The following is a 72,089-nucleotide window of genomic DNA, read 5'->3' as shown; positions in this document are numbered from 1 at the left end:
CTGGACCTTCTTCTTCATTTACTGGTTGAACTTTAATGTTGCTTTTTTTCTAAAATGTTGTATGATCCTTTGGTTCGAGTCGAGAAGAATTACATTTTTACTTTTTATAGCCAGCACTACTTTTAATATGTGACGCCTACAGTTTATGTTTCTATATAATTGTTATTTGTTAGCTGTCATCATTGCTCACTGATATTGTTGTTTTTGTTCGTTCTAGCCCATTATCCTAACTTTTACTTAATTTCCTTCACCTCCACAGATTCCTTGTCACTGTCTCATGATGTCTCCCTGGTTCCCCATTCAGCCGACCTTGGATGTGCCGTCCATCCCATGTGGTTCCACCCCCCTCATTGTCTACGTGTTCTTTCCCCGTGTAGGTATGTCATCCTCCTACATTTCCACTCTACATCTATCCCTAACTCTTTCTCTCTTTCTTCTCCTAATTGTTCTTCTTTTTTTCTGTCTAGGTGTCACTGATATCCTCTTTTTTAGTGATATTTTCTATCACAATATCCTGTGTTCTCGAATTGAATCTTTCATTGATGTTGCTACTCTCCAATCCCTATTGTTTAACCATCCCTATGACTCCACTACTATTCGTTTTCCTTTTTCATTCGTATCATATCTTTTGCTGTATCTCCTTCTATTTACTGATTTTCTCTCTCATGTACCTCAGTTCCTTATACTATTTTTTATGCACTTTTCTCTCCTCTTTCCAGCCATGATTATTATTTGTAAGCAATGTTATCTTCCTTACACTTATCCCAGTGGTTTGGCTAAATTGTTTTATCATTGTTTTATTCCTGTTATCTTTTGTCCCCACTGACCCATTATGCTGTTAAAGTTAGTTTCATGGAATGTTAGAGGGCTTAATTCTCCCATAAAGCGACAAAGAGTCCTATCTCATTTGGCTCAATTAAACGAAGTTATAATTTTTCTGCAAGAGACTTATCTTACAGAAAATGAGTCATTAAAACAAAAAAAAGGTTGTGTGGGAGAAATGTTTTATTCCAGCGGTGATGGTAAACGTAATGGAGTTATGATGTTGTGTCGTAAGTCTCTTCACTTTAATTTCATTTCTCAGGATTCAGATGTAGAAGGCCGTTGGCTTAATGTTAAATTGGTGCTAGAGGATTCTCCAGTCTCTTTTTTTAATATCTATGCCCCTACTGCGGTGATGCCCTTTTCTGGCTCTCAGTAGCAAAGCAGATCACTCTTCACATGGAAGACAATTTTATACTGGCGGGTGATTGTAACCAGATTTTCGATCCTTTTATAGATCGGAACTCTAAAGTGTTATTTACCCTTAACAAATCACATATATCTTTTACTCATACGATTGCGCAACATAAACTTCTTGATGCTTGGAGAGTATGCAATCCAACTACGAAAGAATACACTTTTTACTCCCTGATGTATCATTCTCAATCACGAATTGATTATTTTTTTGTATCGCATAACATTTCGCAAGCACTTACGCATGCCGCAATAGGTCCTATATTACTATCAGACCATGCTCCTATTTTGATCAATTTGGACATTCTACCCAAAACCAACGTTCCAAGAAGGTGGCGATTGAACAACTCTCTCCTCCTAGATCCAGAGTTTTCCTCCTCATTCAAAACCTTTTATGTTGAATACTTCCTTCTCAATAAAACCAAATCCCTAACAGTCTCAACTATTTGGGACGCCTTTAAAGCCTCAGCAAGGGATTTTATTACAACTTATATAACAAAAAAAGTAATATTGCTCGCAATCGTACACGTTCTTTATTCCAAGTTATTAAGAGGCTGGAGCACTCTTTTTATACTTCAAACTCAAAAGAGGTTCTTAATGCCCTTATAAAAGCAAAGTTACAGTTTAATAAGGAATCAACAGATAATGCTTTGTTATAACTATTGAAGTCTAGCGCAAAGTTTTGTGGTGGTAGAAATAAGACAGGAAAGCTTTTGGCTAATTAGTTAAAAACTAAACATAACAAAATTTATATTGATTTTGTTTCTGATGATAGTTCCACTTTAAATTTTAAGTGAATTTGCTTTATTTTACAAAAAATGGTATGCTTCCAAAACAGACCCCACAGACCATACACTTTAAAATTTGTTCTCATCCATACAAAAATACCAACAGCTCTCTGCTGATTTAGCGCTTTTGGAAACTAAGATAACACAACAAGAACTCTTGGATGCACACAAACATCTGAAAAAAGACAAGGCTCCTGGGCCAGATGGATTCACAGTTGAATTCTTTCTCCACTTTTCCAATTTATTAATGCCTAAACTACACCTTTTAATTAACTCCTTTCAGTCTCTGGGAAAATCTGGAGGTTCATTTTCAGATGCTCACATATGTTTAATACCCAGGGAAGGAAAGGATCCGAAACACTGCAAAAACTTTTGACCCATCTCGCTTGTCAGTATAGATTATAAACATTTTTCTAAAGCATTAGCCCTTCGCTTAGACCTGTATCTCCCGAAAATATTAGGCACGGATCAATCCGGCTTTGTGAAAGCATGAGTTATACAAGACAATACCAGACTTTTTTTCAATATTCTCTCTAAGGCTTCACACTTGAATCATTCCCTTGCAGCTGGAGCACTAGATGCAAAGAAAGCATTCGATAGAGTTGAATGGAGCTACCTATTTTATACCCTCAAATGGTTCAGCTTTGGCCCACATTTCATTTCTCTCATTTCACTATTATACTCTCATCCTCGTGCTGCTGTCTGTGCTAATAGTCTAATATCACCATTCTTTGACCTTCGTAGAGGGGTACGTCAGGGATGTCCCTTATCCCCCTTTCTTTTTAATTTATCCCTTGAACTCTTCATCTCAAAAATACCCAAATTACAGGGTTTCAAACCTCTACAACTAATATCAAACTTGCAGTGTATGCTGACGACATGGCTTTTTATTTCGAACCCCAATGAGTCGATTCCTGCCTTTTTACAGGAAGTCCTATCCTTTTCATTAATCTCAGGTTACAAACTAAATAGCGATAAATGTGAAATCTTACCTCTGACTAAATATACCTTTAAAGCTGATTTCACCTCAACCAATTTTACTTGGAAACCATCCTCCATCAAATATCCAGGTTTAAACTTTACACCCACAATTAAAGGGACAATCATATTATGTATGAATACTTGCATTAAAAAAAATTCAGAGGTCACAAATAAATGGCACCCTCTTTATCTATCCTAGTGGGGCCGCCTGGATACTATCAAGATGATGCTCTCACCCATAGTTTTATACACCATCTCTAACATTCCAGTTCACATTTCTATTAACCTATTTAAATCCGTAAATTCAATATTATCTTCTTTCTTATGGAGCAATAAGAATCCATGTATGTCTATCTCTAAGTTAACACGTCCTAAAGCTGTAGGCGGAGTCAATTTTCCCAATGTCTCTGCTTATCAAAGAGCTTTTCTATTACGACAAGCTTCATACTGGTTGCTTGATTCTATAAATGATTCTTCTCTATGGACATCAGTTGGACTATCGTTCCTCTCTCCTTTTTTGTTTCAAGAATACCTTTCATTTTCCTGTAAACCCCGAACTCTATCCACTCCTTTATTTAAGTTTACTTCCAAATTATTGAGCTCCCGCAATATCCCTCGCTTCATGATACTCTAAACTCCTTTTTAGCTTCACCCATATGGCATAACAGAACTTCATAAATATGTAACAAACCCTTTCACTGGAAAACATGGAGACAACATGGTCTAATATGGACACATCAAATATTCTCTAATAATGAATTTCTTTCCTTTTCTTCACTTAAACAGTTATATGCCTTACCCACCTCATTCATTTCCAAATATCATGCTCTTCGTAAAACTGTAACTGATACATACCTGCAGCTATCAAACACTGCCTCTAACACTCATGGAGAAGTGCGGCTCACTGGTTAGAGGAGGCAGACCTGGAAGCAGAGGTCAGCCCGGGACCAGGGTTCAATTCCCAGCTCGACGGGGTCTTGAGTCCTAAAATGTCCATGGACTCGACAATTCTCGCTCCGGTGCCTACTCAATTCACGGGTTCACACTCTGCGACTCTGGGCAATAGCTTGCTTAATCTCCACAACGGCCCCTCGCGGCGGGATGCCTGGCTTTCACCTTGTGGATACCCTGCCGGGGTTATCTCACAGGGGAATACCAGGACGGGTTCCCTAAGCAAGCGCTTAGAAACCGCTCGGTGATTATGCGCTATATGAATTCCTGTACATTTACATTTACTCCCCATGTGCATAAGGATATGTCCACTCTTCTACATACTCAACCCAAAGCATCAACTTTATATACTTTTTTCCAGTCCTCTGGCTTAGTCAGAAAGAAATCAAGCATTGAAGAGGCATGGGAGAGAGATTTTAATACAGTGTGGCCTTTCATATTGTGGAATAATATTTGGATTAAGATACGTAAATCCTCAAGATCAGCTAGTTTGACGCAAACATTATTTTATGTATATAATAGACGTCTGTTATCTCCACAAACTCTGAAGAAAAGATTTCCTAATACACCAGATACCTGCTGGTCATGCACATCTCCAACTGCCGATTTACTCCATATGTTATTCTTATGCCCACCAGTACATAACTTTTAGAAATCTGTCTGGTCTCAAATAAATTTATTTTTTGGCACAAATATCCAGTTTTCTATAACAAATATCTTTTTAGGCAGCCTTTCACCAGCTTTGGATAATGATGCAACTAATTTTAAAATAATTGATTTATTAGCAGAAGTGGCTTTCCAACAAATAACTAGAAATTGGAAAGACTTTACAAAAATGTAATTTAAAGCTTGGTGGTATGATATATGTCACACCCATACACAAGATACATTTTCCAATTCACCTACACTTATGGCTACGAAGAGAATTCAGTTATGGTTACCTGTTACAACATTCGTTGACACATGTGCCAAACACTCTCCACTAAAACCCTCCCAACAAGAAGTACTCACACCTCCATAGCCCTTCTAACTTTTCTTCTGACTATTGTGTAATTATTTATAACAATCTATTTCTTGCTCACTCATTATAGTGATTGTTACTCTTTATTTATATTCAGATATTAATGCTGGAATACATTTGTATTGTATGATTTGATGATTAGTCACTGTATTGCATATTGACACCTCTTTACTTCTCAATAAAGTTCTCTTTTAAAACCTAGGTTTGAGTTCCGATCCATTTAGTTTTTTTTTCTTATTAATTCGGGGGCTGCTGTTCTCCTGCGTGACCCACAGTGCTGTTCAAGCTTTCCCTGGGAAGCTTGTACAGTTCTGCTGTACCATGGGTGTAAATGCACATGTATTGAGAATTTTGGACAACACTGGGGTAATGCTATTAAGCCACATATTCTTTTGGGAATTAAGATGGAAAATCAGTATTTTGGTTACCTCTTCTTCCCCTACATTTCTTGGCTGCTCTTGATAGAATGCCCCAAAACCTTCCAGGAAGGAGGTGATGGACTTTTTTTTCCCAACGTTTTTCTGATGATTCGTCAAACAGCACCAAAGTTATTAGTGAATCAAAATACGGTGCTCCTGTGGAAGCTCTGACCTATCAAAAACTACATTGTGGTAAGACCTCTAATCACTTCCCTGTCTCATTTTCGGAGAAAATCTTGCTTTTGCTAAGGAAGGTAGGAAACCTCCATTGGAGTATTCTCGACCTATAAAGAATGTTCTGCTGCACTCATCAGGGCTGTAAAGATTATTTTTCAAGATTATTACGGAAGCAGATTTAGGACCAACACCCAGGAACTACAGCACGTGGACTGACAAAGAGCATCTCTTTCTGCCTCGTTACAACTCAGTGTTCATGAACATGAACCCTGACATCTGTAATTGAAAAGGCAAGGCAAGCCAGAGATTCTGCCATATCATGACCTCTCAAGCATGGGTTCAAATTACCTGGAACCTCCCAACATCATCCTGTCAGAGTGTATAGACTGGATTATAATGCGCACAAATAACACTGTTTCACAGTGAAGAAACTGGAGAGGCACACAGCATGAAGACTCATAGTGATGTTACCCCTGCATCTCTCACACATACCATCAAAACTAGATGAAAGATTAAGCATTACCAGAGTGCCTCCTTTTTCCTCTGACCTGATAAAGTGCAACACACCGTCTACCACTTGCTCCAGTCGATTGTGAAACCATTGCTAAACAAGATGACATATCTGTTTTGTTATAAATCTTTTGGATGTATCAGAGAGAGTTCAAGAAAAAAAGTATTAGTCCAAGCCTAAGCTTGTTTAAAAATAAATGTAGAGATGGCGTGGCCAAGTGGTCCAACATGGCAGACATGCTTTAGACAAGCTTTGGAGGCCTGCTCTAAATCCTTCTATTATCCTGTGCCATCAGCCTATATTTCCCCCTCCCCCAGGTTCCCCTGCACCATACCTCTATGCAGCCCCCATATCGTTGAGGTACAACGGCCAAATCAAAGTCGGAATGGCAGCCTGGTGATGCCACTTGCCAGCTCATGGGCCTGAGGTCCAGGCCCTGACCACGCTGTTTCTCGGCTCTTCTGGCACACTCCGTCCGGACTGCCCCTGGGACTTGCTGACGAGCGTACAGAGCATTTTTGAGGATGACCTAAGTGGAGATTGTGCTGCATCCACTCTGAGGGTCACAGGGTGAGTGCACCGGAGCTAAAGCGCTGTACCGCCAGGCCCTGGCGGTGAGGAAATCAGTGCCAGGAGCCCGTGCTCAGAAGCTCCCCACCACCAGCCCTACATGTCGCCTGCCTGTCTAGTGACTCCGGTGATGGCAGCGGCCACTGTCTACTTCTCCTCTTGCTATGGGCGGACCCCTGGGTGAGCAAGCAAAGATATCGCGCTGGGCCGTGGCTGCTCGACCAAGTAGAGCCTAGGCCAGAGTACATTGCGTCCGGCCGGCTTGGTGATCGGTGGAATTGGGCCCGGCTGCCTAGAAGTGAGGGACTTTCACCCTGCTGCATGGCTTCTCATGGTTACTGAAGATCCCTACTGAGGTCAGTGTGTGGCCCCCTTGATGTGGCTACACCCCGGGGGTCCCTGGATGCTCCCCTGGCTTGCTGTGCTCCTGCTTCGGCCTACTGACTGCATCTGCTGTGGGCCCCTTTGAGTCCTTGGGGAGCCTTCCCTCCTGCCCCCTGATGCCGGCAGGAGGTGATGTGTTTCAGCGGTGAACACTCTGGGTTGGCGCAGGACTGCTTACATGGCCCGATCCTTAATGAAGGCTTCTCCGTGTTCACTACTAACTGACCGCAGGCGAAATTCTTCCCATGGGTTTATCTGACCATTCACCAGTGTCTATTCTCCTGTCTTTGGATCCAAGGCACTCCCCATTTCGGTGGCGTATGTCACTAGGGATGCAGAGGGATGATAAATATAGGACACATATTCATACATCTTTGGCAGATTATCTCTTACTCCGCACAGGCACAGTGGAGTCTCCAGTCATCCTGTGGGAAGTAACGAAGCCCACTCTCAGGGGAGCAGATATCGCCTTCTGTACCGCGCAACGCCGACAGTGACACAATAAGCTATTAACATTGAGGCCCAGTTACTTGATCTGGAACGTGCGAGTAGAGACACAGTAGGACAGATCTCACGCAGACAATTACTAAACGTAAAACAGACGTACACCAGGGAACTCCTAAACAAAGCCCGGCTCTATTGGCTCGCCACCCGTAGCCTGATGTACCAAGGGGAAGACAAATCTAGTGCCCTGCTGCATTGCCTGTGTCAGAAGACCTTGCCCCCCAGACACTCCCAAATATACGTGGCCCCAATGGGACTGCTCCTATGGACCAGTCAGCCATTGCTGATTGTTTTACCTTGTATTTTGCAGATCTATATGCCCACCATGAAGTATTGCCTGCTGCCCTATTACAGAAATGTATCGCTGACTTTCCTCCTCGGGCTTTGTCAGATACAACGCTGGATATAATGGACACTCCCCTGTCGGTGGACGAACAGCTGACCGTGCTGCTTGATGTGCAGGTGGGAAAGGCAGGAGGCCGGAATGGCTACCCTTGTGAGTTTTTCCAGTAAATTCACCCACAACTACTAAAACCCTACCTGGCGGCGCTGGAGGCTTCATTGGAGAGCGGCGATCTACCGCCAGATTGATGGCATGCTGAGATTGTTGTGTTCTTGAAGCCGGGTCGCTCACCGGAACAATACTCAAAATATCGCCCGATTTCACTCCTCAGTGTGGAAGCTGAGCTTCTGGCAAAGGTGATTGCAAACCACCTAGTCCTGTATATTACTGAGCTGGTCCTCCCGTACCAGGCAGCATTTATGCCGATCCGTGCTACGCACAATATCAGACTTGCTCACCATGCTATTGACATGGTTGATAAGCTTGGTACTCCTGCCGCACTCTTCCTGGCAGCCATGAACAAGGCTATTGATTCCCTCAGCTGAACGTATATCTTTGCCTTGCTCGATCACCTAAATATCAGCCCCTGGTTACTATTCGCCTGCTGTTTACAGACATAACCGCCTCAGTCCGGGTGGCCGACTCAGTTTCCAGAAGCTCCCCTATCGGGCAGGGGACGCGCCAGGGCTTCCCGCTCTCCCCTTATCTTTTTGTTCTTGCTATGGAGCTGCTATTGACTTGGGTACGTATAGATGCGCAGATGCACGGTTTGAGTAGACACCGGGCATCCCCGACCGTATAGTGCGCTATGCAGATGATGTTTTGTTTTTTCTCACAGACCTTGACCGGACTGGTCCACGCCTTCTTCATATTATGCAGATCTTTGGACAAACCTCCGGCCTCTACACAACCTTTTTTGTGACCACTGCGGGCCGGAGATTGGCTGGGCAACTCGTCGTATGAGGAAGTAGTGGTCCCGGACGGCTTCAAGTATCTGGGAGTATATCTCTCAACGTCACAGGCATTGGTGTGGAACAAGAACCTCACTCCCTTTAAGACAAAGGTGAGCGACCAGACACGATAGTGGCCTCACCTGTCTCTATCTCTCTTTGGTAGGTCTGCTATTTTTTAAATGATTTCCCTACCTCGTCTTCTTTATCAATTGCAGAATCATCTCTATCCGATCAAACCAACATGGTTTTGTCAATTGAATGCTATTCTAGCCCACTTTCTCTAGGGGGTGGTACGTCGTAAGTGGCCCTGAGGACCTGCTTCCAGTCTGCCTACTCAGGTGGAGTGGCCACCCCAGACGTTCAGGCATATTACAGGGCCTCACACCTGCTCGTCCTCAATGATTGGTGGTATGGCAACTGTGGGGACCCGGAATATGCTGTGGAATGCTGGCTGCTGGGAGAAGATGCCCTCCACACGGTTCTCTATTCAGTGGCACTGCTTCGAGAGCTACCTCCAGCTACAGCCACAATTTTCAAGATTTAGAAGTCGGCGCTCCGTTGGGTTGGTGGGGAAGACTCACTAGGGAAACTCCATTGTGGAACAAGGGACATTTACCACAGCATGCGCAACTGTCTGGATTTTGGGGCTGGGAGGCCATTGGGATTGACACGGTGGGAGCAGCTGTACACGGATGCACTCTCTAGTCCTCCCCATTGAGGCTAAAGTTTTTATTGGCGACTTGGGGGACCACAAGATCACTAAAATATATGCATACTCATCAACAATACCCCTACCACATTACACAAAACTAGAAAGGCATGGCAGCAGGACTTAGGCCCCTTAGGCTCAACATCTACATGAAACCTCTCGCAGCCATCGCACGCCAGCACAACCTCAACATCATCTCTTACGCCGACGACACCCAGCTGATCCTCTCCCTCACCAGAGACCCCGACACCGCCAGAACCTGCCTACACGAAGGGATGAAAGACGTCGCCGAGTGGATGAAGGAAAGCCGCCTGAAACTGAACTCGGACAAGACGGAAGTCCTCATCCTGGGATCTTCGCCCTCTGCCTGGGACGACTCCTGGTGGCCCCCAGCCCTGGGCACCGCACCCAAGCCAACCGACCACGCACGCAACCTGGGCTTCATCCTGGACCCCTCCCTCTCGATGACCAGACAAGTCAACGCCGTCTCCTCATCGTGCTTCAACACCCTGCGTATGCTTCGCAAGATCTTCCGCTGGATCCCGACCGAGACCAGGAAGACTGTCACCCAGGCACTCGTCACCAGCCGACTGGACTACGGAAACGCCCTCTACGCCGGAACCACAGCCAAGCTACAGAAAAGACTCCAGCGCATCCAGAACGCCTCCGCCCGACTCATTCTGGATGTCCCCCGACGCAGCCACATCTCCAGCCACCTGAGGAACCTGCACTGGCTCCCCGTCGACAAGAGGATCACGTTCCGGCTCCTCACCCACGCACACAAGTCTCTCCACGACCTGGGCCCCAAGTACCTCAACGACCGCCTGACCTTCTACATGCCCACCTGCCAGCTACGGTCCACCAGCCTCGCCCTCGCAGCCGTACCACGCATCCGAAGAGCCACCGCCGGAGGAAGATCCTTCTCTTACCTGGCTGCCAAGACTTGGAACTCCCTCCCCATCCACCTTCGGCTGACCCAGGACCATCTCGCCTTCAGGAAACAACTCAAGACCTGGCTGTTCGAGCAGTAGCATACCCCTCCCCCCAAGTGCTTGAGACCCTCCCGGGTGAGTAGTGCGCTATACAAATGGCATGATTGATTGATTGATTGATTAGAGGAGGATGACTCGTGGAGGCTCTGGAATCTCCGTGCAGTGCAGCAATCACGGCCCGTCTGAGTCTTATCCAGTTTAAATACTTACACAGGGCCTAATATACCAGGCACAGACTGTGGCGTGCTGGGCTCATCTCATCCCCACATTGCTTACGAAGTAGATCTATGGAGGGTATCTTCCTGCACACTGTGTTGTTCTGTGTGGTTCTGACCAACACTGACAAGGTTCTGGAGGGGGGTGTTCGCATGCCTGTCTGAGGTTCTGGGGTGGGACATTGCATCCTCAACGAGGCTGACCATGCTGCATGTTACGGAAGACATAGATGGAAATAGGTTTAAGCGCCACTTCCTATTTCTGGGTTTCACGCTGGCAAAAAGAGATATTGCCCAGGTCTGGAAAAATGAATCTCCATCGTCGTTTGGGGTATGGAAGCGGGGTCTAGACTTTTGTATGGGCCTGGAACTCCTGGTCTTCGAAGAAAGTGGATGCCCCCGTAAAACACTACAAAATTTGGAATGATAGGCTGATTAAAGGGAACTATATCTGGAGCCTCTTCCCCCCATCTGACGCTGAAGAACCATTGCTATGACACTAGTAAAATGGCATTTGCGAAGTACTTTTCTTCTATGTGACTATGGGTGTAAAAAACCTTCCCTATATTCAAGACTGTTTTACTCGTTAAACAGAGGCAATGTGGTGCAGTTCTTTCTTCTCTCTACTTATTTGTTCTTATCTTTCTTCTAAATGTATCTTATGTGCAATCAATCCTCTAATATTGTTGAAAATGTTGACTTTCATATATGTCATTCTGTTTACGTACCTTGGGTGCCCTGCAAGGCCCTCGTATTGTATTGGCTGTCAACAATAAAATTATGTGATGTGAAAAAAAAAGTTAAGCAAACTGTTAAATTTAGCCCCAATTATTACCTTTGGAAAATTTGGTGGAAATATATTTTGTTCTTGCCTAAACAATATGAACCATTTTTGTGCATTGTCTGCCCAAGTGCATATACAGCTTGATGTATTTCCTATTACACAAGCAGTATTACTGGTCTAAAGAGCGTTGTCTTAGCCTCTTTATGTACAGGTTAAAAAGTTCTATGATGATCAACAAATTTCCAGCCCATTCAATGAAACCATGTGTGTCCCAAACTAGTGTGCTTAGTCAGGCATGACTTTGCTGTACATATTGGGATTCCATAGGAAACTGTTGTTCATAGGAGGAGGGCCAGAGTATATTAGAACAGAATTTATCTACTCAGTATGATGGACTCCCAGATCCCAATCTGCTAGTTCTGCATCCTACCGTTAGCGAAAATGGCATTCAGCTACTAACATCCGTGTCAACACAACACTATAGATGAAAACCATGACAGCACTGAACTTTTGTAAAAATTTGTCATTTAAGGACAATGGGCCCGATTCACAGAACTAACTAAAGACAAAATCCTAAACTTACTACTTTTGGTATTCACAGAAGTTAGGATTTTGTCTTAAGTTTGTCTTAAGACAGACTTAAGACAGACTTAAGTTAGGATTTTGTCTTAAGTCTGTCTTAAGTCTGTCTTAAGACAAACTTAAGACAAAATCCTAACTTCTGTGAATACCAAAAGTAGTACATTTAGATTTTTGTCTCAAGTTAATTCTGTGAATCGGCACCAATGTTTGGGAAGTCATAGTGGCCAATTTTGCTTAAAGAATAAGGACCGTTTCTTCTCTGCCACACTTTATATTTTGAAACCAACCTGTGCAGAGTCGGAACTCCAGTCTGGAGAAAAAAAGGAATTCAAGAAATCCTTGTGAAGACAAAGAATCGATGCAGGGACGATTGCCAATAACCTTTTTCTGAAACTCCTTGTTCGGAATTTACACCTTTTACCTCCATCACCTTCCTGACATTGGAAGATTTTGTAACCCTTCAGTAAAGAAATTCTTTAATTGAGAATATTTCCAGTATCTAGGAACTGTGGTTTGACAACTCAGTCAAGAGACTGTGATCGATATTTCCAAAGCTTGAGAGAAAAGACCTAAGGTATTAACTAAGGGCCTGATTCATAAAGGGCTTCCACACTTCTGGTGGAGGACCAGTACTCGTGGTGGGACCTCCGCAATGAGAAACTGCAATGCGGAGGTTCCCCCACAAGTGTGGGCCCATCACCACGACTGCAGGGCCTCCAGCATGCGTGCTGAGGCCCTTTGTGAATCGGGTCCTTAGAAAATGTTGACTACAGCAAATCAAAAAATAAAATAAGGGTGCATAAAGGTTCTCTACAATCCAATACACAAAGAACAAAAAAAAATTGTAGAACTCTTAAGGTTAGGAAAAGACAGAGTGACAGTTTTTTTTAGTTGTTTTTTTATATAGCGTGAACTAGACCCGAAGGTATCGGAGCACTTTACCTAAGAACTAGTTATGTTACAGACGGACACATTCATTTTTGTTAGGTATGGGGAGATTAAGGGCTAGATGTAGGTAATTCGTATTTACCGATTCATAAATACCGAATTTTACCGATTCAGTATTTATGAATCGGTAAATATGAAGGTGGGAGATGTAGGTATTTTTAGAAATTGAAATGCCGGTTTGTTAATATTCGGTATTTACCGATTCGGTAAATACCGAATCGGTACTTCCTATTGATTCCTATGGGCTGTGAAGCCCAGAGGAATCAATGGGAAATACCGATTCGGTAATTACCGAATCGGTAAATACCGATTCCTGCAAGGGTGCAGGGGGTGTCACTTTGACACCCTCTAGCACCCCAAATACAGGCATGTGTGCCATGTGGCACACAGACATGCCCTAAGGGCATGTCTGTCTGTCACATGGCATAGGTGTGCATGCACACATGTGCATGCACACCTGGATTCGGTATTTTAACACCCAATTGGATTGGGTGGTAAAATCCCGAATCTGAAAGGCCTTTGTGACTCTGAAGAGTCCCACCTACATTTGGATTTACCGAATCGGTAAAATTACCGATTCGGTATTTTACAGAATCGGTAAATTTACCGAATCGGTAAATTTACCGATTCTGTAAAATAATGGCCCCTACATGCCAATTCGTAAATAATATTTGGGCTCCTACACCTGGCCCTAAGTGATTTGCCCAGAATCTCAGACTGTTGAGGGTCCCCGCTGAGACTTGAACCCAGTTTCTCATCTCATACATCGACCGCCCTAGCTGTAATGCCACATTCTCTCGATGAATCTCGCAGGGAATCAGTGAAATGTTGCTTGACAGTGAGTAAAGCTACTGAGCCATTATCGCTGCTGGTTCAGCTACAGTTCACCCTGAAGTGTTCTATGAACACTCTCTACCAGGGGTGCCATTTTGGTATAGGAATCTTGACCTACCTTGAATCTGTTTCTTATTCTTTTCAAGAAGATGCATGTGCCTGGGCTGGCCAATCCCACAGATGGACCCTGGACACAAAGATGATGAGCTTCTTAACTTATTAAATTCCCCTAAATAGAAAGCCATAAATGTTATGCCCTACAGCTGGGCAGGGTCTCACTGGAACACAAACCAGCCCTGGCAGTTACGGTGGAGGAGGGGGGGGGAGAAAACCGTGCCCCAGTAACAGCAACAGCCCCCACTGGTCCAAAACTGGCTCCCACCCTTCTGGCCCATCGGGAAAATGCCAGGTGACCGATGCGGCAAATCTAGCCCTGCTGCTGGGCCCCACCATGTTCATATGATGGAATCACCATGCAGGTGTCTGGTTTGAGCTCAGTTCAGAAATGTCCTTCCTTTGCTTCATCACCTCTTCTCTGGTATTATCTCCATAAACACAGATTATTTGCATGGATTCCTGAACCTCTGTGAAAACCCACGTGCCACATCTAAAGTGATCAAACGTCATTGAATGTTCTCCTTCTATACCATTTCTTCAAGAACCTGTTCCTTTTCTTGCTAGTATGTATATACTATTTATCAATGACCATACTATATTTTGCTGTTCTGAATCCTTTGATCTTCCCATCCTTCTTTTTGTAACCTCCCTTCTGCCCATCTATATATAGCAGGTTTCCCTTCAATTATTATATACTCGTATGTAGGCCACTGCTTTCTTCCAACTGGCATTACTTATTTAAAAATCACAACAATTGTTTAGTGTCATTTGAATAATATTTTATTTATTCCTCCTCCCACAATTGTTCCACTCACTTTGTATCAGAGCCTTTTCCTACCGACCTAAAAGCATTAGTGTCTGTTACACGAGTGAAATCTTGTGTAATTTTGATAAAATAGCATTACGTTTGTTAGACAAATATCCCAAAATATATTTTTACACCACGTCATGTAAACAAAGCAACAAGACACTACCTGAGAAAGAGAAAACAGAATATGGGTGTTAAAATTAAAAAGATGCAAGCCGGGACAACGGCAGCAGTAGTGGCATGCTGCTAACCTATTGGCTATGACACTACCTGTTTGTAATTGCATTTTGTTCATCTTTATTGGAGAAACATTTTACAAAACATTTTACAAAAAATGGCTGCTCCTGATTGCACAGGCATGCACACAAAGGTAACAGTTTTTGAAAGTTTGTCTAAAAATGTTTCTTAAAAACCTGCAAAAATGGCTGCCTGGGCATGCCTGGGCATAGCAGACCATCTTGGAATGGGCATTCAACCTATTCATGATATCCACACATCTGTTCACACGCATGCATGGGTGGCCATCGTTGACTGCACTGGTGACATTTTTGAATGGAATTAAAGCTTTTCCCCCAAAAAAGTACCCATCTAGTAGTGAGGTGTGAGGTTCCTAACACATTGTGAGTCATGGCAAGGACCCAGTGGCTGTGTGTGGAAAGCTGCGGGACCTTCCCAAAGAAATCCCCCAAAGTATTATATTATATTATATTATATTGTATTGTATTGTATTGTATTGTATTGTATTGTATTGTATTGTATTATACTATACTATATTATATTATATTATATTATATTATATTATATTATATATAAATAGATTGACCCTTGGCACTGAAAGGTACTACTTTCTCTGTGGGTGACAGCATTGTGCATGGGGGAATGCCATAATTCGGAAAGAATGGAGCAAATGCCTGAAGTGGGCTTACCCATTGCTCCGTGGTGTACTCTGTGGTGGGCAGAAGAAAAGTGTGCCTGATTCAAAGGCGGACCAATGGATGATGAGGGCTGTGTGAAAACTATTATTACTGAGGGGCATAGTTACAAGCCCCTATTGCCACCACAATGTCACTATTAGTGATTAGCTTTGCCTTATTTACAAAGCAGTATTAAGCCACTTAACGCTGCCTTGTAAATAAGGCCCTGATTCACACTACATTTACTGTGAAAGGGGTGGGCAATGGGTGTTGTGGTGGGCGTTACACTACAGCACCCAATTATTTTGGTGCTGCCCTCAATTTACAACAGCAGCGTAAATAGGAGGCAGCAGCAAAATTCAGACCAGGGAAAGCCTGGTCTTAAACAGGTGAAATGAGGAGAAATGCTTTATTTCTCCTAGTTTTTGCTGTTTCCATCTGTGCTGCCTTGGGCAGCACATATAGAAACAGCAAAACACCAATGATTATTTATGTGCAGAAAGGTCCCCACTTCCTGCACACAAACAATCATTTGAAAAAAATCCCTTTTGCTAAATCTATGTGTGCTGCATCAAGCAGCACATATAGAAGTTACAAAACAGTATTTAGAGATTGTTCATGTGTAGGAATCTTCCCCTCAACAAAGGCACCCTTGTACTATGGTGCAAGGGTGCCTGTGTTGGAGCTAGGCAGCTTAATTTAGCAGTGGAGGGGTAAATGCAGGGCTGCACCATTTTCTAGTACAGTAGAGTGACAAAAGAATGTTGTTAGCCTTCTTGGTTTAAGGGCCACTTTCTTGTAAATATGGCCCTCAGTGTTTTTTTGGTAAAGTCAACAGCTGTTGACTTATACAATGCCTAAAAACAGGAAGGATGTGAATAATGATAGCAAATAAAATAAGACACGAGAGGAATGGGTTTAAAAAACTGGAAAGAAAGAGGAATAAGAGAGAGGGATCAGTCTATGTCATAATGAAGGGGCCTCGTGGATATCCCCCTGGTAGCCATTACACAAATAAAAAAGGAAGGGTTGCGTCAAAACAGAAGACATTGGATCTGCCAATAAATAGTCTTGCATATTAAAATGAGACTACATTACTTGGTGGCAGAATATTTTGTTGAAATCAATTATTCAGTTTAGTAAAGTAAATCACAATTTTTAAACAAGCAGAAGTAAATAAAGGCAATCTACTCCAATGCAATTGGTGTAAGTCAATTATTGTTCTCATTGACGTCCGTTGTTATCATTGGTGCAGCAGGTGCATTGGCACCGGGGCCCATATCTATAAGGGGCCATTGAACCCTGGCAGTACTGTGTTTTCCTACCCCAACAGCAGTGAAAGTCCCCATTTCCTTGCTTGCACTAGGGCCCTTGGCATCCTTGCTACACAGCTGTGCTGTGGTGATGATGCAGGAAACTGCAAGACACCTCAGCTTCTGCTTTCAGTACTGTTAGTGCTCTCAAGCCACCCGAAGCAGTAGCTGGCATCCATTTATTAACATAATTATTTCACAGTACAGTGATTTCTTCCAAAGAGTTATCCAGTCACCGTGTGCAGCTGATGCCAATGTGACTTCTTGCTTCCCGGCAGAACAAAAGGTGTCTCCTTGTGTCTGAAGCTATTATGAAAATTGTGAGAATACCTTACAGTTATATGTGTTAGCATTACACCTTTTGTCATTATTGTTTCTGAAAAAGGCCCGTAGGACATGTATCTTATCTGTGTTGCTGATTTGTTAAAAACAACACGCCTTTGAAGCTGTATAACAAACAGCTACTCTTCTCTGAGCAAAGAGTTGAGCGAATGTCCTTTTTGAGCTAGAAGTTTCTAAGTGGGTTATAGTCAATAAGCTAATTTCGCGTAGCACCCCTACAACTTTAGAAAACATTGACAAGCTTTTCAAGAATTCCTATAGATACAGAAATCAAAATGCATTATAATGGCCAAATTGGTGGCAAATAAAGAAATACTGCAAACTCCACAGTGTCTGTTTTTGCCAATTCTAGCACCAATCTGAAGTTATTAATGCCAAAGTCTGTCAACAGAGGTCAGAGACATTTTGGAACTGCAGGCCTCATTTATAGCATTTTGGTCTAGCTGCGTTGTTTTACGTCAAAGTGAAAGGGCAGGAATGCACTGTATTTAAGCAATATAGTGCATTCCTGTCCTTTCTGCCTGTCCTGGTGCCATTTTGGCAGCCTAGCACCAACGTAGGCACCCTTGCACAATGGTGGGAGGGTGCTTCCATTACAGGCAGGATTGTTTTTGTGCAGAAATCTGCCCCTTCCTAAACAAAAACAATTCTATGAAATGTTTTCCTTTTTTAGGTTGAGATTTCGAGACCTGTTGTATATCATTTGTACATACTTCTTTGGGGGCTTCAAATCCACCCCTTGCCTTTTATTTACTTGGTTTGTCCATCCATATGCTTGCTAGTTGTAACTCGACCTATTTGTCCCTCCTTTTTTTCTTTCATCTCCTCCCACGGAGCAGATACCAAGTAACATATCTTTATGCTTTGCTTGTTTATCTGTTGTTTGGGGTACAGCTTTTCTTTGTTTCCTGCTTGTGTCGCTGTTTGCTCATCTTTAGTGTTTCAGCTTCGGCACTGTCACTTAATCTCCCCATACTGTCCCCCAACCCCTCCACCAACACTGCTTGTCGACCCCCACCATCCCTTCAGTGCTTGTTTTGGCAGCCATAGTCTCCTAAAAACAAGGGCTACATACAGAAAGCGGCAAGTGCCTATGTGATTTGCCTTTGTATGGTTCACCCATGGCAAATTCTGTAGAGTGATAGGCCGCATCTAGCCACGCTGCATAGTTGCGCATCATTAGCTCTCCAGTTCCAACATCACCAGTGTGTCACTGCCTGCAGTCTCCCCCTTTTTCTCTAGCCGCTGTTGAATCATGGTCCCCACTGCAACAGTCTCCCCCTTTTGTGCGCACAGCTCAGCCTATCACCGTGATCGTATCTCAGACAGTTTTTTAGATGACACCAAGTCACCACTGCTCACAATCCGAAGGAATCAATGAATGCTCATCCTTTTACATGTCTGGCCTGATGCCGGCCTCCAAGGATCACTAGAGATGCTGTGCAGAAAGCACCACTCTGGTAATAGCTGTTATGCCCCCAGCTGTCCGCTGTGAGACTGGGCTGATGCCTCATAATTTAAGCCTGTTTATGCGCATAGATACCGTGGGCCTTATTTATGAAAAGTGACGCATCACTGCGTGAAAACAGCGATGCGTCACTTTTCATTGCGCCCTCCTTGCGACACCAATGATGCGTCATATTTACAGTATGACGCATCATGTCGCAAGGAGTTACAGATACCTCAGTATTTCTGACATGTCTGTAGGCGCAAAAGTGACGCATTGCTGGAGTGTGTCACAAAAGTGACGCAACTCCAGCAATGTATCCTTTCACATGGGGCAAGCCCCATGTGAAAGGGCATGCGACAATCTTACGCCTGCTATGAGGCAGGCGTAAGAAATTGACGCATTTGCATCCTAGAAGTGGCGCAGTGAAATCTTATAGATTTCACTGCGTCACTTTAGAAGTGGCGCAGTGAAGATTTCACTGCGTCACTTCTATGACCCTTTCTTGCGTCAGAACGCCCCCCCCCCCTCCATACATTATACCTGGCGTAGATATAATGTAGTGCAGAGGTTTACAAAGTGACGCATCTACCTAGATGGGTCACTTTGTGAATATGGTGCAACAAGGCACATTTTTTACGCTGCGGGTGCGTCACAAAAAGTGATGCACCGGTGGCGTAAAAGTGACGCACGGCCTCATAAATGAGGCCCCATGCCCCTACAGTAACCCTTTGAAATGCATTGAAAATTTAGTCCTTGTTTACAGTGTGGTTTCATTTGTAAAAGAGCTCTCATGCTGTGTGCTGCTTATATATTTAGCTGGAATTTCACTGTGTTGTTTTACATATTTTTATTTGACCTGTGTAAAATTTAACATAATTGCAATGCTTTTCACTTGTGTGTTCAGATAACATTAGGGCAGAGCGCTTGGAGGGTGGAAATGAGAGTTTAGACACAATCCAGTTAATTTTTACCAACAGAGAAATAGTACAGGGATTAATTGTGATAGATCTCTGAGAACAAGTATGACAAGTGGGGTGACCCTGCACTTTAACCTCCACAGCCCATCCAACACCCCAGCACCACGAACAAGACGTAGACTCTCTTCTGCAAATGAAGAGTCACAAACCCAGCTAATGTCAGACCTTGAACTAGTAGACTGACTGAGGGTGGTAAAACGAACAAACTGGAGAATAGACAAGCAATCAAACCAGGAAGGGAATTATAGGGGCAGCATAATCTCGAATACAGCACATAGTAAATGATTAAATAAATGGAAATTTAGATGTAGAACCAAATCCAGAAGGATTTCCCAAAATGCATAAAGTACTGACAGAAGGACAGGCACCTTTAGCCATAGTCTCATGGAATGGTGCAGGCCTAAAGCATACATGAGGATTGAGACTGGCATAAACAACATAGAGAAATGTGATCTCTGCCTCTTCCAGGAGACATGGCTACACATAGAGGAAGACCCTCAGTGGGGCTTGTAATTTGGGTTAAAATAACCGTGGGAACACAAACTAGCATCTATACTATAGAGTCACCTGATATACTTGCAGTACTCCTAGATACAAATACTAACAAGAAAGCAAATTCATACTTATTTAATGTCTACAATAGACCAGCTAGGCAAAACTTAAACTCTCAGATTATTGACTTACTAGGAAGTGCCCTGGACTGTGTAAACTCACATGAGACAGTAATCCTATGCAGTGTTTTTAATTGTACATACAGACCACTAAATGGCCTGAAAATGTTAACAGAGAAAGAGGATATGGCCAAGGGGTTGACCCAGCAGGAAGCTGGACTGTCGAAACCGTGTACTAATGCTGCAGTACAGAGAATGCACTTTACCATGGAACACAACCTAAGGGCATGCAATGGAAGGGTGACCAATAATGGGAGTGATAATTGACCCTTATATACATCTAAGTGAGGTAGCTCATAATCTAGCATAGACTACATTATGCACAGCATGGATAGCTGGAGTAGGATCTTGAGCTTTAAGAAAGATGCAAGAGGTGACAATGACCATCGCCCTCGTTGCTTAGAAGTAACAGGCTACGCAACAGGGAGCCAGTTATCTAAAATTAGCTTGTCAAAAACCCATCCCATATTAGGAAACAACTGTAGAGTGGTTAAATGGACTTGCATTACAGAGACAACATAGAGACTATGACCAATATTTATAAGGCATTTGCTGAGGTAGTAGGTCCCTACGTAGAAACAAGTGGAACCTCAGCAACTGCAATGCACCAACTGTTGGTCACAAAGCAAGAACCTCTTCTAACCAGACCTTCTGGAAAGAAATCTGAGCAAAATTATAAAATGAAATCAAAAGATAATCCTTGGTACACCTCGCACTGTAGGAAAGACAAAAAAATGCCTACCTGAGAACATAAAACAGGGAAATGCCCAATTAATAAGGAGAACTAGTGATAGCCATAGGAAAACACTGGCCATTGCAAAAAAGAGCTGGGGTGAGGCCAGTTGGATAGATCTTCTCCAAGCTGCAAAATCTAAATATACGACAGAATTTTGGAAAATAGTTACTCTTGGTGGTAAGGACCAAGTAAAGCACACTGAGCACCACTTGAATCCTGCAGACTGGACTGGACATTTCACCAACTAATACTCAGGTTACCAGTCTGCCACCACTGAATACCATGGACCTGAAAGCGGCGAGGGATATGCGATCCACTTTACCTTAGAAGAAACGGCACATGCGATAGATACCATCAAGTTGGGAAAAGCCCAAGGGCTAGATGAACTTCCTGGAGACATGTTTAAACATAATAAAAAGGTATGGGTCCCATATGTAAATTTGGTTAGTAATGCTAAAGCTTTAGGTGCCCCGATACCGCCTACATGGAGAGGGGCTGAAATCGTCGCTATTCATAATAAAGGTAGTAAACAAAACTCTGAGAGCTATAGGCCAAGTAGCCTAATAGATGACTTACAAAAAATATATGCAAGGCAACTTTTAAATAGGCTAAATAAATGGATAGATAACACCACACTTCCCCGTGTCAGGCAGGATTTAGAGCTTGTACAAGTATGATGGACCAAGTCTTCAGACTCCTGTTCATTATCTGGACATACACCAAGATAAAGGGAGGCCATATCTACATCGCATTTGAAAATTTAAGGGCAGCATTCAATCTAGTACCTATAGGTTTACTGAGGGACTCATTGTCTCTCTTTATTATACAGCTAATTAAAACCATAATATACAAATATGTCAATACATGATGAAATATAAAATTGAAAATATGAAAGTTAAAAAGGGGAAGTCCTTGTCAGTTTCTTAATGCTAAGCATTGTGCAGTGCAGTTAAGATAATGTTAACAAACTTCCCAGCTCTTGCTAGAGCCTGGGCTGAGTTATTGCTAAAACACAAATCTGATGCTTCCCTGCAGTGTCTCAATGTCTTTTCCCGAAAGAGTGGAGCCAATAGGCGGCGACGATCTATGGCAAAATGCGGACCGCAACATAGTAGGTGAAGCCAGGACTCGTGTGGATAGTTGCAGAGCCTGCAAGTAAGCTGCCCATTCCGCCGGGCCCACAGCGGATTAAAATCAAAAATTGGTAGAGCTAACAGCCTCATGTACAGTATTTTATTGCGAGTCTGTGAGTGAATAGAATAGTTGAAGTATGGTTGAGATTTCCATTTGATGTACGAATCATTCAGTGCTGTGAAGAGTGCGTTTTTAGACAGCCCGGCAACGTCTGTCTGGAATGAAACTAGAGTGGTTTGGCTTTTTATTGTTTTTTCCACATTGACAGGGGGATGATTGGATTAGTGAGGGTAGTGACTTCGATCTTTAATGTGGAAATAGCGAGATGCAACTGTTTATGCCAAGGAGAAAGTTCGTCCGTGAACACAGCTTGCAATTGTTCTTTCATAGATTGTGCTGGAGCTCATAGAGTGTAAATATAGAATTGAATTCAGTCTTCCAGACAGAGGAGGTCTGCGCTTACCAGGCCCAGCTCAAGTCTCAGCCTCGACCGCCTTGCGTGCTGCGGAACAGAAAATATTTGTTTGTAAGCTTTTATTTGTAGGTTAGCTAAAAATGTATCCATTTTTCCAGGGATGGCCAAATGGCCGTAAGACACTGCTGGAAGTAGTTTGGCCCGTAGCACCCTTAGAATTGGTCCGTCTGTGGGGCTGTGCAAATGGCAGTTCAGGCACCTCAAGCTATGTATAATCCCCATGCCCTTAGGCCTTAAATGTCTGAGGTGAAATGCTTGGTTTGCCTTTTCATTGAACCAAACTCCTAGATAGTTATAGCTGGTGCAGGACGCTATATGTAGTCCCCCTGCTCGCCAAGACAGATTTTTCTTTTTTTTTGTATTTCCCAAAGGTCAAAACTTTGTTTTTTGATTAGTTCATCAGAAGATGGTTCTTTATATTATACGTATTAAGGGCAATGAGAGAATTTGTAATCCAATTTTTGTGTGGTCCATAATGATGATATCGTCAGCGTATTGCATTATCTGTAGACGTATCCCACCCAATTTTGGGGTGACCACGGCTGCACCTGCCAGTTCTTTAGATAAATCGGCGTTGTAAAGATTAAATAATAGTGGAGCTAATACGCAGCCTTGTTTTAGACCATTTTTAGTTGCAATTTTTGTAGATAGTGTTTTTGCACTTGTTTTGATCCTCACCCAAGTTTTATGTTGCAAAGATATCAAAGCTGAAAGAAGTGAAGATGGTATCCCCCAAGAATTTAATTTGTACCTTAGCGTCCCTCGGTTGACTCTGTCGAATGCTGCTCTGTAGTCCACAAAGCAGCAGAATAGGGGTAGCTGATTGGGCAAACTGGCTCTCCACGACAGATAGGACAACGCTATTATGTTGTCCATCGTGGAGAAGCCTGTTCTGAAGCCTTACTGGGAGCGGGGCAAGATATTGTTTTCTGTAACCCAGTTTTCGAGGTCCGCCAGTAAAACACGGGCGTGGGCTTTAGCTTCAATGTCCAGCAAAGCTATTAGTCTGTAATTGGCCGGATTTGAACTATTGCCCTTTTTATAAATTGGGTGTAGTATTGAGCCCTAACAGGTAGATGGAATTGTGGCTGTAAGAAAGGCTTGTCCAAAGAGAGGTGTGAAGAGCTCTGCCCAAAACAGTCGAGATGTTTTAAAAATTGCTGCGGGTATTCCATTTGGCCCTGGTGCCCCGTTGTTCTTCATACGACTAATGATCTTGGTTACTATTGCTACAGAAATATCCAGTCCCTGGGTGTTTTCATAAGATAATGCTTGAGGCAAGAAGGGAGTTGACAGCTCCTCTGCCCCACTGCAGTAGAGCTGATTGATGTGATTCGCCCATACATTCTCAGGTACCCCGTTCTCTTTAGTCTGGCCGCTGTTGCTAAGTTGATTGATGTATCTCCCAAATGGGCCGGATTTTTTTCTTTTATGAGAGAGAAAATTTTAAGCCAGGCTTCCACTGTTCGGTTGATCCGTTGGGCCCATGCACGCGTCTTGCAGGCAGCTCGAAGTGGCCCTTTTGTGGCAAGTTGAAATGCTCTTGCCCCTTTTTTTCTTCACTTTGGGCTGTTTTGGCTCTTCCAGTTGCTTTCCGGAATTTCCCTATTTGAGTCTCGATTTAAAGCCTTTGGCCCCTGTTTTTCTTGGGCTTCAGATGTTCCCCCCAGAGCCCGATGTAAGTCTGTCAAAAGAATGGGCCAATAGTCTAAGAGGGCTTGTGGGCTAATAAAAGTTTTTAGTTGATCGTTTTCCATTGCCCATACAGACAGTTTTGTGCCTAGATTAATGGTCAATTTCCTTGCCCGTAGATTCGCCTACAGGTGTAAATCTACAGGATGCAACGGTGGAAAGACTGAATGATGCTCTTAGAGGCCTATGATCACTCTCTATTCGATAATCGATGTTAAAATCATTTAGGTGGTGGGCTAGTGTGCTTCCGATGAACAAATAGTCGATAGTAGAGATGTTGCTGTACGTTAGGGGCGGAGCCCATGTACGATCATTTGCTTTCCTTAGATTATGGGCGGATGATATAGAACAGGCATTAAATAAAGCTTGTAGTAGTGCGACCTCTTTGACATGCTTATTTTCATTTCCTATTTTGTCAAGATACCTATTGTTAAAGTCCCCAACTATAAGAGGATTGTGATTGGGATATTTAATAAGGAAATCTCCAATGATGGCGGCCAGATCGTCAAGTGCTTGGTTTCTCGGGTGCAAGGCTGGATTAACGTAGCAGTTAAATAGTAGCAAGCGGAGCGGGTTGTAAATATTTTTTATTCTGTTGATACGTAGTACTTGGATTCCAGGGAAATCGGATGCTATCGTAGTTACTTCCAGCCTACACAAATGCTTAATGTAAACTGAGACGCCGCCCATCGGCCTCCCAAAAATATTGCGTCTTGTTGCAGGAACATGGATTTCAAAGTATCCGGAAAGGGCTGTACTAGTTGTTGCCCATGTTTCCTGGAGACAAATTAAATCGCTGCTTCGAAGGTACTCTACAGCCGAGTCTTTTTTAATCAGTTTCTGGAGGCCGGCCACGTTCCAGGAGATCATTGTTAGGTAGTTATTTTGGTTGTTCAGGTTATAATCCATTTTGTCTTTGGGGAAGTCAAAGATACCGTTGAGCTGAATGGCGGCCGTTTTTGACCTGGCGTCTAGATTGATTATTAATGGCCTGGTTGCTGGTAAAGACTATTCTCTGATTAGTAGAGCAAGTAATCCTCGGATGTTCGTGATGAAGAAGTGTGTTGGCGAGTTGTTTCCAGATCGCGAGTCTGCCTTGCATTTTAAAATGGAGTAAGTATTTTGGGAATTATTAGCTAAAACGTGAGGGTATCTGATTTGAGGTGGATGCCTGATCTCAATGCCCCAGTCTGCCAGATGATTAGCTTCGCGTAATATTGCTGTCAGGTGTAACTGTTGATATAGCCCAACCACTGTTGAATGGTCGTGGGAGCCACCTGACAGGCTTTGAAATTTCACCCAGGCAATATCTGCCGAGCCTATGTGTTCCAATGATGGGATGTAATTAAATAGGTGCAAAATGTTGCCTCTGTTCAAGACATCGTAGTTGCCTTTGGCGTGGTATCTTGGTGTAAATACAACCTCCGCCTCTCCTGGTTTTAGTCGGCTGCTACTCGTTAAGGTTCCCGATATGTCTGGATTGTCAAATTCAGGTGTTGGTTTGTGTATTAGAAGGGTGTTAATAACCGTGGGTCCGGGTTGAGATTTTACCGCCAGTTGGTGCTGCATATTAGTGTTATGTGTAGTGCTAGAAGATGGTTGCGTGGTATCCTCCGCCTGTGGCCCTAAGGTTGTAGTTAGCAGTGACGGTCCAGGAGCAGGGCTTATCCCCACGCCTAAACCTTCCGAGGGCTTGAGACAAATTGGCGTTGTGCAGGCCTCCCATTCTTCTTGTTGTAGAGACAAGTGGGGGAGACGTAAGAGGGGATCACCTCTCGAGGAGAATCTTCAACTAAGCTCTTAGTCATTGATTGTTTGTTCGGTTGTGAGTAAGTTATTGCCACCTCTTTGTGGTTCTTTCCTGATGATTTTTCCAGAAAAATTGGATAAAGCTTAACTGAGCTAGTAGCTGATTTAATTGTATGTGTGCGAGTGGAAAAGATTGCTGCTCGGTTTTTAATTTTTTCCCTATTTTGAGCTTTCTTTAGTTTTTTCTTTGCTTTCCTGGTAAGTGAAGCTACCTTTTGATTAGTCGCTGGAACAGCGTCAAGTTCTTCTATTATTTGACAACTAGTTGAGCGACATTGTGAAGCGGTTGTAAGCCTCATTGGAGAAGCTAGAGTTGGAACAGTGGATGGTGACAGGTGCGATATTTTAGTTGAGCTGTCAGGCGAATTTTTCAATTAAGTTGACTGAATTATTGATGAATTCCGTGTGTGATTTGGTTGAAACCAGTGGCGAAAAGGGACCAGGAGGGGGTCTTGAGAGACGAACTGAGTCTGCTAAGGTGGTCAGGAAGATTTGCCCATTGATCCACAATGGCCGCACATGAACATGAGCAGGTAGTTTGTGAATTGGAAATCAAATTTGCAATATGATCCATTTTTCCTTTCAAATCTGACAGGCACGTGGCTATTGTCTGCAAGAGATCCATTTGTAGCTCCATCTTGGAAGATTGCCAGAGTAAAGATTAAGCCGGTATGTGTTGTGGATTAATACGTTTTGGCGATTCAGAGGCAGCCGTAAAACTTAAATTCTCTGTATTTTGAGGAGTATAGTGATGATGGATTGTTCCACTGGATCGTCTATGCATCTGGGGAGTGGACTCTATGGTTTGCTCAATTTTAATTTCGAGTTGCTGTAGGAATAAAGCTGAGAGTTCTCCGAAATCTTGTTTTCTTGGCGCAACGTTAGAGCCTAAGGCAGTAGTCAAAGAAGAGTCTTGCCTAATGGGTGAGTGAGATTGGTGTATTTGAGCCTCGGTTGTTATTGATCTTCTTGGCGCACTTGAGGCTGGTTTAAAACTGTCAGTATCAGGTAATGAGTGAGGAACTGCTGAGGCCAAGCTTGTGTTAGCTTTAAAGACGGGATCTGGGCCCGAGCACAGTTGGGCAGAACTGTTGGTGATGTCCATACTTAGGTAAGAAAGTGATCAGCATTTTGTCTCCTTTTGACAGGGGCTCTGGATATTTATTACAGAAGGAGAAAAGTCTTCCTTGTCACTTAGACTGCTTCCTATATGGTCTGTCCTGTTGTTAGCTGATGCGTCGTTTAGAGACATTGGAAGCAAGTATTTAGTTATCAGGCCTGAATTGATAGGTTTTTGATTATCCAGTGACTTAAAGGCCCCAGAAAACTTGAGGGACTCATTGAAAAAAGAAAAAGTACCTGCAGAACTGCTGGATAAGATGGCAAGGATACATCATGATAACTGTGTAAGAGTTTGCTGGGGCATGAATGGTGAGCTTACTGAACTGATCCCTATAGCCAGAGGAGTGAGACAGGGATGTCTGTTCGCGTCCCCTAAAAAAAACGATTCTTGAAAGCTCAGCGGGAGCTTGGTCCCAACATTATTATTCGCAGTTGACACCATCCTGATCTCGCAGACGCCGAAGGGCTTGCAAAATTTTATGGACATGTTTAATATGTATTGTAATGTAAGATGCCAAGAAATAAATATTGGGGAAACCAAGTATATGTCCATAAATCCCCATAAGAATTTTAGAACCAATCTCATGGTGAATAATCAGAAATTAGACCATGTCCCAAAATTCACCTATTTATGTCGCCTACTCGATTCAAAGTTGATATGGAAATCACAGGTAAACCACTCTGCACTGGTGTTCGCACAGGGCTCCAGGGCTACTCTAAAAAAGTATAGCCTATCCTCAAGTAAGCCAATGACACCAGCGCTAGGAATTTATTAATGTAAAATACAGAGATCTGCCCTATATGGTTCAGAACTTTAGGGTAATGGCAAATAACAAATAGAGAGAACAAGTTTGGGAGGCAAATAACAAATGGAGCGAACAAGTTTGAGAGAAGAGTCTTGGGGTTACCCCGAGCAACCACCACTTACCCCAATGTTTCATGAATTAAACATAAAATGTATAGGGCAAATCGCAACACTACACTACACCCGCTGTGATAAGAATCTTGGGGTTACCCCGAGCAACCACCACTTACCCCAATGTTTCATGACTTAAACATAAAACGTATAGGGCAAATCGCAACACTACACTACACCCGCTGCTTTGTTGGATTAGGCTATGGGCAATGCCAGAATTAGCGGTCTATAAAGAAGGCATTAAAGAACTCCTTGCCATTGAGAGATGCCTAACCTTTCCTTAGCTTAGACTTGTTAACAAATGCTTCATAGAACTTGGGGGCATATTACCAACAACTAGCGATAATTTTTGTCTCTTACTTGTTTAGAGACAAAAATTATCGCCGCACATCGGCGATTTTTATCGCAGATAAACCTTGCTATTAGCAAGGTTTATCGCAAATGCGATAAAAAATGGCCGCAATGCATGAATATCGCTGAAAAGTCAGCGATATTCATGCATTATCGAGCAAATGCTCTTAGCCATGTTATCCACCTCCCATTGGATAACATGGTGAAGAACTGCTCAGGGCAGGTGTTAGCTTTTGGAGATATTCGCGCTTAGCGCGAATATCTCCAAAAGTTGGTAATAGGAGATAGCGATGTTAGGGACTGTTTCCAGTCGCTAACATCTTGGCACGCCCACTTTGCATGTCATTAGTGATAAATATCACTGACATGCAAAGCGGGGCCCAAGATGGTCGCTATCTCCTATTAGCTGTCACTAACTGGTGTTAGCGACAGCTTGGTAATAGGGAGATAATTTTATCTCCGCTTTCTTGGCTTTTAAAGCCAAAAAAGCAGAGATAAACCCCCTTGATAATATGCCCCATGGTCTCTGTTCATGTTGGACCGAGCCACAGAAGCTAGTACAAAGTTGAAAGAACATGCTGAAACAAGCATACTGGACTCATGTACTTCTAGACCTCAGTTTTTGTAGATTAACAATGCAGGGGCATATTATCAAGGGGGTTTATCTCCGCCTTTTTGGCTTTAAAAGCCAAGAAAGCGGAGATAAAATTATCTCCCTATTACCTAGCTGTCGCTAACACCAGTTAGCGACAGCTAGTAGGAGATAGCGACCATCTTGGGCCCCACTTTGCATGTCAGTGATATTTATCACTAATGACATGCAAAGTGGGCGTGCCAAGATGTTAGCGACTGGAAACAGTCGCTAACATCGCTATCTCCTATTACCAACTTTTGGAGAAATTCGCGCTCAGCGCGAATATCTCCAAAAAGTAACACCTGCCCTGAGCAGTTCTTAGCCATGTTATCCAATGGGAGGTGGATAGCATGGCTAAGAGCATTAGCTCGGTAATGCATGAATATCGCTGACTTTTCAGCGATATTCATGCATTGCGGCCGTTTTTTATCGCATTTGCGATAAACCTTGATAATAGCAAGGTTTATCTGCGATAATTTCTGACGATGCTTAGCGTTAAATAATTCGTTGCTAAGCATCGTTAGCGATAAATATCGCTTAACGTTGGTAACATGCCCCGCAATTTCTTAACGTTAAACCTAACCCATGGTTTGAAGAGTTCCTTGACAGCATCCATCTGCAACTGGAGACAATTTTGTACCTGAAATTAGGGTATGACACACTCCAGATCAAAAACTATACCGCAAGTTTGGGAACCCAGAGAGATCAAACCTTCACTTTAACCCTTACTGAAAACACTGCGCATATTCTCTTCTTTTGCCCAGCATATGCTAGGCCAAGGAAGAAATGGATTTGTCCCTTGTATAATAGGGTGGGATTCAGGAAGGATGTTGAAATACAACACAGCACCGTATGTAATACTTGCTATATCTAAATACCTGCTTGCAGTAGGGTTTATATGAAGAAAGACGGGCTTAAAGCTGTGATGTTGTAGTGAATAATGTGTTCCCCTGTTTGAAATTTGCACTATGAAGGATACAATTTTTTATTGTGAATACGTTATATTGTTTTGTACTCTGTTACAACCGATTTTATACACACGAGTAAGATGGGGCTCAGATTGCAATATTGTAGTGAATAGCACATTCTTTCCTCACCACAGACTTTGTACTGAGATCGATGACAGTTTTACTCCGAATACTGTATATATTGTTCGATTGATTTTAGATATTATTAATTTTTAAAGTGTCCGCTTTTACCCACCGGAAAGTATGGCTTTTTCCAAGGATTTAATGATAGATTAATTAACTGCCATTTCCATTCCCATTTTGAATACTTAGGGCCGTAACCCAAATAGAAATGCCATGCATGCTTACAGTATAGTTGAACATGGATTATTTGAAAATCTTGGTTTATTGTGACACTTTGTATGGCCTACGACCAAAATAAAGTATTTACTAAAAAAAAATAACTTGTTATTATAATTTCTGGCATTTTGCATCATTATTGGTACGTAAGATTTCAGAAATTAAGCATTATGTCTAGTCGCATAATTAAATACCATTCGGTGGAAATCCAATCATGTGAGCACGGGAACAATGTGAAGCCCCAAACTTGAGGTGCTGTTGTTTGCAGCACTTTTATTTCTTCGCAATATTTTGTGTGTGTGAAATACATCATCCAGAGGTGCATTCTCCACTAAATGTTAGCGCTGCTTACGATATTTCCATTTCTGGCCATTACAGAAATAGAAATTACATGAATTTCGCACATCTTTATATTTTATGATATTTGACTTTGTTTAGAGCTCAGCCATGTGGCACTCCTCTCTAGGCATACTTTCTTTACTGGAATTGAAATGTCCACTCATGTAATATGTAGGTTTGGCAGGGACTGTCCGCATAAAATATCTTTTATGGGAAAACCTGCTGCAATGCACATGGAACGCCTTTATGGGCACAGAGTAAGGCGACGCAACAATTTGCCCTGCGTCTCCTTATTCATGATGTGGTTCTCACTCTGTGAATTTCTTGGAGTTCGGGTCACCAAGAGATTCACAGAGCGGGAACCACAGTAGCAGCATACTAGCTGAGGTACCCGTAATGGGGTGCTAGTCAGGGATATTTGATGAAATTCAAACCGGAGATTGGAAGAGAGATTGTCGTATTACACTGTGTTTTTACATATGTCTATTATATTCTATTTTCCCAGATTCTAACCAAAATATTGAAGAGAGAACTGCGTACAGCAGTGAAGATTACCACTCTGGCCAGCCGGTTTGGAATTAGAACCGGTCAAGAGAACTTTAACACCCTATCTAGTAGCTGAGCAGCCCTGGAGAAGTCGAAGGGAAACTTCCCCACGACAAAACACGTGTTGGCTGGGCAATTTTCTGAATAAAGGAACAAGAGAACATAAAACAACTGTGAATTGCTTCAAAAAAAATTGTGTACTCTGTCTCATGAATATATTTTTGCACTTACTGTATACTTATTGGAAGCAGAAGTAGGAATAGAGGGGCCAATTCACAGAACTAACTTAAGACAAAATCCGAAATTTACTACTTTTGGTATTCACAGAAGTTAGGATTTTGTCATAAATTTGTCTTAAGACAGACTTAAGACAAACTTAAGACAAAATCCTAACTTCTGTGAATACCAAAAGTAGTAAGTTTAGGATTTTGTCTTAAGTTAGTTCTGTGAATCGGGCCCAGCGTGTGGATAGGTCTATATGCATTCTTGTATTGGGTTAGAGAATGAAAGACACCTTAGGTAAGATATTACACTGTGGCCTTGTATGATGTTTTAGTCCACATGGTCAGTGGTTCTCTTGGCTAGTTTAAGTATGAAGTAACCCATTGTAGCAATTTGTCTTACCACACTTTTGACCCTCCCAATTTAATAATTCTGAGACAGTACATGAAAACGACTGTGATTGCCTCAAACAATTTTGTGTACTCTGTCTCATGGATATAAGTTTGCACTTACGGTATACTTATTGGAAGTAAACATAGGAATAGTGTGTGCATAGGTCTATATATATATAAGGTTCTTTTGGACCCTAGGGTTCATCCTGAGGGCTGAGGGTGTGCTTCCTCACCTCTTGCACCACTTGATTGGTTTTAGTTCTAATCATGCACACTCAGGAAGAGCCATTTCCTCACACAGAACACACAACCCTAAGTGCAGGGATTCAATCTCATGTGGTAGCATATTTGTGAAGTTTGTGCGTCGTACAGTGTGCCTGCCAATATTTTCCAAGCCACATAAAGTCACCGTCAGTGACTCTTCATGGCCTTGTCAATATGGACCCCTTTCATGGATTACTCTGAATGAAAGGGGCATTCCACAGGCGTTGCTGTGGGTGTTCACATGCAGCCTTCATGAAACCTGACACATTTCAAGATTTACAAAGTGTTGTAAACCTGGGAATGCATCAGAATTCTACGCCTCCCCAGGGGAGTTGCAGGAATGATGCAAAAGGAGAAATACTTTTATTCCTCCTCTTTTTTTGCACTTTCTTTATATGCTGCATTCTGCAGCACACATAAAAGGAGCAAAACGCCATAAATGATTGTTTTTGTGCAGGAAGGTGTCCCTGCAATACAGGCACCCTTGCACCATTGAGCAAGGGTGTCTGTGTTGGCACACAGCTGTTGTTTGTGTGCCAGCACAGGTAAGAAGGATGGGAATGTGGTGTATCTTGTAGATATGGTGAATACCTGCCCTTTTATGTTTATGCACGGCAGCGCAGCAGAAAGTAAATGAGACCCTTTGTGTCTTAGAGCCCAAAAGTGTGATGTTGGTTCCTTCTAGCACGGGTACATCGTTGATACAAATGCTAATAGCCTCAACCACTTAATTTACATACAGAAAGAACAGGAACAGTGCCATTGAACATCCTTGACAGCTTAAAAGAGAAAGCCTTTCTGATTTCCCCAGTGAACCACATAAACATTTTCTTTATGAAGCCTGACCAAAATATTCAAGAGGCCAGATGGAATAGCCAGAGTGTGTAAAGCATTTCACAAGAAATGTCTAGGGACGTTATCAAATGAAAACTATAGGTCTATGAATACCATATATAATGACTCTTTCAATGGTTTCATATATTTTTCTAAAACGTGATGGAACCTAGACATCTGGTCTAGAATGTTTATATTATTTCTTAAGCTTGTTGGGCAATGCAGCAAAATCTTGTTTTCTTGACCCATGCTTCTAGTCTGCCTGATATTACGCATAAAAATATTTTGCATATTATCTAGCAGACTGTTAGACCTGTCAGCCTGATGGTGGTCTTACGCCAGACTTTTTGCCTTTCTTCTCCATTTCTCTAATCCTGTTTTTACTGGCATTAGGACTCTGACAACTTTACCACTGCTAGCCAGTGCTACAGTACATGTGTCCTCTCCTCTAAACATGATAATATTGGCTTATCCCCAAATGGCATATTCAATTTACTTACAAGTCTCTAGTAAAGTGCACTACCTGTGCCCAGGGCCTGTAACTTGAATGCTACTGGTCGGACTGCAGCACTGATTTTGTCACCCACTTAGGTAGCCCTTTAAACACGGCTCAGGCCTGCCATTGCGAATCCTGTGTATGCAATTCTAAACTACCATTTCGACCTGGCAAGATTAACCTTTTGTCAGTCGCAAACCTTTTAGTTTGGCATGTTCTGGTAGTAAAAACCTCCTAAATTAGTTTTTCGCTATTGCAGGGCCTATATCTTCCATAGGATAACATTGGGATTATTTTATTACATTTGTAAGTGCAATTCCCAAATAGGAAGATATACTTGGTTCCAGTTTGGTGGATCTGGAGTCCACACAGTGATCTGCAACCACTGTTCAGTTGGATTGCCTGGGTCCCTGTAGCCGGCAGAGCTCCATCGTGGTTGGCCTGAACTGTGACTCTGTCTTGGTCAACATGACCAGATAGATCCAATAGTGCCTTGTGCTTTTTGGTGCAATTTCTCACTAAACATTTTCCCATTTATTAACTCCAGTTCTACTGATTGGATTGTTGTCCTTTTGCTCTTTTCTATTTATTAAGTTAAGCTCTATTTTCCTAACCTGTTGTGGGAATGTTTTTGTGTGGTGTTTTCGCTGTTTTATTGTTTACTGTACACATTGCCTCTAAGTTAAGTCAGACTGCTCTGTGACAAGCTACCCGAGGGTTAGCCCAGGTTAATTTAGGGTATGCTGCACCTTATCTTGACTAGTATTGTGGTTGCTGCATGACAGGGCTCACACCCCAGTCAACCAGTAACTGAATTGCTAATACAGACTTATAAGGCCATCATTCCTCGACCATTCCTGTCACTCTTATTATTCATCTGGACAAGTATTGCTCCATGCAAGTTTGATGGTAGAGGATTTCCACTTAAATGAGCAATAACACAAAAAAATAATACATCAACCCCTTAAATGGGTTCCATTGTCTACCAGTGAGCTGGTATTTTTCTATATCTGGGGCCTTGCCCCTCTTTCTTCTATTAATTGCCACTATATTCATTTCTTTTTAGGTAAATTGTTCTGTCTGTGAATGTTACCAGGGGACACTTTGTAGTAGGGGTTGTTCTCTGACTGGGCTCTAGCATCATCATAAAGTGTTCTAAAATATGCTTACCAGCGAAATGTAGTTAAATATGTCTCTGGTTTTGGAGAATTGCTTTTGCTACCATTTGCCGTAATGTGCCTAAAGATGTGGACTCTGCTCAGATAAACAGACCCAAATATGTTTTGCCATTTAGAAGGTTCCCACTCTGCCTTCTTCATCTTCTTAATGAAAAGGAAGAGCTTTGTTGGACCTGATACACTAGGCGTGGTTTCCCCTAACTCTTTGCCTTATGACCTGTTTTTGACAGTTTTGCTGAACTTCGTTGTTGCTGGTTTCACTGCTGGCCAGTGCTAAAGTGCATGTGGTTTGTATCTAAAATGTGATAACAATTTCTTTATCTCTGATTGGCATATTTGATTTATCTATAAGCCGACATGTATTAATAGTGGACCTTCAGCACCGATTGTGCCACCCACTTAAGTAGCCCTTTAAACAAGTCTCAGGCCTGCCACTGCAGCTCCTGTATGTGCAGTTTTAAACTGCCATGCCGACCTGCCAAGTATACCTCCTTGCCAGGCCCAAATTTTCTTTTTTATTACACATAAGTGCCCGCTAGAGTAGGCCCTGAACAGCCAATGGATAGGGTACAGTGTACTTAAAATGAAGGACATGTACTTTTAAGTTTTACATGTCCTGGTAGTGAAATAGTTACATTGGTGTTTCACAACTGCTTAATTTATGTGTTTCACTAGGATAACATTGGAGCTCCCTTGTAACATTTTATAGGTGTAGCTTCAGCTTGGGAAAGGATAGGAAAAACACATTTTGTGCCTCTGGACATCTTTTAGCGAAGTTTGATTTTAGATTGCAGTTCTGAAAAGGCCACTTTTAGAAAGTTGACATGTTCTTACTTAAATCATTTAGTACCTTCTGCCTTTCTCTGTAATACAAATCTGGTGTGGGTGACAGCTGGCTTGCTGCATTCTCTCTAGACAGCCAAACACAAAGGAAGGGTAGGTGTGCCTGAGTTGTCATCTGTATGTTGATGGGTCTCCTAGAGCAGGATGAGAGGTAGGAACTGACACTTCTGAAAGGGTTGTGTCCTGTCCCCACCCAAAGAGTTGCTTGCATACTCCCCTGTAGTGAGTCTGGAGCCAGAGCAAGGAAGGGCAGGGTCCGGTGCACTACAAAGACCTTTCTTTAAATTCTCTCTACTTCAAAGGCTAAAATGGTGTTGACACCATGTACTCAAAACACTGCTTGAACTAAGGACATTCTGCCAGGACGAAGAGCTGCAGTGTTGTAGAAGGGACTAGCACTTTGCTAACTGCTTTTCTGTGCTGTGTTGGCCTGCCGCCTGCTGATTGCTGTGCTATAGGAAGGACTGGCACTTTGCTACCTGCTTTGCTGTGTTGGAATACTGACTAATGCTTCTTGCCTGAAAGAGAGAAGGACTGGACCTATCCCTACATCCTAAGGACTTGAGTTTCTCCAAGGGCCTGTTGGCTTTCCTCCTGTTGCCAAAGTCTCGGGGATATCAAAGACTTCAGCTTTCAGCTGCATCATTTAAGCTAACCTGGCTGATATGGGTTGTTACCCCAAAATTGGTCCCAAGATGCTTGTTTCCGGTGCAGGGAAGACCTTGCTTGGCAGTTCGGTCTGGACTGTTCCCATGAGGCACAGGGTCAAGACTGATTTGATTATGGCTGGGTCTGAACTGAGGTGGCGAAGTGAGCTAAAGAATGATGATGGATTCAATCCAGACCTGTGACTGGGGTTGAGTGTCTGAAAAGTTTCAGCGCTCCGTCCATTATCTCCTTGTGTGTGCTTCAACTTCATCACAGCACCTGGACTTTTCTTGCTGGAAATCTTTTTCTGCCAAGTGGTACCCATCCAGTTTTGGGCCATTAGATATGAGTTTAAAGTGCTGCATCTGCCAGAACCTGCATTTCAACATCATTACACCAATCATCCACTGGCGTATTGCCTACTGCAACATCGGGATTGATGCATCACTGTCGCTGCGAGGTCTGGACCCGGCGTGTTTCACACAGTACCGCACAATCTCCGGAACTTCCACTTCAGGGATCAACGCATCAATGCCAGCTTGTGGAGAGGCACCTTATCTCCAGCATAGATTAACCCGGGGCAGCACCCATGTGTTCCGGACTCGCCGTTTCATCCATGCAACTGAAGACTCGCGACTACTGCATTTCGTTCTGTGCCAAGGATTAAGGTACTTCGCTCAGCTGGCCCCGTGTCGGTCCTGTAACCGACCTGCACTCCATCACAGGCAGCCTGGACTTTTGACTTTGTCCCAGTCCAGTGCGACCTCCAGTCACCCAAAAGTGCTATTTGCTTTTAAGCGCTATTTTAACTTGTTCTTAAAAATTCATATCATGATTTGTACTTTATGGACCTTTTTCATTTCAGTTGTGTGTTGTCCAGAATATAATAATCTATTTTTCCAAACTGGTGTGGATTCTTTTTCTGGTGATTTCACTGTTACTGTGTTTGAGTGTGTGTGCGCACAAATACTTTCTGCATTGCCTCTTTAAATTAGTGGAGAAGTGTGGCCCAATAGTTAGAGCGGCAGACCCTGATGCAGAGGTCTAGCCCAGGACCAGGGTTCAATTCCCCGCCTCGGCGGGTCCTGGGCTCAAAATTCCATGGACCTGATAATCATGGAGTCCCACTCTGCAACTGTGGGCAATAGCTTGCTTAATCTCTACAACGGCCCCCACAACGCTAAGGATGCCTGGCCTCCACCTTGGGGGTCCCAGGAGTGGACACCTCACAGGGAAAGCCAAGATGGGTTCCACAGCGGTATTCGTACAAGCGCCTTGAGACCCTTGCGGATGAGTAGTGCGCTATACAAGTATCAATTTACATTTTTTTAAATTAGCCTGACTGCTGTGTGCCAAGCTCTCAGATGGTGAGTACAGGCAATCTTTTAGTGTGTACTTCACTTATCCTGACTGGGATTGTGGTTCCTGCTTGGACAGGGTGCATACCTCATCCAACCTGAAACTCAATTTCTAACTGGCTTTATACAATTTCTTTTTGATATGATGCCCCCTCAAACAGTACTTTTTAAGGCCATCAACAGCAATGCCTTTGCTAATTTACAATCCATGTCAGACCAATGATGACTGTTAATAGCTGTTGCTCTTCTAATAGGGCATGTTTGATGATAAGTATGACAATACTCTTGAATACTGCCAAATATACTTGTGTACTTTGTTGAGGTTCTAATAGGTTTGCTAAGGATCCCCTGACAAGATACCAAGACCCTAGATATAAATGTATTCATTGGAATAAAACAATTCCTGGCTGTACCTGATTCCACATTAAACTTCTGTTGTTTGTTATATGCACATTTTCAAAGTTTAAAGAATTAACTGTAGGGGACATAAAGGCACATTATGCCACTAGAAGGATTACAGGGTCTTGGTCTCTTTCAGGTTGTTCCTCTGTTGCTCTGTTGCCATATTGACCATATCTTTCCAGGTAGTCAGGTTCAGCAATATGTAGTCAATTATACTTGTGTATAGGTTATTAAGCCATTAAAGTAAGTATGGTACTTCAAAATGGGTATGGAGACCATGCTGTAAGGTTAACAGGAATAATTGACAATCCATGCAAGAGCAGTGTATGATATCTCTGCCAGGTATAGCTTGGACGACCCCCACCTGATGATCTTCTTTGGAACAGCCACATAATTACTGGCTCATTTGAAAGTGGCATGCATTGGAATTGCCTCCTACCACTAGAACAGATATGTTAATGCTACCCATAAATATTGTGTTGAAGTGTGTGTAGTCTAACATAAAGGACTTTCATTGTTAACGATGAATCAGTATGCTTGGTACCTCTTTTATAGATGTTAAAAATCATTAATTGTTTTTATGTCAGTTGCAAGGGCGGCGTCAAGCTGAGCCGGAGTCAAAGGTGGGATGTATCGCGCTGCATCGATATGCATAGGGTTGTGTTGACATTGAAGAAGCCTTTTATGTCCCTGTGGCTTATTACAGGGGGGCAAGCTGAATGACCCGTGGAGATTTTTCGGAGATCTGGGTTCACACAGGCAGACAGGATTCAGCAGGGCAACTCACATCAGCAGAAGAGCCCCAGTGCAGCAACAACAGGCCTTGGGCTGCAGAGCAGTCCTTAGTCAGCTAGCAGGTTATCAGGGCAAAATTCACAGCTAGACAGTCCTTCTTCCTGGTAGAGTCCACAGGTCCAGAAATGATCTGAAGAGTTGGGTCTGAGTGTCTAGTATTTATCCATGCTAGCTTTGATGTGAGAGAGGCTTCTAGAGTCCTCCCGCTACAGAGTTATCTGGAATTTAATTTCTCCCTGTCCTGGCCTCAGATTGTATGAGGGCACAAATCACTGGTGTGAAACTCTCTGTGGGTGTGCTGAGGCAGAGTCTTTGTGATATGCAAGTGTGGAAGGTGACAGTTTCTTCCCTTATCCTGAAAGAGATGATCACGGTCTCATCTTTGTGGTGCGGTTATAAAAAAGATATTCGAGAAGCTCTTATTTGACATCATGAGAGTAACAGTGTTCTGGAATACCACCTAACGACCCAAAGCGTGAATTAGAATACTGGAAGACAGCAGTGTAAATCTTCTTTTTCTCAATCCCAACCCCTTTTCCCTTCTAAGGTTTGATCTTAGGGGAGTGGTGAAATAGGCATCACCCAATCAGAATTGCCTGGAATTCAATTGAGTGGCTATCTAGACAGCTGCAGTGGCAGGCCTGTGATTTGTTTAACCCCTTAATTGCTGCGCACGTTCAGCGGCCGACGGCACCACTACCTCCGTAGTGCTGCCGTCGGCTGTTGAACGTTCGAACTGCACCTGCACAATGGAACGTCCAGCACTGGAGCTGGACGTTCCATAGCAGCTATGAGGTTAAAAAGGCCATGTAATGGGGTGGTACAAAAAGGACTGCAGCCCACTAGTAGCATTCAATTTACAGGCCCCGAGTCCGGCAGGAGCACTTTACTAGGTTCTTACAAGTAAATTAAACGTGACAATTGGGTGGAAGCTAATGTTCCCATGTTTTAGGGAGACAGCAAAAGCACTTCAGCCATAGTTAGCAGTGTAAAGTGTGCATAGTCCTATGGTCAGAAAAAACAAGAGGATGGAAAGCAAAAGCGAAACGGTGTCTAAAATCACGCCATGGATGTCAGTTCCAACGAGCCCACATTAGGCACTGTGTTTGTGACCAAAATTTCTTTAGAAATACTGACTGAAGGACTTGGTACACATTCACTCAAGTCCAACTTTCTGTGCAAAACCAGCAACATTCCAATTTAGTACTTTTACAACCACCTGATCAGTTAGCACCTGCTCACTTATTTATCATTCTAATTTCTTCATTTAGTATCTTAGGTTTAAGAATTTTTATTCTACATGGTCTTGCTAAAACAGTATCTATGATCCTTCTTTCAATGCCGTGGTCTGCAGAGCCCGTGATGGTCATATAATCCTTTTTACTCAGAGATGTTCTGGGAACAGTATGTTGTTCTGTACAATAATGATTGTATTAGCTGCTCTCATTCCGCGAGGTCATGTCTGCACTTAAACATTAATCTATTATAATTATTCCACTCATAATTCACTTTCCTACAACATTTGTCTCTGGACATTTATCTTTGATAAATGTCCTTAGTAGATCTCTCTTTCTTCTTCTACATAAAATATCTGTACTAGGAGATGTTTGTTTTTGCAGATGCTTCACCAAGAATGGGTATTTTTCTAGAGATAGCATGTAGCTTTTATGTCAAGGTTCCCCAGTATCTCCCTGTGGGCCCACGAAGTATTATGTTGCTTTTTTGCCTCCTAACAAAGCCTAATGTTCTCACTGTTACCTACGTTGGTGTTTAAGGCAACTTCAATTATAGATTAAAGCAACTTCATTAAGCCCCTCAAGGTATTTAAATAAGTGAAGCAAATTAGTCATATTTATAATGTCATGTAGGAATTCTTCAGCAACAAATTGGGACCCCCTCTATTATATTCTTTTAGCCAGGGAAAAGAGAGGACAATATAAACATTAACAAGAGAAATTCCCCTTTGGCCTTATATTTTCATGTACGACATTGTTCAGAATACATTTCAAATTAGAGGAAACCATCAATCTTATTTATTGGTACTGCAGTATATCGCATCATTTTGGCCGCTCGCTGGAAGGAGGAAGATCCTCCGAGTTTTCAAATGTGGCTTGCTCGGTTTTTGGCAGTTTATAATTAAGAATCAGCATGTTATGCTACCAGGGGGCTAAAGTCCAGGATGCGTGGGGAAAAGGTTTGGTCTCCCATAACTTCCTGGTCAGCTCTATCCTCTTCTATGTGATAGTCAAGGTTCCCCAATTGTTTTCGCAGAACCGTATTCTCTGATATTTCGGCAGCATGGCTGTTTGATTGTTTTATTTAGTGCCAATACATGCTGCAAATACCTTATTGTCTCTTGTATGTAATATATTAATTCTCATTTTTTGTTGATTATTTCCTTTTCTGCTTGTTAAAATGTATCAATTGCTTTCTCTTATGGTTAAATATTTGGATAAACTGTATTGGAATTGCTTTCACAAAAACAAAAAAAATAAGAAAATGTTGAACAGAAAGAAAAAAAAAATCAAATTAGAGGAAACCTTCTAAGCAACACAGATACCATGGATTTATATAATTTTCATTATTTTCTTTATTTTTTACTGAAAAACCTTTTCTTCTTTTTTGTTGAGCACTTTTACCATATCAAAAATAATTATTCAGTTTTTATAAACATTAAAAAATACAATACATTATTCACATATCTAAGAACAAGCAAGTCACTTAGATAAACCCTGATAATCACACATCAAACAACAATCACTCTCTACTCATACATCACAAATAACATACTCCACTTAACATCCAATACATCCATTCATTTCTGCGATAGAGGTAGTCCAGATGATACAAGTGACTCAATACGCCAGGTCAACGCGTTTCGGTGGGTTAATACCACCTTCCTCAGGACCAGCAGAATTTGTCTTCCTACACTTGTGGATACAGGGTATCTGTAATATTAAATACATATTTATGTATCTGTGTCTACTAACTACACCCGAAGGACAGCAAATTTACAAAACAATTTATTAATTCAAAAATTACTTTCGATTACCCAAAGACACACTGTGCAACCACCTATCCCCTCAGCCGAGGGAGTTGCGTTAATGGATGTATTTTTAATCAAAATGAGTTTCTATCACACATTTTTAGATACTCTGCACTAAGGTTATTTTGATGGTAGGGTTAAAAGAAACAATTTGTCACAAATACAGGTAACATACCCAGTTTCGTTGTTCAGGGAAGTTTAAAAATAAAAAATTTCATTTACATTTTTAAGGAGATAGTTGTTAAGGGCATACGTAGAAACAATACATAGAGAGCATATCCTAGTGTTTGAAGATATTTAAAATGGTAAGGAAAGATCTTCTGTACCTTATATGTCAGAAACTGACAATGAACCAAATATAGGCGTGGCTCGAAGACACCAGAGCAATTAAGTGCAAGTTGGTCACCGTGCCCTAAGAACACATGGGTATGAGTATGTCAGTAAGCTATGGTGAGCATTTCTAATTTGCTTAGTGAGGTAAGAATGCTGCACAAAGATTGGATTTCAAATTTAAAGGCTTTTGTTAGTCTTCCTTGTATAGGAACTAATCATCATATCCTAAAATCAAATATAATTGCATATATGATTAAATGTATCTATGATTTAAAGCCAAACAAAAATATTATTGTCACTGACACATATAAGCTATGCTAGCGATACTGACCTTATCGTTGCAATTGTGAGTACATGGTTTTGACATAACTTTGTTAGGTGTCTTCTCAAGTTTACGGGGGCGATGTGGTCTCCTCAGATAATGTCTTTAATTCTGGCTGCAATATTTAAATATACTGATCATTGGAATATAAAGTCCTATTATAGTTGAACTTATTTTAAATAAAACAATCACACTAACCTTTTGGTAATTGGAGATCACTTTCTGTGAGGTTTGCTTTTCATATCTTATTCTTGAAGTTGTTTTACTGCAAAATAGGATTTGTAGATAGTCTAAATAACAAGCTAATCTGTAGCGAGTTGTTGTCTTCCCTTACATTTGCATCTCTTTTCATTGTTTATAGCGTGCAATATACAATGCTTCAGAACCCTTGGTCAAAAATGCGTCTCATCGCATTTTCTAATGTACTATTACATAGGTGTGCTAAGAATTACTTTTGCTGCGTTTCCCTGTCCAGTTCAAAAAATCGTATACCTAGAGTAACAACAATGTGCTTATCAAGGTTAAAAACGCTTTAGGGAAATATCTCAGAATTTCTAAGAACAAAGCTCAATATTCGATGCTGAAGGTGCATAGAGCTCAGCTTGATTATAAGACGCAAGGTCCTAATAAAATTCTTGTTTTTAGAGCCCTATTGCATCTCACTGCATTCATCAATTTCGTGTTATGTCTGTGCGCCAAGAGTTAGCATTGCTATATTTACCTCTATAATTCAAATGGTCGTGTACTTCTGACTCAAGGTAATCTACTTGTTAAAGTTAGATATGATAAGAAAAAATATCTTGGAGTTTCAAAGAATAAAATGCGCTGTACGAGGCTGAACGTGCATAGATGTTAGCTTAGTGTCAAAACGCAAGGTCCTAAGAGGGTACTTACTTTCACATCGTCCAATGTTATTATATACGAGTCGCCATGCTCCAAACCGCCCGATAACGCCGAGGGATGTATTGTCCTGATGTTGCTTTTTAAAGGCAGCTAATATCCGGGAAACCGCATAAGGTACTAGTGTAACCCGGAAGTAGAACGCGATGTTGACTAGACCGTCATATTTTCTAACAACGTGGGCGCCATTATTAAAGGGTGTCTGATGCGGACTGTGTCGAATTTACAAGTTGAGTACGTTAGGTCCTCATTAAGTTTATATAACGAATATGTATGTTATGGGACCGCGCAAAATACTGGTGAAACCCAGAAGAATAAAGTATTGCCTGCTAATCCATCCTCTTTATATATATTACGAGCGCCTTTTATGAATGAAGTTTAGCTCGATCTACTACAAACCTACCATTAAAGTAGGTTTATTACTACATAACGTACATATAGGGCCCGATGTAGGTCGATCGGTAACGGCCGAAAATCGGTATTTTCGGCCGTTACCGACCGGTATCGAGCCCTCAGGATGTAGCAGTCCCAAAACCGGCCGAATCGTTGAATATACCGAATCGGAAAAGTTACCGATTCGTTAGAATACCGAATCGGAAATTACCCCAAATCGGCAAATATACCGATTCGGTAACAAACCGAATCGGTAAAAAATATGAAATCGGAAAATTCACCGATTCGGTAGAATACCGAATCGGAAAAACACAGAATCGGAAAAAAAAATACCGATTCGGTAAATTTATCGATTCGGTAAAATTACCGAATCGGTATAAAACTGATTCTGTGTGCAAAACTGAAGATTGAGATGTAGGAAAGCTCTGAAATACCGATTTAGCGTCAAATTCGGTATTTAAGAATCGGTATTTACCATAGATTGGAATCAGGTGGTAACCAGGTGCAACCTATAAAAAAGGACCCAAAATGCATTTACTTGCACCATGGCAGCTTTTTATGTCATAGCAAGACGGCTACGGCTACAGCAGGATGGAGAGAGGGAATGGCAGAGAGAGGAGCAGGTGTATAGAGAGCGTATCACCCTGTTCATGCTGACAGAAGCAGAGATCCTACAGAGGTACAGACTGGACCCAGAGACCATCTTAGAGCTCATTAGGGACCTCAAACCCCTGTTGCAGCACCCCACCCCAAGGGCACACGCAATCCCAGTGCACGTGCAGGTGCTATGCAGCCTACACCTGCTTGTGTCTGGCAGCTATCAAAGTGCAGTAGCTGTGGTAGGAGGGGTGAGCCAGAGCTGCCTGTCCCGGTTCTTCCACAAGTTCCTAGACGCCATGATACAAAGGATGGACCAATACATTTCCTTCCCTGCAACCCATGCAGAACTGGTACAGACAAAAGCAGACTTCTACCAGATGGCAAGATTCCCCCACATCATTGGCTGCATAGATGGCACACACATTCCGATTTGTCCCCCTGCTGATACGGAATACATATACCGTAATCGGAAGTCAACGCACACCATAAATGTGCAGGTGATTTGTAATGCCAAGTGTGTAATCACTGACGTGGTAGCAACATTTCCAGGGAGTACCCATGACTCCTACATCTTTCAAAATAGCGGAATTTAGGCACGGCTGACGGCAGGGGAATTCGGTGAAGGATACCTCCTAGGTAAGACACAGTGTCAGACCCCCATAACCTAAATAGCAGTGTGAAGTACATGTATGCATGTGAGTAATGTTACCCCTTTTTCTTCTAGGCGACAGTGCATATGCCCTCCGCTCATTCATTCTCACCCCCTACCTCAACTCCTCAACACCCAGCCAAAGGAGGTATAACCGTGCGCACAAAAGCACAAGGAATGTAGTAGAACGGACCTTCGGCATCTGGAAAAGCAGGTTCAGATGCCTGCACAAGAGCGGAGGTGCAAAGCAATATACCCCCATCACCTGCTGCAAGATGATTGCTGTATGTGCAATGTTGCACAACCTTGCGGTCAAGAAGGGCACAGAGGTAGAGTTGTCTGACTACGAGGACCCTGACGATGACATAGCTGTGCCACTAACACAACCTGCTGGAGTGTCTACACCAAGTGATGGGAGGTACAGACGTGAGGAGATAACAGACAACTATTTCTGAGTGAGTACAGATGCACAGACACGTTGTGAATGTGAAGAAATGCCATTTTTAATTTTCGGTATAACGTCACAGCACTGATGTGCAACAAATGAAAAAAAACCAACAATATGTGGTCAGGAATTGGGCCGGGTTGCCTCACCCACTCTGGCAGTCTCATTTCTTGTTGCGCTTTGCAGACCCACTGGTATGCGCCTCCCCCCCTTCTGCATGTCCGAGCGCCTGGTGCTCCGGCGCGGCTCGGACACTGCGCTGGCAGGACTGCTGCGGCTGCTGCTGTCCCCAGCCTCTGCCATGTCAAGGGTAGGATTCACAATAGTGTTAGAAATAATTAGTGCCTCCATGGCACTGGTGATGCGGGCCATGCCCCTGGTCATCTCAGCAGTGTTATTAGTGAGGCACTCCTCCATATTTGCCCCTCGGCGGCATAGCAGGGCTGTTGATGCCGCAAGCCTGTTAATTGCCCGGTTCTGTACTCGGGCATCCCTGCGCCGTATGTGCTCATGTTGGTCCAACTTTGCACACAGCTGTGTCATGGCAGTTGTCATTCTGCCCATACCTGTGGCTATTTCCCGGTTGGTTGCAACTAAGTCAACAATCCCCTTTGTCAACTCCCCCATCTGCAGGTTGTGCTGTCGCAATTGGCGGTGACAAGCAAGGATGGATTTTGCCTGCATCCGCTGTATCCGGACCATGCTCCCCTCTAGCCCTTGGAAGACGCTGCCCTCCCGTGATGGAATAGCACTGCCACTGCTGGAAGTGCGTGGACGGCGGCGTTCGGTGCTGGTCTGCTGTATGGGCTGCTGTGCCACAGGTGTGACAGGTGTGGGATCTGGTGCCTGACCCGCATCTCCCTCCATGATGGACAATGGGGCCACATTAATCCTCCTGGCTGTAGCTGTGGCAGGTGCTGGCTGGTACTGTGTGGGTGTGTCCTCTGGGGAGAACTGGAGTGTTGGGGATTGCGACAATTGGGGGGAGTGGGGAAACAAGAGGGAATGTCCTGAGTCATCCTCAATTGCAGTCTCGCTGCTGTCCTCCACCTCCTGCGACTCAGCCATGCTGCTTGGCCCTGCCACCGCACTGTCTTCTGTTGCTGGTGCTGAGGCTTGTGCAGCTGCTGCTCCACTACCTGATGGTGGCCCTAGGAATAAAGTAGCATTTGTCAACTGAGTGGAAATGTCTTCCTGTCACTACAATAAATGCATTGCACATGTCAAGTTCATTACTCAGATTATTTCTTAAGGTGCATTGCAGTGTCATGTGCACTGTAAAATGTTCCTACATTAGCTGGCTACATTTCCCATCATGTATTGCACATTTATATTGCTAGCAGTACTGGACTGGGGTTTGGCTGTACATGGGGGCCAATGGGGAGGTGTCTGGTAGGGTGTGTCATGCTGTGCATGCTTCTTACCTTTAGCTTTGGCTCTGGCTGAGCTGTCCAGGTCCCCCACTCCGGCCACACTCTCCCTCTCGATAGTTGTCAATACCAGTTCCTCCAGTTCAGTGAGGGGGGGCGCGGGGTTCCTGCCGCCACCAGTCAGTCCTGCCTGCTTGCTGATCTCCACCAGTTTCCTCTTGGTGAGGCTCCTGATGTCATAGAACCTCTTCTTGAGGTCATCCATGGACCTGGGGGTCACACCAACTGCATTCACCCTCTCGCTGATGGCACTCCACAGGTTCCTCTTCGTTGACTCTGGGACTGTAAGGGACAGCCTCCCATACAGCTGCCTGTGTACCATCACCACCTCCTTCACCAATACTTTCAGCTCCAAGCTGCTGAACTTGACCTTTCTCTTCCTGTCAGCCTTCTGGCTCTCAGAGCTGCTTGCCATTTTGACTGTGTACACAGTACTCCCAAAACTCTCTCTGATGCTCACTCTCCCTGTTCAGCTCTGGCTTCCTTTCCAGAAAGTTCTGCTGAGTTGCACCTGCATGGGTAGCCACTCCCTGCTAGGGTGGGGGAGGGTGCTTCCACCTCATTGGCTGCTTTCATTAGTTTCACTTCCTTGTTTGCCGATCACATGTTTGCCGATTCGGTATTTACCGATTCGGTATTTACCGATTCGGTATTTACCGATTCGGGAAATACCGAATCGGTTTTGACAATGCTTTCATATGGGCCTTTGGCCCATACGGTTGTATTGCCATTACCGATTCGGTATCTAACGATTGGGTATCTACCGATTCGGGAAATACCGATTCGGGACATACCGAATCGGGAAATACCGATTCGAGTGTAACCGAATCGGTAAGTGTAGAAACACGATACCGATTGTTACCGAATCGGTATTTGTACGATTTTTTTTTCTCTACATATCATTTACCGATTTCAGAATACCGATTCGGTATGAATGGGTATTTTAAAATCAGTAAATGACTTTTACCTACATCGGGCCCCTAGTGGTTCCACATATATAATTATATTAGATGGCCATACGCTTACGTTTATTAATCAGATGTTAAGGACCTGCAAAAAAGATGTATTTAGTGTTGCATGGCAATTATGTTCGAAGTACCCGTATATTAAGAAATTAATTCTATATTGGCTTACAATTGTTACTAGGATATTTAGATATTAATCCTATAGTTGAATTCCAAATATTATGTGCAGATTGATTACTAAAGGTGTTCTACATTTTAATCCATGTCAAGGGAAGTTTGCTGGTTTATACTTACCACCTATGTATTTTTAGTGACATACCAAGCTATGGTTTACAGCAATGCCCTCGCACACAACAATCAAGGTGTAAAAGACAGTAGTTATGTAACATATAACAATCTAAGCATAGAGCCCCTCATTCAGACAATTGTAAATCAGTTCCGTTTCTTGGAAGATGGATAAAAGTTTTATTGGTTCCACAACCAGCCGACACGTGTTTGGTCGCGTGGGAAACAAATCACTGCGACTCCTCAGGGCTGGGAAAAGACATAAAGGTATAGATATTGAACAATTGGTCGACATACAGTGTATATAAAAACATTTACAATCTTTACATGTACTGCATAGAGAGCGGTGAGTATGGGTAGTGATCATAGTGTAAAGCTACAGAAGAAGGTACAAATGATCCCATGAATCGTCATTGAAAGTTGTTTCATAATAAACATGTTGGTCATTCATGGAACAATAGGATATTGTGTGGAGAACTGTGAAATTCGTGGTGAACAAACGTTTGTGGCCCAAATTTGCGTTCTCCATAACATCACAAGTTGGTCTACAATGGTAATGTGGGATATTAAAAGGTAATTTGATATAATAGGTGACGTACTACATGCAACAAAGAGAAAAAGGAACACCACAAAAGACCAAGTGCGGTGGCGTGACATGCACCTTAAAGAACTTTATCATGTCTGTCTCGTGGAGTCAGTGCACGCAGGCCCCATATGAATGGAGAACGAAAAAGAGTTTGTAAGAATATGCAATTCGCATACCTTAAGACTGAACCTACAATCGTGTAGGTGTGAGTGATATTTCTACAGGATTAAATCGCTGCATTAGGAAAGAGAAATAGAGAGGGGGGCGGGTATTAATTGAAGGGGAGGCAAACCAGGGGAAAAATAAACTCAATGGGGGAAAGACATAAAAACTTACGTTATTCCCCAGTCTCTATGTATCTATTAAGTCCCAGATAGTGTATGAATGAAAGTTACAGGTCCGACATGGTATTATGTCGAAACATGACTGTGAAATGTAATCTCACCGTAAAAGTATAATGGTCCAACCCGTCTTAGCTGGGTATGTATGTCTTTAAGGAACGGAGAAGAATAGTTGCTAGAAGCGTCTTAGGAGGTTCCAGGAGTGGTGACACCTTCCTATATAGGATGAGAATGTCAGCAAGTGTATGAAAGGGAGAACTAATCATGTGTGGTTCACCTAATTAACTACAAGGCATTGTCATGCTTAAAGGTCACCACTCACCGTCAATCAGAGTGGTAACTAAAGAAGGGTTATCTCCTTTTCACGTGGTAGAATTCTCGCGGAATAAGCAATTGTGAGCACACAGAATCGGTGTACTGCAAACGTCAGACGTGCTAGGAGGAAAAGATTACAAAAGGTTGCCAGTTGTCCTGTGTCATGGCATTCAAAATGTTGTGAGAGTCGACATAAAGTTCGAAATTGTCACCATTTCAAGTGATTCTTTAAAAAAAATTTTTTAAGTCAGGTACCTTAATGAATGTGCATATTAAGCTTCTACTGGGAGGGGATCCACGTGCAGGTTCCGGTTCGCGTGGGTGCACGTTAAATCCGGAAGTATCTGCATCAAAAAAGCCGAGTAAAACGGCATCAATGAGCTATTCTTTAAATGTAAACATTGTGGTCATATCATATACAGAATTTAAATCTAACTGCGCGGAGAAACTCACCACGGATGTAGTATCCCTCCTCCTATGGTTCCCGGTCGCCGTTTTCCAAATGCGGACACATGACCGGAAGGAGGCAGGAGATAAATAAGTTTCTTTTTTTGGGAAGACTAGACCGTAAACTTCATCACTACAGTCCGCCATAACAAAAAGCACCGCGGCACCTCATATCGAATCCCAAGGTAGCCCACAGTAATGTCATCGTTGAGAGTTTTTAAAATAAATTCCCAGATAGCTTCCACTTATGAGTCTTGTCATTACAGGGGAATTGTACATTAAAACAGCGGTGACCTAATTATCCGGTCTAATGGTCTGACAATTTGTGACTCCAGAGCACAGACATGTCGATAAGCCGCACCATTTGTGTAACAGAGTATACGAAGAACACCAAACTTCAAGTGACTTCGTGAATTCAATAAACTGGTATACAAAACAATTATTATAGAAGTACAAGGTAGTGTTCAATGTCACAAGATCAGTTTCTTTCTTTGATAAGTACAGTATACAGTAATGAATGTAATGAAAGCTGAAGTTGATACATTTACAATTCAAAACAGTGTGAATACGAAATAGTCTCATGATTGGTATTTAAGATTTCTTTTGGAGAGCAGGTTTCTAAAAGATGTGGTACATTATGAATCCTAGGGTCCAAGGAAATACACATCTGTTATACAAAGACATTAACATCAAGAAACCATGCACACTCTTGATGCCAAAATAACTAATTCCTTTAGTCACCAAGGAAAAATTGTAATTCCGAATCAAAATTGAGCCCGTGTTCTATACAATGTAAGCGCATTATCCACATCGCTTCTTTTCGCCTCAGTGTAAGTTCACGATTTCCACCCCTGATACTAAGTGGAACAACATCAATCCCATAGAAGCGAACCTTAACATCGTCATCCAGAGGCTGGCATTCTGCAACATGTAACGCCACTGGTTATTTCGGGTCCCTTTTCTGTATGGCTCTTATATGTTCTGCCATTCTATCTTTAAGAGCCCTAATGGTGCTGCCCACATAATATTTGCCACAATGGCATTCTACAATGTAAACAACAAATTTAGTCATACAGGTGATGTTCTGTTTGATGTTATAAGTTTCTTTGTTAAAACCTGTAAACGTTCTAGTCCCATGCTTGCCCCATCTACACATTGAGCAGAAACCACATCTAAAAAAACCTGTGCTATGTTTAGTCATCCAATTGTTAGCAGCCATGTTATGGGGGACAGTAGGACTTAGTCTGCTTCTCAATGTTTGTCCTTTCTTATATGTTATTGCTGGTGTGTCAGGGATCAATACTTTTATTGTTGGGTCTGTTTATCGAAGATTCCAGTGTTTGTTAAAACTTTTTTTCACCGTGTGGTGTATGCTTTCATTCAGTCCTTTCTGAACATTGTCAAACTGGAAAATCCAGAAGCACTCTCTTTTTTTCCCGAGTATTTGTCATAATTTGCCCTAATCTGTATTGTACTTTTTCTATTATGCACCATTTAAGATCGTCTTCATTATGGTTGCAGTAAATACAGTGTTGGACCATGGGTGCTGTTATTTTCTTCAAAAGTACGGCAGATTTGTGCTCGCTAAATCTGATCCGAAATTCACGTCCCGTCTCACCAATATAGGCGAGACCACAGGGACATAAAATCAGATAGATAACATTGCTGCTTCTACAATTGGTAAAAGATTTAAGGGTCACATTTATGTTATTATAACTGATGGTATTGGTTATTAGTGCTGCGTCACACTCATGGCATGCTCAACATCTGTGATTCCCTAGAATTGGCGAAAGACCTGTAATAGATGTTTGAGTTTCATGTGATTTAGGACAGTTCCTGCTATGTACCAGGCGGTCTCTCAAATTTCTATTACGTCTGTACGCTATTAATGGTTTTAAGAGCTGTGTTTCCTCATCTTCTGTGTCTAGAATTCTCCAATTCTTGTTTATAATATTCTTAATTTTGTAATTAAGAAATGAATGGTTAATGACACATGTGATCCTTTCTGAGGGTTTACGTTTTGTACCCCTCAGCAAGGCATCACAATTAAAATATTTTGCCCTATTAAATGCTTGGCGTATGAGTCTATGGGGGTAACCTCGTTTAATAAGTCTATCTTTGAGTGCCTTCCTTACCATTTTAAATATCTTCAAACACTAGGATATGCTTTCTACGTATTGTTTCTACGTAGGCCCTTAACAACTATCTCCTTAAAAATGTAAATGAATCTTTTTTTTAAAAAACCTCCCTGAACAACGAAACTGGGTATGTTACCTGTATTTGTGACAAATTGTTTCTTTTAACCCTACCATCAAAATAACCTTAGTGCAGAGTATCTAAAAATGTGTGATAGAAATTCATTTTGATTAAAAATACATCCATTAATGCAACTCCCTCGGCTGAGGGGATAGGTGGTTGCACAGTGTGCCTTTGAGTAATCGAAAGTAATTTTTGAATTAATAAATTGTTTTGTAAATTTGCTGTCCTTCGGGTGTAGTTAGCAGACACAGATACATAAATATGTATTTATTATTACAGATACCCTGTATCCACAAGTGTAGGAAGACAAATTCTGCTGGTCCTGAGGAAGGTGGTATTAACCCACCGAAACGCGTTGACCTGGCATATTGAGTCACTTGTATCATCTGGACTACCTCTATCGCAGAAATGAATGGATGTATTGGATGTTAAGTGGAGTATGTTATGTGGGATGTATGAGTAGAGAGTGATTGTTGTTTGATGTGTGATTATCAGGGTTTATCTAAGTGACTTGCTTGTTCTTAGATATGTGAATAATGTATTGTATTTTTTAATGTTTATAAAAACTGAAAAATTATTTTTGATATGGTAAAAGTACTCAACAAAAAAGAAGAAAAGGTTTTTCTGTAAAAAATAAAGACAATAATGAAAATGATGTAAATCCATGGTATCTGTGTTGCTTAGAAGGTTTCCTCTAATTTGAAATGTATTCTGAACAATTTCGTACATGAAAATATAAGGCCAAAGGGGAATTTCTCTTGTTTATGTAGGAATTCTTCAGCATATGTATGGGTCAAATCTAATTTGAATTTATAGAATGCCTCCACAATTCACCATTCATGCAAAACAAGGATTCTCCCATTGGAGCAGGTCATAAAATGTGTGAATGCACATTTATGTTCAGCATAAATTGCAAGGAAACTGTAGTCGCCCCCCATGTGTTTGCCTACACAGAGTCTTCTTACAGGAACCAGCAGCATTCATAGTTGCTGATGGAAGTCCTTGTTCCTTCTGTGCACCATGCTCCAAAGCAGTGTCTATAGTGATTCTTTTACTCATAGATTCAGAGGGAAAATAGGTGCCAAGGGAAAATCAAGGTAGTGGGTGTTCAGAGTTTGTAATTCAGCCCTAACCTGGCACAGATATTTGCTGTCAATTTGGACAGCCGCCAATGCACTTGAGGTTTGCTTTTGATTTACAGCCTGAAACATAGAGAAGGACTTCTTTGTCATTATGGGGTTATTTGCTTGTGATATGAAACTTGTATTTTGCTAGTGACGTGCTTGAACTGATTTCTTCAGTTTGCATAGCTTCCTCAGCTTTTTTATTGTAAACTGTTATCAATTCCTCGTCTCCATGCAGATGTTCATTAGCAGCCTCCTCAGTCTCCCAGTTTTTTACACCTTCCATGCCATGCATTCTTACAATGCACCCAAGATCAACATTTCCGGTGTTTGTGGTTGAAAATATGAGATCCTGTTTTGACTATTGTGTCCATCACTGTCTGAGGAGTCACATGTTAACAAAAGTTCTACTTTTATCCAATTATTTTTCATTTGATCATATATTTTACCTCACGTACAGCAGGTAGTGTGTCCTGTGCCCAAACATCTGGACTAAGTGGTATAGTTTAATTTTTCCAATTGGATTGCCAGTACTTAATTGTAATAATTTGAGTACTTCAATGATGTCCCCAGTCCTCAAATTTGAGGAAAGTAAGTAAGTAACTTTATTGCTTGATTAATGAAAATCTTAGCAGTCCATACAGCTATAAAAAACACATATGTAACACAATTTCATATTTCCTTAAAAACAGAGTTGCTATGTTCTTAAATCAAGAGATCAATTGGTTAAAAATACGTGTGTTGAAATTATAGTGAACTTCGTAATTCAGGCGAAAACTGTGTGCAAGTCCCAGTCTTAGGACTTCGCCTGTGTCCATAGGTTTGATGGTCGATTGTTAAGTCGTGGCCTGCTAGTCTTAGTGTCTATGCGTGATGGGAGTCAGGAGCAGGCACCAGGCAGAAGGCCTTGGGCGTGGGTGTTTGAGGAAAGTGTTTTCAGCAGTTCAAGTAAGATTGACACAGTTTGGGGGCAGACTCTATAACAGTACAGCATTTGTGCATTCTATCCATTATCATCCTCAGCTACACAAGATGCAAATTGGCTAATGTTTTATAGGTAGAGTTCATTGTCATTTGTGCAGTTAGACAGAATGGGTGAGGAAGCTTCAAGAGCTATCCTGCCCACGAGATCGCCTGATAGACATGCCATATTCTCCAAGCACTAGAACCTCCAGAGTTCTGTAGATGATGGACCTTTGGATCATGCCATGAATGCTATGGGCATAATTAATACAACAGTGTTCGTGGCACCCATCCACTTAATCCAAATTGCCATTGACAAGGCAATCCACATGTCTCGCAGTGATGCAGCAGGTGCTACTGTTGAAGGAATATGTGATGTGTAGTGGAAGCCAGACATGTGGGTCCAACGGTTGAACGATCAGGCAAAAGGAGCAAATCCCTGACTTACAACCCAGCTTAAGGATAACTCCATAGTTAAATACTTTTGATATGGACAGTGGACCAAAAAACACTTGTGCAGAATCTGTACCGTAGATCACCAAAATGTTTTAGATCCAGAGTTATTAAACATACTTGGGTGAATTTTCCGAATGTGCCCCCTGTCCAAAAGCGCCTCCCTTCACAGAGGGATGTAAGACAAAACAGCAGTATCAGAGTTGTACCACAGACAAACAGACATATATATGAAATAAAGAACACATGTCACAATGTCACAATTATGTATCGCATTAACAGAAGATTTATATTTAATTGCAACATTGTGACATTTGCTCTTCATTTCATATATATGTCTGTTTGTCGGTGGTGCAGCTCCAATACTGCTGTTCTGATAACTCCATAGCTCTGAGTGTTAGTCTTACTCGGGGAACCATGCTGCTGTCACTCAGATTCTCATTTTTATCAGATACCTCAGTACTTTGGGGACTGCATCCTGCATTACATCTGACACTGCAGTGGTAAAAAATTGTTTAAAGTTATATTGATACTGACAGTTAATCATAATAGAAAAAAGCCACAAACGAGATGGTTGTGACAATCAATGTGATCCCAACAGTCAAGACAATCAATCTAACTGGACTTGGGCATGGTTAGGCACTATAGGTTTGTCAGATCATCTTGGCTCCACCCAACTTGGCATTTTTTAGGTTCCTTAAGATTAAGGGCCCTATTAGGATGGCGGACGGACCTGCGTCCGTCCGCCACCCCAGAGGTGGAGGAACCGTCCGCAGGGGCTGCGGCGGTCCCTCCGTGCAAATTAGGATATGACCGCCACCCTGGCGGTCACATCCTCTATTTGTAACATTGCGGCGGGTGCTGCTTGAAGCAGCACCCGCCGCAATGTTAAAAATGAAAGCAGTGCATTTGCATGCACAAAGCGGCAGGCACCGCGCGGTGCCTGCCGCTTCGTGCACGAAAAGGCCATGTGCACTCACCATCCCCCCTTCACCCCTGGGGGCCGGCAGCGGGCCCCCAAAGAAAAGACCGTATGCCTTTCCACGGCGGACATGCCGCGGTGGAAAGGCATAGGACCGCCGATATCCTAATATGCCTGGCAGTGTCTGATAGACACCGCCAGCCATGTTAGAGCTTTTCCGCCATGGTCGGATGGCGACCGTGGCGGAAAAGCTGCGGACGGAAAAAAGATCCCCCAGCCATCCTAATCTGGCAGGGGGTCTTTTTCCAGTCCGCAGCGGATGATCCGCATCCTCCGGGCCGGCGGTGGCTTCCACCGGCCCGGAGCATGCGGATTATCCGCTATCATAATCGGCCCCTATGTTTGGTTAGGAGATGAGTTTTCTTGTTTGTAAAAGATCAGCAGATTATCAGTTGTCAGTTTTCTAATATAACATTATTTAACGTACATTTCTTTTTTCCATTTTATATAGCGCAACCTTGACCCAAAGGTATTGGATCACTTTACATGGACAACAGTTATGTTACACAAGGATGCGTTCATTTTTGGTAGGCACGGAGAGATGAAGTGATTTGCCCGGAATCAGAGGATGTGGAGCTGACACCGAGGATTGATCCTGCTTCCCAGCTATAAAATCGGCAGCTCTGGCCGTTAGACCACATCTTTACCACAGCTTTGCTCGGCTCACTAGATTCTTTTAGAGGATGGACTTGCTGCAGCCATAGTTTGTGTCCATTATTATGATGGTACTATGACCCTGAAAGATCCTGTGGCCTCCTTGCACACAGAGGGAGAAGGAGACGGTAAGCCCCAGGATAAGATATAAAAAAGCACAAACAGCCAAGGCAAGGCAGACAGACCAGAAGCAACACCATGTGCTGTCTTCCTTCCTCCATGCCACTGCCTTCTGTCCCACCAAACCTCTCCTCTCAGTCATCACTAAGCCTGCCACTATGTCCACTGCCACCATCCCACAAACCATGTGTCATGAAGAACCGGTCACCTTAACCCACAACAAACCAGCAATTCATCACTTGGTTCGGGAGGCAGACAGCAGCTGGAGCAAGGTGCAATATGATGGTGTCTCAGTTAAATGTCCTAAAGCCTGGTCCATTGGCCAGGAGAGGAAGACAGATACACACTGCCCTCAAGAAGAAGGGAAGAAGCACGCTGGCCCTTCTGTGCTGTAGTGTGTGGCATCAGCATGGCTGTCAAACAGAAATAGGCTTGGGGATACATTTAACTTGCAATTTCTCCAAGTTAATGCATGAGCTGAAAAAAACAAAGCTTGGGAAATAGAGAGAGTAAATCACAGCTTCTGAGGTATGCTTTCTGTAGTTAATGCATAAACCTGGTACATGTGAATGTTTTAGACACTGCAAATGCAAAAAAAGACACTGAGCTTATTGGAGAGCCAGAGGGGCAGTTCATGATACAGCCATTGATTGCTAGGAATGGACGTAATTTAGGGGTCACCAGTGGTTGCAGCTGTGACCCCTAGCTTGCCCTTTGCAATCCCTACCACTACCTTTACAACTCTTGGAATCAGAGGTGGCAAATTAAGTGCCAGGTCCACAGGGGCAGCTGGGGATCTACTCTCTTTATTTTCGAAAATATATTATTCACTAGTAATGTAATACAAATGGAGTACAATAAGCTGGAATATGCCCTTCCATGGCAGCTGAGGTTAAGTAAAAAAGTATTTTAAATGTATGTTGTGTGTGTGCTTGCAGGTGAGAGTGTGTTTATGTGTAAAAGTGTTTTTGTGTTAATTTGTGTGTATGTGAAAGTGTGTGTGTGTGAATGACAGGAAAGGTCAAAGGGCATTTGATGTCACTTCCGCTACCCCTGGCCTTTTGGTGAATTAACGTCCATGCTGCTAGGTAAAACAATGGGCCTCATTACAATAAGACTCGGAAACCCTCCGACCACAGATCGGAGGCTTTCTGAGTCTCATTGCGGGTTTCACTTTCGACCACAGCATTTCGATGCAGTCAGTCAAAAGTGAAACTGACCGGTCATAACGGATAGATTCCGATGGGCTCAATGAGCCTTTCGGCCGGTCGAAGACCTGACCATAATTCCTATGAATGGCATTTCTGTTGTAAATGATTATGATGTTGGCTTCTGACAGGCTTTCCCTGTCAGGATTTCAGACTTGGAGAGCCTGTCGGAAAGCAACTTTGGGAGCCCCTAGCAGGGCCCCCTTCACTCTGCATAGAAAAAGTAAAAAACAAGAAGAAACGAAAACATTTCTTCTTGTTGAGCTACCCTAACTCCATCCCTGGGGTGGTGTTTGGTTCTGATGCGTTCTCAGGTTTATCATTTCTTGTAATTCTGGGAATGCTTCAGATTCCATGGGTGTTCCCCGGGAGTACCCACAGCAACTCCCAAGGAATGCCCCTTTCACACAGTGCTCCGCGAGAAAAGGGGCTGTTGGAATTCACCCTTTTTGTCAGGATTCTACCCACATTTCTTGGCTTTTTGCCTCCTATTTTTCTAACCCTGTTTTCATTGGCTATAGGATTCTGGGCACTTTACCACTCCTGAGCAGCGCTTAAGTACATATCCTCTCTGTATAAATTGTGATATGATTGATTATCCATGATTGGCATATTTGATTTAATGGAAAGTCCCTAGAAAAGTGCCCAGTGTGTGCCAGGGCCTGTACATCCAATGCAACTAGTGAGGGTTGCTGGTTGTAACACCTCCACAAGAGTAGCCATGTAAATGTGTTTCCGACTCACCACTGTAGTGTCTCCCTGCACAGTTGTAAGTTGCCCTGTTGCTCTGGCAAGTGCACCCATTTGCCAAGTCCAAATCTTCCCTTTCCTTAAATGTAAGGCACCCCTAAGGAAGGCTTCAGACCCAGGGTTCAGTGTATGTGACAGGTAGGGCATGCACTGGTGTGTGTGACATGTCCTGATAGTGAAATGCTGCCAATATCATTTTTCGCTATTGAAATGCCAATTTCATTTTTCACTATTGAAAGGCTATCTGCCTCATAAGCTAACATCGGAGTTGCTTTGTAACATCTTACAAGTATAACTTTTCATTGGGACAAGATAGAGAAATGGAGTTTAGGCTCTCTGAAATCAGAATTATTAATGCACCTTTTGGTAAAGGTGGTTTTTAAATTCTGTGTATGTAAATGCCACTTTTAGGAAGTGCACACACAAAGAGATGATGGACGGAGTGCTGAAGCTTTTCAAACACTCACCCTCAGTCACAGATCTGGGTTGAATCCATCATCATTCTTTATCTCAATTTGCCACCTCAGTTCAGACACAGCTATATGCAAATCAGTCTTGACCCTGTACCTCATGGAAGCAGTCCAGCCCGAACTGCCAAGCCATGTCTTACCTGGACCAGAAACAAGCATCCTGGGATCAGTTTCAGGCTAACAGCCCTCATCGGCCAGGCTAGCTTGAATCCAGTGGCAAAGTGAGCAAGGGACCCACATCTGGGCATACCCTGCAAACTTAGGGCGAACAAAGCAAACACAAAGAAATGATGGATGGAGTGCTGAAACTTTTCAAACACTCACCCGCAGTCACAGATCTGGGTTGAATCCATCATCATTCTTTAGCTCACTTTGCCACTCCAGTTCAAACACAGCTATATGCAAATCAGTCTTGACCCTGTGCCTCATGGGAACAGTCCAGCCAGAACTGCTAAGCCATGTCTTCCCTGGACTGAAACAAGCATCCTGGGACTGGTTTCGGGTTAACAGCCCTCATCAGCCAAGCTACCTTGAATCTCTTTGTGTTTACTTTTAGAAAGTGGACATTTTTTTACTTTACCATCCTGTGTGCCTCTAACTGTTTGTGTATTCAGCGCTTGGTGTTGGACTGACAGGAGCTGGGGATGTGCATTCACTTTTAACAGTCATAAGGAGTGTTGAGGTGTGTCCTGCCTTGCCTGGGTGACTCATCGTTTGGCAGAATATACTTGGTCTGCACTTAAAGTGGTGGGAGTAGTTTCGCTTGCATCTGAAAAAGCTGTGTCTCCTTTTCACAATGCTGTCTCCATCCCCTGTGGTCATGTTGCACCAGGGTTCACAGACCCTTGCCACAAAGAGAACAATGACAAACTTGGGTATAAGTATTGGACCTAAACCCCCAAGTCTTTAGATAACTTCAAGGAAGAAGCCAACCCTGCCAAGAAAAATAGCAGAAGGACTGTGAGGAGCACTGTCTTCTCTGTGGTGGAGAAAAAGGACTGACTCTTTTTGCCCTGCTGTGGTATCCTTCTTGTAGAATCTCCAGGAGCCTGTGTGTGTGTCTCAGGGATACAAAAGACTTCAGGAAAGAGCCAAGTTGGCTCTAAACATAACCTGCCTGGAAGGAGGGCAGGGATCTGTGTGAGGAACTCTGCCCCTGGTTTGTGTGGGGTCGGACAGCCTGCAGTTGCTGCTTCTGGCTGGGACAGGGAAAGGACTGGACCGTTCTTTCATCAATTTCCAAAAACAGTATGTTGTGAGCGCTGTGTCCTTCAGCCTTTTATTTTTAAAGCCTAGCGCTTTTATGATAGGGCACCAGCGTGTGCTTTTGGTAAGTGAGTGTGGAGCACTATGTGTTGCCCGAAGAGCACTCCACCTTCCTTGATTCTGGCCATAAAAAGGTGAACGCATATGAGGAGCATTCCTTTTTTTCTATCTGCTGAAAGGTCTAAGGAATCTCAGGGCGCGACCACCCGGAGTCCCGTTTGTCTATATTCCTTTTCTTGTATGACATTTAAATAATGCATTTGAATGAAAAATCTATAGACAAACTATTCAATTACTCTACAGGAATCATAAGAATATCTAGTCAAATTATATAAATGCCTTAAAGAAAGAAGCATGAAAGAAAGTAGATAAACATATGCAGTGTTTCAAAAGGAAGCAAAAGAAAGGCACAGCTAAAGTTGAGGTACAAGGAGAAGAAAATCAAATTGAGAGGGGTGAGTTAAATTTTATATCTTGAATCTGCCTACCAACAATTATAAAAAGTGTCCCATATATCAATAATAGTGCCAAATATATAATTGGTATACCTCTTTTTGTAATCAAATAAGCACTTTAATTTCATTCGTCAAAAAATGTCATTCAGGCTCCTTACATTAATGTATTTGGCCAACAAATCCCAAAACATTATTTTGATAGTATTCCTATAACCAAAGAACCCCTTTCCATAGCTTCTTTCCAATTCTATTTTAAATCTGAAAATTCATTAAACAAAATTATCTGTATTCCATAACTCCAGTTGCAGACAAAGAGCATCTACGTGTTTCCACTCTCACTGAGCCTTGTTCACGATGCCTAACTAACTGGACAGCCATTATGAGCGAAAAAAACATTAACATAGAGAGTGGACTGGTTACTCCATGACAGCTATCCTGAAACATGGCAGCCATCTTTTAGCATACAAACAATCAGCTGCAATTTTAACAGTATCCATTGTAAATCAACTTACTCTACTAACTTACTATTTTATCTCACATGACAATCAAAAAATTAACGAAATTTAAATCAAACAGATGTAGTATGATCCATCTCAACACATATACCATATTGAACCCCAAATATCTTTCTTTATGGGACACATATATACATATAGGTAGTTATAGTTATGATTGTGTTTCCATTGGAAATTCATTTTTTGTGGTGGTAATAACTTAGGCTCTGTTTGATGAATCTCAATAAAACTTTCCAGGTTAGGTCAGCCTGATCATGTTATTTTTTAATCACTTGTACCCCTGAGATAGGAATATTTAATTGGCATCGAGCAAATGACTTAGTTGCAAATGGGTTAGGGACGTAAGCATGTGTATCACATTTAGAAGACTCGGGAGGAGAGTATGAAGAAGATATGACATTTTGATGTTTCAGACACTGAAAAGCACATACAATGTTCAAAGAAATTTGTGACACGACTCCACTGGGTTTGTAACGTCAATTTGTCACAGTGCAGTGATCCTCTGATTATGTTCTTAAGTCTAGGGTAACCTTTTTTAATGTCCAACAAGTGTGTCACCCACAGTGCACCTAATGTCTATAATTCATCACTATTTCATTTTGTTAAAACGTTATTAAAAACTTAATCATATATTAAAATAGGAGACATAGCAATAAAACCATTATGTTTCGCCTTAGAGTCATATTAACATACAGAAATCCATCAAATTAAATTGATATAAAATCGCCAGGTAAATGACGCTCCATATATGATTACCAGCAATGAACGATAGCCTTATTTTCTGAAATATAATTGTCTCGAACTTATCTCTCACATATTAAAAAACATGTAGTAAAGTGCAGAGGATAATCAATGCCACATTTTAAAGGACTTCTATATTTGAAACACTTTTTGAAGACATATTTCAGTTCTTATTTGTTAAAAGTTTGTAGCATCCACCACACATCGTTAGAGAAATGAAACGTGTGCTCTTTTGCTCACCAACACACCTTTATTCTTGAAGGGAAAACCACTACTCTATGGAGCACCACAACCCTCCTATAACCACCTAATTATCCAGGTTGTGATTTCAGGACGTAAGTTCTCTACAGTAAATGATCATTGCTGTATTTTATCAGAGCTTAGCTTCTGTGGAAGTTTTGGTTTTAGCATGTGGCACCTCTCAAATAAATGCATTCTTGGCTCTGTAGTTGGATCTGGGGCCCTAAGTGGGATCTGCTATGTCTTTGTTAAATTTTCTCGTTGTGCTTGTTTCAGTAAGAGGCTTTAACTTTTTTTTTACCAGAAAGTTTAATATATATAAAGACCAGTTTACCAAAATAGTAGTAACTCTACACCCACAGAAGTACTCCTTGAATGATTGCAAATATACTACTTTTTTGGAATTCACAAATGTTGATAGTAGTATGCTTGGAAAGCTAAGTCATTCTCGAGCTTCTGGGCATTCTACTGCCAATATAATACCCAAAGGGTGATGGGACAAATGCCCACAAGTAGTCCAACCACTGGCAATCACTCAGGGTAGCATTCTTTTTACTCATCCCTATACACCGCATTGAAACAAAACATCAAGAGCGGATTAATAAACCAATATTCATTCAACTGTTTGAAGTGTCATTGCACTTTAGGAGGGCTCAGAGACAACTTATTTTTGAGTGAGGAGGGAGGCCTACTGCTGCAGACAGGACACATATTCCTGCATCTCATGGCATGCACTGTTGCCTCCTCAAATGATGCTCTGTCTTGCAAAGTAGCATCAGCCAGTTCTCTCCAGAAACTTCCTCCCTGTCGGATTGCAGAGGAAGCGGACTGGTATGCTAGGGACTGTGTTTTTCTACTCTCTTTTATCACCTGGACGTTATTAAAGCAAGCAGAGCAGCAGTGGAAGGGCTATTTACCAGCCTTCAATAGTGTCCTGACAGTGGCAGAAAATTCTGTAATACCACATTAACTTGCCAATACATTTTGAGACCTGGAGCCCATTACAGAGAACATTCTGCAACCTGAGCTGAATAAAGATATAAACGAGCTTCGGTCAGAAAGCGAGTTTCAGAAGCGTATGATGTTTTTCCTCACAGCATTCACAGCAGCTCCTTCTGTTTTGCCACTTACGGCTGCTACACATTGGCAAGATGTCTTGAAAGGGTCAGGACAAACGAAAAATCAATATATTGTACTTGGTGTGGAAAGACGTGCTGAACATGGCAACACTGTTTCATTAGAATCATGCCAACACATTACGCTGCTGCACGGACCAGGGGACAAGCCAATCAGGAACAATTTGCAGGACTCTAGGGACAGATCGGAATAATGTGGACTGGAATGAATGCAAGACCATCTGAGTAAGTCGCCTCTTTATTTGCCAATGCAGCATAAAAGCGAGAGGTGACATAGCAATAATGAAAAAGGGAGTAAGAGAGGAGGAGAAAGAGGAACAAAGGTCAAGAAGGAAAGAGAAAGCGAAAAAAGACAAAAAGAAATGCATGAGAAAGGAAAGGAGCCAGGGAGAGATAGGAAACTTGTGCAAGTAGAGTACAATGATTGAAAAGCTTTACAAAGAAAGAGGGTCACAATACATGAATAAGAAAAAAAGGAAAAGAGAAGAGTAAGAGATAACGAGGATGCGAGAGAAGAAAAAACAGAAGTGAAAGGAAGAAAGGCAGGAAGACTTGATGGAAGGAAGAAAGACTGACAGACACAGGGAGGATGTGGCAGAGCATAAGAACGCTGGCAGAGAAAAAGATATCTAGTTTGAGATAATGAAAGAATATAATTGAAAAAGTGAGAAGAAGAAGAAAGAAAGGGAAAGAGGATGATGCAGAGAAAATGATGGTAAATGCGTGTAACACACAAGACCAGGACGTGCTGCTATGGGGGACAACAACTCAGAACTCAACAATCAATGAACAGATATAATAAAATATTGTCCAGGCCAGTGCTAGTCTTTTGATTAAAAGAAAGTATTTTAATCAGAATGTGTTACTCAATACTATAAAATGCAATTAGGGTAATGTATTACAGATGTAACCTGTTCAAATCAATGTGTTACCTACCCCCTGCTAAAAGAGTTCTCCTGCGTTTGTGATCCCTGCAGTCTAATATGGGACATTGTGCGTGTTTGCTACAAACTATAGGCATATATGTGAAAACAATGTTTGGATAAAATATACACAAAAAAAATTTGTCATACCAAAATATTGTGTCACGAATATTGGGATGTAAAAAAATTCTTGGACAATAATATCGCAGGTAGAAATACTGTTTTAAGTGTTGTTTTTAATATTGTTGTAAAAATACTGTTAGATAAATTATCGCTGTATAGAATAGGGATTTGGGAGGGGCGACCGACCGGCGGGAGGCCTGCTCCTCCCAGGCGGTTTTGGGGCAGAGGGGGGGGGGGGGAGCAGCCAGTACCGTAATTGGGCTGGTTGGGCTACATGTGGTAGCCTTGGGCTGGGGTAGGGCTGCTTTTGGGCTAGCTTTGGGTTGGTCCAGTACATAACTGGCCATTTTAGGGCACTATCCACCATTTCGGTGGTAGTGACCCAGCAGCCGGACAGGGTGGTTCTGTGGATGCCTTCTCTTTTGTGGTGGGAGATGTGTGGCTTGGTGGGCGTGTAGCGAGCATAGCGGGGACCGCGACTGCAGTGTAATCGGGCACAGTCTCGGATCTGATCCCTACGCGTGCGGGCTTGTGGCTGTGTCGGCCTGAGGCTGGTTGAGGATGCGTTCATCTGGAAGAGCAGAGCTGGTAAAAAGTGTGCCTCACGCAGTGTTGAGGCCTGTGTGCGTACCTGCAGTGAGGATGGCGTGGCTTGACGGTCCCCGCGTGGTGGAGGCTTTCCACGTCCTGGAAGACGCGGGCCGCATGGATATCCTGCATTCTGACGTCAAGGTAAGGCCGCCACACGGCGAGCGACGCCGTGGCGGCGGTGATGGCTCCTGAGCCGCAACGTGTGCTTCAGCGTTTGGAGGCGGAGGGAGGGGGACACCACCGGACGGCCGAGGACGGCTTGCGGCGATGCTGCCTAGCAGGAGCAGCGGTTCGTAGAAAGAGGCAGGAGGGCGGGAGGTGGGGTGTGGCTTCCAGGCCGGCATTGGAGTTTGCGGTGGGGGTGGGGGCGGGAGGCCTGAAGGGAAAACAGCTGGGAGAGGCATTGCAGGAGGGGGGGGGGCGGTGGGGGGATGGGGCCGGAAGTGTGGTGAACACTTGTCTGGGCGGGAGCAGGGGGGGATGCCTGGGGGGTCCGGGAAGAGTGGGGGGTCCGAGGTGGGGCCATTTGGGTCCGGTCTGGGGTGCTGGGCTTTTGGGGGTAGGGGTGAGTGTGTGTCGGTGTGCCGGGAGATGGAGTCCCTGGAGTGGAGCAACGAGGAAGAGGAGGGCTGTGGTTGGGGTGGTAGGAGGGGGGCTGGAAGGGCCGGGGGGTTGGGGGCGGGCTGGTGGGATCACCCGGGGTGGAGGGGAGGTCACTCGGTGGGGGTGGGAAGGGGTGCACGTGGGGGGCTTCAGGGGGATTGGGCAGGGCAGGTGGGACCAGACAGTGGTGTACTATAGGAGGCGGGCGGTTGGTCCCCGCCAGCCCCACCCCGAAGGGCGAGATGGCCGCCGGGGGGGCGGGGGCGGAGGTCCGGAAGTGCAGATCAGAATAATGAGGGCTGTCAGATGGAGGGGAGGAGGGAGAGTGTGGATTTGGGGGACCTACTGCATTCCTGTAGGGAAAAGGCAGGATTGAGCCGGCTGGAGCACGTAGGGGGCGGCCGAGGGCACGATTTGGTGGAGGTTCACGGTGTTTACCAGGAAGGCGAGATGGACCAGCTGTACTATGAGGAGGACAGCTCAGAGGAGGGGGAGATCCGGGAAATGAGGGGGGCAGGAGCGGTTGGGGGAGCGGTGTAACACTGTTACTAGTGTTTTGCAGGACAAACCAAGGTGCGGAACGGCGAGAGTGGTGGCTCCCCTGCTCCACTGGTTAGGCGGCTGGATCCAGTGCGGACGCCGGCATTGACGCCAGGTAAAGACAGTGGGGGAGTGGGGAGTGGGTTGGGCGGACCCCTCCGGGTGAATGTGTCAGTGGGGACGGATGCCACAGGGGGAGATGCAGGGGTGCGCCTCAGCAAGGGGACGTATGTGAAGGACACAGGGTGAGCCTGGATGAGGCGGGCGCTGGTAGGTCCGGGGTTGATAAGGCGGACGGAGTGGATATTGGGGATGGCGGGGCAGCGAGGACGGGCGAGAGAGGCGATGGGTGCAAGGCGGGGAAGGAGAGTTGTGATATTCCGGTGCGCAAGCTTCCCTATATGGGCATTACGAAACCACTGATAGCGCACCTATCGCAGGCGACTAAGGAGAACATTTGGAATGGGGAATATGTGGAGATTCTGAAGCTCCTACATAGGGAGCTAATGGCAAAGGAGGGGTCAAAGGAGGAGGAGCAGGAGATGGCTAGGCGACCCAAGGTTCCTTCGACCATAGAAAATTGGTCTTCAGGGTTTTTGATATTCGCCAGCGTGTACTGTGAAAAGTACCCGGACCGGGCGGTTGCGCTTTTCAAATATATGGACGTGATCAGGCGTGCGCAGATCACATATGGGGGTTATGTGTGGTCGCATTACAATGAGGAGTTTCGAGCACGTTTGGCGGCGGATCCGGAAGCGAAGTGGGGCAAGCTCGATTCGGACCTGTATCAGCAGACCACGGGGGCAAAGTTTAGCAAGACGATCTATATGGCCAGTAGCCTCCTGCTTTCCCCCTTTTTGGCCCGCCCCACCCATGGGGTGGTGGGGCAGGGAGAGGGTACCGCGACTGCCACTGTTGGAGCATGTGGGGACTTCAACAAGGGTGGGTGTGGCAGGCAGTACTGCCGATTTCGGCATGAATGCTCCAAGTGCGGGAAGCGACACCTGGAGGTGCGATGCTGGGGATTCGGGGGGAGCACCCAGGGGCAGCAGCCCTCAGCAGCTGGGACACAGTTGGGTGTCGGGGAGGAAAAGGGGGGTCGGGCTTTAGGAAAAGGCTCATACACCGGTTAGGCGGGAACATCTCGAGCCCCTCCTGGCGTCCTATCCATGGACTGAAGACGTGGGCGTGTTGCGACGGGGTTTCCGAGAGGGTTTCCGGTTGGGGTACGAAGGTCCAAGGATTGCCAGGTGGGCGGAGAATTTAAAATCTGTCAATGCGCACAAAGCGGTGTTGCGGGACAAGTTGTTCAAGGAGGTACGGGAGGGGCGGATGGCAGGCCCCTTTTAGGACGCACCCATTCGGGATTTCATTATCTCTCCTATCAGCGTGGAGCCAAAAAAGGAGCTGGGGCAATTTTGCCTGACCAACACCTGTCGTGGCTGGAGGGGACGTCAGTGAATGGCTATATATCATTGGAGTTGTCCTCGGTGTCTTACTTGTCCGTGGATGTGCCGCGGAGGCTGGTGGCGGAAATGGGGGCGGGCGCTCTCATGGCAAAATGTGACATTAAGTCAGCGTTCAGGCTGCTGCCTGTACATCCAGAGGATCACCAGTTGTTGGGAATCCAGTTTTGACAAGGGCATATTAGTGGACAAGGCATTGCCCATGGGGTGCTCGATATCGTGCGCATTGTTTGAGCGCTTCAGTACCTTTTTGCAGTGGGCTTTTTCCTGGCACACAGGCAAAGACACGGTGAAGCACTATCTGGATGACTTCTTCTTGGTGGGACGGCCTGGTCCAGCAGACTGCCAGCAGCAGCTGGATGGTTTTACGGAACTCATGGGCTACCTGGGTGTGCCCCTGGCGCCGGAGAAGATGCAGGGTCCCAGTACAGTGCTGTCATTTTTGGGAATAGAGCTTGACTCTGTGGCCATGGAAGCACGCCTGCCAGAGGAGAAGAAGGCGCATATGTTGGCGCTGGTAGGCAGCATTTTGGGGAAACGGAAGGTGACAGTGCGGGAGCTTCAAGTTCTGCTGGGACATTTGAACTTTGCATGCCGCGTTGTGAGGGTGGGCCGTACTTTCTGCAGATGGCTAGGTCTTGCGCTGTCCGGTTTGACTCTGCCGCAACACCACTTGCGACTGTCGGTGGGAACATGGGAGGACCTGCGCATGTGGCGGGCCTTCTTAGAGCACTTCAATGGTGTGCCCATTGTGCCCCCGAGGACTGGGCATGGGACGTCACCTTATCATCGGTTGCGGCGGGGGTGGGCAGCTTCGGGCTGTATAGGGGGAAGGTGGTGCGCTGAACAATGGCCGCTGCATTGGCAGGGTGGGGGGGTGGAGCATCGCCTCCTTTTTCCACTGGTGGTGGTGGTATTGGTGTGGGCACAGGAGGTGGCACACAAACGGGTGCTCTTCAAGGTGGACAACATGTCAATCAATCAATCAATCAATCAGAGCATTTATATAGCGCACTACTCACCCAGAGGGTCTCAAGGCGCTAGGGGAGGGGTGTCTGCTACTGCTCGAACAGCCAGGTCTTGAGTTGCTTCCTGAAGGCGAGCTGGTCCTGGGTCAGGCGGAGGTGGGTCGGGAGGGAGTTCCATGTCTTGGCGGCGAGGTAGGAGAAGGACCGTCCCCCTGTGGTGGCTCTTCGGATGCAGGGGACGGCGGCGAGGGCGTGGCCGGTCGATCAGAGCTGGCGTTTGGGAGCGTAGAAGTTGAGGCGACTGTTGAGGTACCCTGGGCCTTGGTTGTGTAGGGCTTTGTGTGCATGGGTGAGGAGACGGAAGGTGATTCTATTGTTGACCGGGAGCCAGTGCAGGTCTCTCAGGTGTTTGGAGATGTGGCTGCGACGGGGGATGTCCAGGATGAGTCGTGCTGAGGCGTTCTGGATCCGCTGGAGTCTCTTCTGGAGTTTGGCGGTGGTTCCGGCGTAGAGGGAGTTGCCGTAGTCCAGGCGGCTGGTGATGAGGGCCTGGGTGACCGTCTTCCTGGTCTCGGTGGGGATCCACCGGAAGATCTTACGGAGCATGTGCAGGATGTTGAAGCACGACGAGGAGACGGCGTTGACTTGTCTGGTCATGGAGAGGGAGGAGTCCAGGATGAATCCCAGGTTGCGTGCGTGGTCTGTTGGTTTGGGTGCGTTGCCTAGGGCGGGGGGCCACCAGGAGTCGTCCCAGGCGGAGGGTGAGGATCCCAGGATGAGGACTTCCGTCTTGTCGGAGTTCAGTTTCAGGCGGCTGTTCTTCATCCATTTGGCTACCTCTTTCATCCCTTCGTGAAGGTTGGCTCTGGCGGTGGCGGGGTCGTTGGTGAGGGAGAGGATCAGCTGGGTGTCATCGGCGTAGGAGATGATGTTGAGGTTGTGCTGGCGTGCGAAGGCTGCGAGGGGCTCATGTAGACGTTGAAGAGGGTTGGGCTGAGCGAGGAGCCTTGGGGAATGCCGCAAATGACTTCGGTGGCTTCAGATCTGAACGGGGGGGAGGCGGACTCTCTGTGTCCTTCTGGCGAGGAAGGAGGTGATCCACTCCAGTGCTTTCTCCTGGATTCCGACGTTGCTGAGACGCTGTACTAGGGTACGGTGGCAGACAGTGTTGAAGGCCGCAGAGAGGTCTAGGAGGATGAGGGCTGCTGTTTCTCCGTTGTCAAGCAGTGCTCGCATGTCATCGGTGGCTGCGATCAGGGGGGTCTCGGTGCTGTGGCTGGGCCGGAATCCAGACTGTGAGAGGTCGAGGGATCCGTTTGTCTCGAGGAAGGCGGCCAGCTGCTTGGTGACGGTCTTCTCGATGACTTTTTCAGGGAACGGGAGGAGCGAGATGGGGCGGTAGTTCTTGAGGTCGGTGGGGTCGGCTGATGGCTTCTTGAGAAGAGCGCTGAGTTCGGCGTGCTTCCAGCTCTCCGGGAAGGTAGCGGTGTCGAAGGAGGTGTTGATGATGTCCCACAGGTGGGGTGCGATGACAGCGTCGGCCTTGTTGAAGACGTGGTGGGGGCAGGGGTCGGTCGGAGATCCGGAGTGGATGGAGTTCATCGTGCGGACGGTGTCTTCGGTGCTGATCGGGGTCCAGGCGCGGAGGGTGGTGGTGGGGGGCGGTGGTTCGGACGTGGCGTGCGTCAGTTGAGTGCTGAAGCTGTTGTGTATGTCCGCGATCTTGTTGTGGAAGTAGGAGGCGAGTGAGTTGCAGAGGTCTTGCGAAGGGGTGATGTCGTTGATTCCGGCGTTGGGGTTGGAGAGCTCTTTAATGATGTTGAAGAGTTCCTTGCTGTTGTGTGCGTTGTAGTCGAGTCGTTCCTTGAAGGCAGTTTTCTTGGTGGCGCGGATGAGTTCGTGGTGTTTTCGGGTGGCGAGCTTAAGGGCAGTCATGTTGTTCGGTGTTGGATCTCTGCGACAGGTTCTCTCGAGGGCTCGGCAGTTCTTCTTGGAGCTCTTGAGTTCGTCGGTGAACCATGGGGCTTTCTTGCTGCCGGGTCTGCTGGGCGGGATCCTCAGGGGGGCGAGGTCATCTGCGCAGTCGCTGATCCACTGCGTGAGGTTGTTGGCCGCTTGGCTGGGGTTCGTTGCGCTGGTGGGTGGGTTCTTGCTCAGGGAAGTCGCGAGCTGGTCGGCTGAGATCCTGTTGGTGGTGCAGGTTGTCAATAGGCAGTCGGCCAGGAACCCACAGGTGCTCAAAGTGATGAGGGTGTTTGTGCTGCGATGTTTGAAGCATGACATTTTGTTTCAGGCCCGACATGTGCCAGGGGTGGACAATGACATTGTGGTTGCTTTGTCTCGTTCACAGTGGCAGAGGTTCCATTGGCTAGCCACGGAGGCGGACGAGCGCAAGACATCGGTGCCAGTGGAACTGTGGTCAGTGGGAGACACCGGGTCGTACAACTGGTAAGAGCGTCGATGGCCGTTTCTACCTGGAGAGCATATGAACAGGCATGGGGAGAATTTTTGGACAGTGGGGCAGTGCAGCAGGGCGATCGCTGGCGACGGGACAAACAGGTAGTGCAGTTTATGCTGGCATTGATAGACAAGGGGTTGTCGAAAGTGACGATTGCGGGCAAGTTGTCAGCCGTCGCTTTCCTGGGGAAGTTGTGGTGGGGTTACGCACCATCGGCGGGGGAACTGGAAAGTTGGGTGCGTGAGAGGGGTGCCAGGGTTAGTCGGCGCCGGCCCATTACGGAGGGCATGCTCACAGGCTTGATACGGCTGTTGCCGACGATTTGCCACAACCGGGGGGGAGACCATTCTGTTTTCCAAGCACATGTCTTGGATGTATTTTGGGGCTTTTCAGGTTTCAGAATTGGTGGGGCTCAAGGGTAGGCCAGGGGTCCTTTGGGGGGAGGTGGAACTGAGAGCTCGGGAAGTGGCGGTGCTGTTACGGCGTTCAAAGACTGACCAAAGGGGTGTGGGAAAATGGGTGGTGATGGGACCGGCGGGGACAAAGGCGGTCTGGGGAGGGATGCTGGAGTCCGGATGGCGGGTGGTGTCGGGGGAAATCTTTGACCGGGTTGACAAGGACAGGGTGACGGCGGCTCAGTTGCTATGGGTTCTGCAGCACACCCTACGCGCCATGGGTGTGGACCCGAAGGCTTTTGGGATGCATTTGTTCCGGATCGGGGTGGCGACGGAGGCAGCAAGACAGGGTTGGGGGCAGGAGGAGATCATGCGTCTGGGACGTTTGAAGTCGGATTGCTACAAGACGAACATCAGGCTGAGGGAGGTAGGGACGGAGAACTAAGATGAATGTCCTTTTTGCGCTCTTACATGTGTGTCTTTGCAGGTGCTGTGGCGGGGCCGGACGCAGCAGTCCTGGTGATATTTATTATAGGACACTCATTTGTAAAGCGAGCGGAGCAGGCTGAGTGGGATAAGCAGCGGAGCTTGAACCTGGAGTTGGACCCGAGGTTGTTTAATTGTCAATGGCAAGGAAAAGGG

This window comes from Lissotriton helveticus, chromosome 9, assembly GCF_964261635.1.
Source record: "Lissotriton helveticus chromosome 9, aLisHel1.1, whole genome shotgun sequence".
Taxonomy (NCBI): Eukaryota; Metazoa; Chordata; class Amphibia; order Caudata; family Salamandridae; genus Lissotriton; species Lissotriton helveticus.
The sequence above is the reverse complement of the archived record's forward strand: the minus strand, read 5'-3'. Positions refer to the sequence as shown.